Raw genomic sequence first — 72,089 nt, 5'->3', positions numbered from 1 at the left:
ACACATAACAGAAAAAGCGATGGCGCTGTTAAGATTGCGCTTAAAGGACATTTTTAGTAGCAATTAACCACAATTAATGAAATTGTTTCTTAATTTTTTACGGTGGAAATAAAGGACATTTTTAGTAGAAATTAACAACTATTTATGAAATTTTCTTCTTAGTTTTTTATGGTGGAAATAAAGTACCCCCCACCCTTCGGTAGTATGTGTTATGCAAAATACGTAGTTATCTCTAGGGTCAATGCACGTATTAAAAGACAGTGTCAAATAGTGAATAGCAGGTAACAGAATGTGGACAAATATTCCATTTTACACCTGAACATCAGAATTCTACCAGACAGAAGTTACTGTTTAGAATAACATACAAAATGAAAAATTATTATGAATGGCCTTTCCACAGAGTGAAAAAATATAGTAAAGTTGTAACATATACAGAGAAGTTAATTATCATAAATTATCAGAGAACAATTCTCGACATCTTAGTCCATTTGTAGTGCTTACAAAGGCGGGATTACACGTTTAAATAGACACAATTTCCTGTGCATGTGGTTATTATGGATCCATGTACTCCAAAATTTACCAGAGAGAACTTCCGGCTAAGTAGAGCCAGACATAAGCTGCCTCTGTTTTCAGAAGTGTATTCGACTGTCCTTACAAGGTTATGAACTTGTTTTATGCCTAGATATATACCCACGGACAGTGTCCCACAAACAGCGTGATATCGTAAAAGCAATAAGACATATCAAAGCTCAGGTAAAGCAAAACGAGAATATGGGAGAGGACAGGGGGGGGGGGGGGGGGGGGGAGAAGGTTACTCTGAAGTAACTCATTTGAACACTGAACCCTTATATGAACTTTAAACCGCAAACTACAGAGCCTCAAACTATAATAAATCGTAACTCAAGGCATCAATTTGTGCAAGGACAAATATTTTTGCCGTCGGTTAGTTACACTGCATAATAACCTCAAAAGATAGAACTTGTGTGGTGAATGGGATAGTTTACAATTACCTTGTCTCCGACGGCGAACATCTCTGAGAACTGCGTCGGCAGCGACTTACCTGGACTGCAGAAATTTGTTAAAAAAATTAAGTGCAACATGCAGGTACAATGTTGCCCCTGAGCAAATTAGAGTGTAATTTCATAAAACACTGCTCATCCGCAAACAACGTCACAGATTCAAAGATGAAGACAAAGTGAACATGGTGGTATTCATAAAAGAAAGGAAAAGGTGTAAGATAATGAATTCGCAAGTCAAAATGTATGGGAAACTGGATATAATAAGCATGCAGATTAGTGTTAGAGGTTAACCATTATGGCCATGAACAAAACTCGAATCATAATTTCAAATATCACTTGCCATCATCACATGACAAAATTATTAACATAATACAATGTTAGAAATCGTTTAGAAACATATTCGCGAGCGACAGAAACTGTTAGCAGATCAGTTCAGTTATTATATGCTTAACATAAATATGGATTGCGGTAACTACTGTTTCTGAAGCAATTGAAAATAAGAACAATGACGCAGAATTTTCCGCGGCAAGTTAGAGTGCAAAAGACAAAGTGAAGAACATACGTTTTATCTGTCTTGAATATTATCAAGGACGTCAATCATATGAATGTAACTGAAAAGATCGCTGCTTGCCACAGCAAGTAGCAAAGATTGCTGGTCGAATGCGTCCATGTCAGAAACTCTATGAGTGTCTGAAAACTGCTGTTACAGCGTGTTTATTCTGTATTGCTTTTGTATTGTAAACAACAGCATGGAGCTGAGTAAAGGACGCGCTGTTATTGCTTGGCAACGGTCTTAGCTTTGGCCTCACGGTGAGGGATAGCTGCACTTACCTGTTTTAGGAAAGATGAGCTGCTGTCGCCAAAGGAGACGAACATGACTCGCGACTTACTCTGAGCGAAACACAAAGTGTCTTAACGCAGTGCGCGGTTCTGAGGTTCATGACAGGCGCTAGTTAGAAAACGGCAGCAATTACTGACAAAAATGGAATTGTTCTTTCTGTACTTTTTTTGCAGTTCTAGATTCCTTATAACTAATTTTCTGCAAAAGGTCTAACTTATGCAGTTCTGTATAACGATTTGTAGACATACGTCACAGTGTTGATCCTCGAAGCAGCAGAAACTTTTGCGTCGTACAATTACGTTGTTTGAGACTTGAAACTGCTACTAAGTAAAATTTTTAACTTCACATGATACTACCTCTTCTTGGAGTAACTGGACCAAAGTAGAAAAATAAAGTTGAAGACATGCGCGGAAAAACGGGTAAGCCTCAAATGTAAAAACTTGGAGATAAGTCTTTCCATCTGTTGCTGGTTACAGAAACTATCAAAATTGACATTGTTTTCACCCCTGAATATCACTTCGGGTTGAGAACAATGTCAATTTTCATAGTTCCCGTACGCAGCAAGAGATGCAGCAATTATCTCTAAATTTTTACGTATGAGGGTTAGCCCGTTTCTCTGCGTATGTGTTCAATTTTTAAATGATTTCTTTGTGAATTTCAGAGGAGTTACAAGTCACAAAACGAGCATGATAACACAGTAGTTTTGGCTACATGTCTCTTTCAGGAGAAGCGGGGCTCAAATTTAGTTTTAGACATTTTAATTTAGATTCTCGTGGTTACCAAAATATTTAATGTGAATGCCGGTATTGGTAAATCTAGTGTCTTTCGACATCTTTGTCTTATCCAAGATATCGCTGCCCCCTATTAACCTCACCATCGTACTAAATTAGCAACAGATAAAACTAAGACAGGCCACCCAAAGTACACTGAGGTGACAAAAATCATAGGATACCAGCCAGTATCGCTACATTATGTCCCATTTCGGGCGATTTGTGTGGCCAAATAATTCGATCGAACTGCCCAGAATGTTCTCCAAACCAATTGTCAATGGTGCAGAGGACCTAGTACATTTCATGTAAACACAGTCCACGCCAGCATGGGGGCCACCACCAGCTTGCACACTGCCTTGTTGACAATTTAGGTCCATGGCTTCCTGTGTTCTGCGCCACGCTCGAACCTTACCTTCAGCTCTTACCAACTGAAATCGGGACTTATTTGACCAGACGACCGTTTCCCCGTCGTCTAGAGTCCAAGTGATATGGTCACAAGCCCAAGAGAGCCGCTGTTAGCGATGTCGTGCTGTTATCAAAGGTACTCGCGTGGGTCGTCTGCTGCCATAGCATATTAAAGACAATTTTCTACTCACTGTCCTGAAGGATAGGTTTGTCGTATGTCCACTATTGTTTCCTGCGGCTGTTTCACGCAGTGTTGCTTGTCTGTTACCACTGTTAGCTCTATGGAAACGCTGCTGCTCTTGGTCGTCAAGGGAAGATTGTCGGCCACTGTGTTGCCAGTGGTGAAAGTTAATGCCTCCGATTTGATATTCTCACCACACTCTTGAGGCTGTGGATCCTTGAATACCGAATTCCCTAAAGGTTTCCGGAATGGAATTTTTCATAGGTATAGCTCCAGCTCTATTCCGTGATCAAAGTCTGTTAACTACCGTCGTGCGATCATAATCGCATTGGAAACCTTTCCATATGAATCACCCTGCTGAGTAAAAATGACAGTTCTGCCAATGCACTAGCCTTTTATACCTCGTGTACGTGATACGTCTCCATCTGTATAAGTGCTTATCGTTGTTCCATGGCTTCACTCACCTGAGTGTAAATTCACAACTAGAAGCTAAATCTAGATGCGATTGCGGTAAGCTATAGGTGACTATAGCTTACTATGAAACTACACACTATTCGAATGAGACTTCGAAGGTGATTTCTTCTTCCGGCACCGTGACTATGGTTCGCGTTGCTGTTATCCTGATATTTTTTGTTCACACTCCAAGCACGTTATTTCACTGAAGTACCTTTGGATGGATCTTTCCAATGCCAGAAAAAAACATATGAATGCACCTGAACAAACAGAGTTGGTGTTATAATTCGGCAACTATGACTACTCAAAATTACCTGTGTACGTTAGAAAATCCACCAAAGTGCCTCCTGCAGAATAGTGAAAACCCATCTTTTACATTTCTACACGTTTTGAGAATATTTTGGGTGCAATGTCTTAGTTGCCTAACCTGTACTGAACAGTCGACATGAAATGCTACGTATCAGGAAAAATGTTTGTAACTGGCAGAATTATACTGTCAACTGACTAAGACGTCGCAGTCACGATGTTTGAGATTTGTTTCCGGTCATCCACATCCAGGCATTCCGCAATTACCATAAATTGTTCCTAATCAATACCAGGGTAACGACTTTGAAAAATATGTCATGTATAATTTCTGTCAACTTTCTGGCACATTTTGAGCTGGTATTCCATCCTTAATAATCGAGCTATCGACGGGACTTCAAATGAAATCTTCTTGTTTTCCATATTTTTATTCACGAAGTTACTTCACTACTAAAGAGTTAGTATTCTGATTACATACATTCAGCAACACTTGATTCTAATCTTGGTACTCTAACCTGGACTTACTCTGCACTCTGTAATTCTTACATGTATTTAATTTCCATGTTTAGTAGCTTACTAGCATTTTACACTTATTCATGAATCATCTATTATTCGATACATACAAGGCCGTCCATAATTCATTCAATCAGTTCCTAATTCATATCGTCCCCAAAATCAACATCCATGCTCATTCGTTCATTAACTTTTACAGTAAAGATCTCTGGTGAACAGGCATGTAGGTACCTCCGATGAATTTCTCCTACTCAATATCTTTAAGACACGGAACTACCGCATCCGTGACACTACCGTGAAAAATATATGCAACGTATTTAAATGCGTAAGACTATAAAATTGTCGCTGCCATTATTTCCCACATAAGTGTGTGACATGACTGAAGGCGATCGAGGGGTGACCATTGATTAATAGATAGAATTCTGTAACATGACAGATGTATTCTTAAAAACAATGGAACATGTGTCAACATAAACAGTTATTATATTCTCGTCATTTTATCTTGTTCCTCTGCACCTTAGTTGCTTCAATATTCGTGGAGATGTGTTCCGTCTGTGCAACTAAATGAAAGGCAATTGGTTTTTGCTGTTGTTTCGCTTCTTTTATTTGTGCAGCATCTTAAAATGTATTTTGTAGTAGTCACAATATGTTGCCACATCACATGCTGTCATGGTTTTCTTTTATTTTTCAGATTAGAAACAACTTTTGTAGCACAAATTTCGTAATGTTTAGCTTATGATTCCGAGAGTTAGTAGTTCATATGTGTGGTCCTGGAGATGTGTTCATTCAGTCCCCATGCTCCAGCTTATCGATTTCTGGCGTTTTCTCCCCACATTTATTGTAACACATCACTTACACTTTTCATTTTGTGATCAACATATGTATGTATGTTGCCAGGTGTCCCTGTGTGTTCTCTATGTCCAAAGAGATAAGTGATGCTGTTTCTGGAAAGTGTAAGTCTTATTTGTGTAATGAGTTCATTTGTGTTTTTTACTGCTGTTCTTCATTTCATAAAGTTGTACTATGTTTTTTTTCGTATGTTTTGCTACATGGTACATCGGTGTGTTCATGAACTTAACAAAAGATCTCAACAGAATAAGGAGTTTGTGAACCTTGCGTTGGCTTCTGGGTATTGGTGCTTTAGGGTCTGTGGGAAGTGTTTTTTTTTTTTTTTTTTTTTTGTCTATGAATATGTGTTTGATGTCTTTGAGGTTAACTTTCATGTATGTTTGGAAACGTGCTGTTGTTTCAGATTTCAAATTTTTGATATTGTGAAAGAAGATAAAATATTTTGCTTTTTGTACATATTTTTCTTTGTTGATCAGCACTGTGCTCTTTCCTTTATCAGCTGTTGTATCCATAATTGTTAGATTATAGTTTTTCTTTTAATTTCTTAGTGATGTTGTTTGCTGTTTGAAGTTTCCTATTTTGCTCTTTCTTTGATATTTCGATTGTGTTGTTTATTTCTTTCTTCACTAGTTATCGGTTAACCAAATATTTACAGTTTTATTTTCTTATTTCTCTTCTTTCGTCAGGATGGTTCCTGTTTCTATATAAGATTTTCCACATAGTGGATATCTATTTTTGTACTGATGTGTTTGAACCCTTTCTCTGAGGGCTGTGTTTCTTCTCTGTTAATTGTGCATCTGTGACTTAATTTTTGGTGAAATTCGTGGTGATGGATGTACAGCATTACGTGTGTTTTTATTTGGGGCTCTTTTTGTTAATAAGTGTTCTGATTTTTCGTTTGTGTTTGTTCTGTGTGTTCTTGCTGTGATGTGTTGAATTTATTAAATTGATCACCGCGGTTGGGTTGTTTATAAATAGAAATAACTCGAGATGTAATCATATAACATCCTGTTAAGCTTGAATTTCTTGTTATAAAGCGATTTCATTTCATTTTTTAACTAAGTCCAATCTTCAATGCATTTCGTTCTTCATGCAACCAAAGAGTTATGCCGGAGCTGATATGTTGGATGGTTCTGTGGAGTCTGAGATGGATGTTCTAGAAACTGTTGTATAACTTGACGGGTAATACATGAGATGGCTTTATTATCGTCTTTGTTTCTTGTTCCGCCGCTACTTCCTTGCTTCAGAATTCATGGAGGCGTGTTCCGTCTGTGAAACTTAATTAGACACAGCTTATTTTTTTGCTATACGTGTATCGCTACTTTTATTTATGAAACATACTCAGTGGCCAGAAATACATGTTTCGTTTTATACATGCAACAAATGTATACTGAAGAGCCAAAGAGACTGGTACACGTGCCTAACATCGTGTAGGGCACCCGCGAGCACGCACAATTGCCACAACAAGACGTGTCGTGGACTCGACTAGTGTCTGAAGTAGTGCTGGAGGAAAATAACACCATGAATCCTGTATGGCTGTCCCTAAATCCATAGAAGTACGACGGGGTGGATATCTCTTCTGAAAAACACTTTGCAAGGCGTCCAAGATATGTCTGGCGAGTTTGGTGGTCAGCAGAAGCGTTTAAGCTCAGAAGGGACTCCTGGAGCCACTCTGTAGCAGTTCTGGACGTGTAGGATATCGCATTGTCCTGCTGGAATTGCCAAAGTCCGTCGGAATGCACAATGGACATGAATGGATGCAAGTGACCAGACAGGACGCTTACGTACGTATCCCCTGTCAGAGTCGTATCTGGAGGTACAAGGGGTCCAATACCACTCCCACTTCACACGCCCCTCACCATTACAGAGCCTCCACTAGCTTGAACAGTCCCCTGCTGACAGGTACGGTTCATGAATTCATGAAGTTCTGTCATATCCGTTAACGCCCATCCCCTGAATACAATTTGAAACGAGACTCGTCCGACCAGGCAAAATGTTTCCCGTCATCAACAGTCCAGTGTCGGCGTTAACGGGCCCAGGCGAGGCGTAATGCTTTGTGTCGTCATGCAATCATCAAGGGTACAATGAGTGGGCCCTCGGCTCCGAAAGCCGATGTCGTTGATGTTTCGTTGAGTGGTTCGCACGCTGATACTTGTTGATGGCCCAGAACTGAAATCTGCAGCAATTTGGGGAAGGGTTACACTTCTCTCACACTGAACCATTCTCTACCGTCGTCGCTGGTCCCTTTCTTACATGATGTTTTCCCGTCCACAGAGATATCGGAGATCTGATGTCTTACCTGCTTGCTGATATTCACCGTACACCCCTGAAATGGTCGTACGAGAAAGTCCCAACTTCATCGCTACCTCGGAAATACTGTGTCCCATCGCTCGTGTACCGACTATAACACCACGTTAAAACTCAATGAAATCTTGATAACCTGTCATTGTAGCAGCAGTCACCGATCTTACAACTGCGCCAGACACTTGTCTAATATACATGACCGATCCAGCGGTTTCTCAGTTCCCTGTTTAAGAATTCACGAATATCAACACCAACATCGTGTTGGTAGGTGAAAACCACACTGTCCGCTCTCAGTCGTGGCAGAGCCAACGTTCCACAATGTGCATGTTGTATCGGCCTTCATCCGGCCGACCACACATTCAAATAGGCGCGCCGTCAGTTACGCTCCTGTGTTTTCTACAGCCGCCACCGCAGCGCGAGAGTGCTGCGCCGAACGATTACGCCGCTACCAATGAGATGCAAGCACCCCTCTTCCGCCGCGCTGGGTAGCAGCGTGGTCCGAGGTGCCTTGCCACAGTTCGCGTGGCTCTCCCCGTGGGAGGTTTAGAGTCCTCCGTCGAACATGGGTGTCTGTGTTGTCCTTAGCGTAAGTTATTTCAAGTAGTAGCGTTAAGTAGTAGCGTTAAGTAGTTGCGTAGTTAGATTGCGTAGTTAGATTAAGTAGTTAGATTAAGTTGTTAGATTAAGTAGTGTGTAAGCCTAGGGACCGATGACCTCAGCAGTTTGTACCCATAGGAACTTACCACCACCATCCCGTTTCTGGAGCTCCAGCAGTGGATGTACTTAAGCTGCAACACTGAATAACATTTACAGACTTTCATAGTTGTCAGGGCTCGACATCTTTCAAATATACTGAAGAGTGACAGATTTATAAATCTTGTGTATACATTGCAACATTCAGAGCTACTGTTAGCAACTAACGTTACAAGTACAGCATCAAAGTTATGTATTATTTTTACTGTTTGGTGTTAGATGTAGAATAAACTAGTATCTGAATTTGCTGCTCATGTAAAGCGTCTGTTCCTCTCTCCTATATCCACTGCAGCCTACAAAGGCAGACAATAGTCCAGACACACGTGTAATGGACTTTTCGCAGAAGAAAGAGGGCCCTCAAGTTTTAAACAATGGCAGTGCAAAAAACACATTATGTTTTAGTCAATCTCGGATGTGCTGCACGATAGTGTGGGAATTCTCTGTCGCACGTTGCACTTCTTCACAAAAATGTTGCTCAATCATTGAAGTATCTCACGAAACGCATCCTCTTCCATAAGCTGCTGCAAATGTTCTGCTAAATTCAAAGTGGTTGGCCTTATCATTGGAAGTGAGGGCTTAAGGCAACTATAACTGCAGACGGCAAGTATTCACCTTCACTCCTTTACGTAAGATCTTCCCAGCGTCGGTTCGTGTTTTACGTTCAGCTCTCTGCTTGCGCTGTTCGTCGACCGCAGCGGACTTCCGTGCATAATTATACCGCACGCAGTTAACCGTTTCTTTACTCACTGCTGGCCGATCTTTTGACTTCTCCTTGTGGAGGCATCCTGAATCTTTCAGCTGCGTATTCCATCGCCAAATTGACTTCAATATTTGAGGATCTTTGTTTAGCTTCGTTCTGAAGTGTCGCTGCAGTATTGAATACATTTCAAGCCGACATGCTCTTTCCTCGGCGCCTGCCGCCATCTTGACTAACTGCTCAGTACTGTGCTCTCGTGGCAGAAATCTGAAGCGCTTCTGCAACAATAAAAAAATGTTGAGTCGTTTTGTATGTGTATTCGTGACAATATGCCAGTTAATGTTAATTTATGAAATCCATTGCATCATTTATAACAACATTGCACTTTAGGGCAGTGTTTTTCAATCAGGAGGTCGCAATGCCGTTCTTAGTTGGTCGCGGTCGCAGAAGAAAGCAGTTGCAGCATGGCTGGTAATGTATGTTTTACGACGACCATCTGCTATGGTGTAAATGTCACACTGAAGGGACAAGATTTCGTGAAAGCACTTCGCAAATTCGCTCACGTTCAGATCTGATACTTATTTATAATAATGAATACGAATTTAATTTAAACCTGTTGAAGGGTTCAAATACGCAAACACTTGCAGGACTGAGAAGCAACACGATGTCTATCGTTCTCTTCCCACTATTGCGGAATGGAACTAGGGCGGTGAGAGTGACTAAGTCTTGCACAGATGGTATTTACCTCTGAGAAATTTGCAGGGAGAGGGTAACGACGAAGTCAACTTCCGGGCTCGATCGGCGGTGCAGCGGCAGCGTCTTGTGTAATACTGACTACTTAGTTTACGAGCTAATCATCTGCTGTGATAAAAATATCACACGGAACGAAAGCAATTTATGAAAGCGCATTTAAAAGATGCTCAAGTTTAAATGTGATACAAAGTGGCTGCAACAACACGCACACAGGTCATATGCAAGATTTGGCACCAAAGTTGCTTGAATGCATTTCAGTAACAGGCTTCGAACCAAACAACAGACCGCTAGGATTGGCAGCAGTGAGGCAAGGCACGAAGTACAATAATTTCTACCGACCGGATCTAGGATGCCTGAGATCAACTCAGACCATAATTCACACACTGCATGTTGACGTGCCGGCAGAGATGGCCGAGCGGTTCTAGGCGCTACAGTCTGGAACAGTGGGAGCGCTACGGTCGTAGGTTTGAGTCCTGCCTCGGGCGTGGATGTGTGTGCTGTCCTTAGGTTAGTTCAAATGGCTCTGAGCACTATGGGACTTAACATCTGTGGTCATCAGTCCCCTAGAACTTAGAACTACTTAAACCAACTAACCTAAGGACTTCACACACATGCATGCCCGAGGCAGGATTCGAACCTGCGACTGTAGCGGTCACGCGGTTCCAGACTGAAGCGCCTAGAACCGCGCGGCCACACCGGCCGGCTTAGGTTAGTTAGGTTTAAGTAGGTCTAAATTGTAGGGGACTGATGACCTCAGACGTTAAGTTCGATAGTGCTCAGAGCGTTTTGAACCACCATGTTGACGTTGTTTTAATGTTCCTAGTTCTGTGGCTTCAACGGGTTTTCCCACAAGATCGTTGTTGCTGGTCACTGGTTAATTTCTCATTTCTTTTGTGTAGTTAATTGTGGTGATTGCCGTGACGTGAATAGTTTTTTATACTGCTTTATAAAGAGTTGAAACATATCTTACAAAAAGCTAGTACCTTCATTTGTAAAAATATATACTACATATTCTCGAATTAAGTGAAAAGAAGTGTTGTCTTCTTTTGAAACTGAATGAAAATAAATGAAATATCCTTCCTGCTACATGACTCAAAACTAGGGGTTCAGTAATACAAAAATATAGGTCTATGGAAAATGGTGTTTATTTTTCATTAAATTGCGTAATTTTTAGTTTAAAATTAATTCTGAATTGAACATAACGCAGGTTCTTCCATAATGAATACACAGTGTCAACGATAAATACACTGTCTTTTAAATCGCTGATAGACTTATTATGGTTCTGGAGATCGCCAGAAAATTTTTGCTCGGAAGAGGGGTCGCGTATTCAAAAAGTTTGAAAATCACTGGTTTAGGGACTATAACAATTTGTTCATCGCCAGCATCAACGACATCAGGAAAGAAGACCGAAAACGTCACATTTTTCCTCATTCTGAGAGTTCTGTTTTACACGGCAGGAGTGACCGAATATTTAAAATAAAATAACTGACAACTATTAAATGCATGGACAACAATTATCAGCACCTCAGGAAGTTTCTGCATCCTAATAAAACCGTGATTTTGATGTACCGTTTTCAGATTTAAACAAATTAATTCAAATGTATGTGAAATTGTGTAAATCTGTAACGTAAATATTTGGAGAAACAATAAGTCACCTACCAAGACAATGTGTTTCTTTCTCATTTGAACTGTGAAAACTTACAAGCCAGCCATCGTAATCTGTTCTCATATCAACCAGACTGCGTGGATTATAGTGAACGGAGATATATGAGGAATTTAAATAGTGATATAAATATCTGTGATCTGATAGTTCCGTCTTATACTTCTGAATGAGCCAAATACTTTATTTTGTTTGGGGTGCTCAAAATGTCTGTCACTACACGTTTGATAAAACGTTCCTACTTGTACTTATACTGATGGCGCAGAACGTTATAGTTACTGCCGACCGCGTAACCGAATGCTGCCTGAAGAACATGATGCTGTAAGGAAAGCATGTACGAGGATAAGCAGGGACGAACGGGGAGGCAAATTGGGGAACATTGTGCTGTTGATACTACACCGTGAATGGCAAATCCATACGTGTTATAGAAATGTACGTACGCATAAACAAGGTGCAAACGTTATAAGCTGTCAAAGTTATGCACACGGTAAATCTTGGTGTACTTCACAAAAAGGTCTAATGAAGTTGTAATGCGTTCTTTATTTTTGTGTTCCTAATAGACAGATATCTGTAGGTCTTATAGTAGACGGATTTCTGTTTACATTTTCAACTGACGGCTCGCTGCCTTGCTTGTGTGTTACCGACATCGACGCGGCGGTCATAGAAAGGTAACGGGCGAACCAGAGCAATACACACACTGGTCGCGGAGTGGCGGTCAGGTGCTACCTAAACAAGCACTGTAAACAGTCATTTGGTTGTCAAGAACGTGTGATTCGATTAACGTAAACAATGTATTACGTACAACCAGCCGTTTTCAATCTTACAACATAACGAAGGTTGTTGTAGGAAATAAAATGTCTTTCCCTTAGTACTAAATCAACTAATTTCCTGTAATTTGGTGTGCATTAAATACAATCAACTGTTTCCTTTTTTGACAACAATACCATAACGAAAATTAAATTCAGATTTTTTTTCCTTTTCTACAACAGTATGGTAACGAAAATGAAACCAATGTTACTTTGTTTCCTATAACACCAGTACCACAGTAAGTGCTCAAAACGCAAACCATTCGATTCGAGACAGACTTCATTACGGCGAAACCAGTTCCATCGCGCTCATTTACATACATGCACGTCACGTTTGCCTTTATGGTACTGGCGGCATTGGTAATCCTCTGCCTAAGTTGTTTCACATTATTTACTTGCTGAGCATAAATAAGTTCCTTCATACGGCGCCAGAAGTAAAAATCCATTGGATTTAAATTAGGATGTGGACCAAGACGTCCTATCCATCTTCCTGGAATTCGTCTCTTTAAAAATCTCCTTACTCCGCGAGCAGTGTGGGATGGAACACCATCATGGAGGAACCACATGTTTTGACGTACGGCTAACGGCATATTTTCTAATAAAGTTAGTAGTAATGTTTTCTCTCGCTAACTGTTACTACTCAATCGTGCAGGTATAACGTAAGACTCAGTAATGTAATAATCGATTGTACCAGCCCATACATTTACGGAAAAGTGAAGCTGAAAATGTGTTGCTACTGCTTCTCAAGTGTATGTTATGGAAATTGGTTATTCCGTGAAACACGCTTCGTCTGCGACGATTATTTTGTTTACAAAATGATTCTGCACACTTTATGACAAAAACCACTCTGATTGTCTCATTTGCCGAGACAATAGTTAGCATAGCCTTCAGCTACGTCATTTGCTACGACCTAGCAGTTACTATTGATATTGAGTCATGTACAGTCAAGAGCGACGCTTATCATTAATGGATTAAAGTTAAGTATTCCACCAGCTACGTCCGTTTTTCTAAATTCTAATTTCCTTGTCCTGTTCCAGACCTCACGCCAGTCTGGGTGAGCTAAAACGCGTGGCTTTCGGCTTCCTCTAATAACCCGGTGTTGGGTCTCCTGCCATTGTTGTACAATATCTTCGCCACCAAATTCACCTGTTAGAAACGTGCACGATGCCGCACAAGCTGGTCGTTGGAGTCAGCATTAGAGCACGAGCGACTTTCACCTCAGCTTGCAGCGCACCCATGGCAAGAATGGGAGCCGCCATGGAAGCTATGGGCTTCGTGACTATTTTGTTGCTTCCATAGGATTTACATCAGGCAAATCTGGTCGCAGAGACGTCAACGTAAGTTCACTATAATGCTCCTCAGATTACTGTAGAACGGTTCTGGCTCCGAGACAAGGGCAATTATACTGCTGAAAGATGTCTTCAAGTATGATGTCTTTCCTGATGGCGATGGTATCCTTCAGCACGGTTGCCGTCTGTGGCCACAATCACGCTACGCTGCTGTTGTTTTGGCCAACAAAATGGCTCTGAGCACTATGGGACTTAACATCTATGGTCATCAGTCCCTTAGAACTTAGAACTACTTAAACCTAACTAACCTAAAGACATCACACAACACCCAGTCATCACGAGGCAGAGAAAATCCCTGACCCCGCCGGGAATCGAACCCGGGAACCCGGGCGTGGGAAGCGAGAACGCTACCGCACGACCACGAGCTGCGGACTGTTTCGGCCAACAAATTCATCTAATGTGATGTGGATGGAACCTCATCTGAAACGGTATCTGGCACCAACTCCACGTCTATAGACGACTAGCCAGTAATTTGTGAAAATTGCTTGTATGTTGACAGTTTGTGCCATATACCACTGGTAATCTACGAAGGACGTTCGGTATGGACCTACACGCCATGCAGTGTCGCTGCTATATCGCGTTCGAAAATTCGACCAACACACTATTAAGCACCTGGTTATAACATTTTCGTTCATCAGTTTGTTCTCTCTGACACCATCAATACTAGTTGTTTACCTCCGTGCAAGTTTGTCCTCCATCTTCATCCTGTCTTGGAACTGAGCTGCAACTGATTTCGAACACCACAATAGCAAGAAAAATATTATTTGACTACTTATCTGTTCTGAGTAAACACAAAGTACGGTAAAATCGACACATAGTTGAGTGTTACGAATATTCAGTCTTTACTTTCAGTAGATGCGCGAGTCAGAATGCAAATGTCGCTCTTCAGTTCACCGTAAAACGTTAAGCAGGTGACTTAGGTGACTTCATTTCTTTCCGATACGGACGAAATAGCTAAGTTCATAGGGTAATTTTGTGACGAACAAAATGAGCCACATCTGTTCTGATTCAATGGGGCGTAAAAACTGGAAACATATTTGCTGAGAATAGAGTAAGACGTATTGCTGCTGAACGTTCTCTTGTTCGGAAGAACCATCACGTTCGGGACACCTATGACTTCGATGACATTCAGATCCGCCTTAAAGATAACACAGGCATTGTGTAGCAACTCGGCAGAGCCGCCATTTCGGTGTTAACGGCAGCGGCGCACTCGCCCCTACTTTACGACTGCCATTGGTACGCAGCGATCGAGTTGCCCCGGCCGCTCTTCTCACCGCAGCGAACCCTGGCGATGGCCGCGCTCTGGACTCACCTGCTGCTGCTGTGCGCCGCCGCGTCCGCTGCTCAGGTCAGTGCTCCGCAAGTCCACCTTGGTGCCGGTCATAGTTCATTTTGGTGCTACGATTAGGAAATTTTCGTAAATACTGATAAGTCAAAACCTTATTATCACCTTCCTAATAGTTTGCTTGTCCGTCTTTGGAACGAAATACATCACCAGTTCTATGTATCGCGCGTCCGACAGTTTCTTTATGGGATTTTGGAGGTATGTGGCATTATATGTCTACGCACAGGTCATGTAATTCACGTAAATAAAGAGCCGCTGATTTGCGTACGTAATGATGGCGCCCGATAGCAGCCCAGGTGGTTTCCTTAGGATTTACATCAGGCAAGTCTGGTCGCAGAGACGTCAACGTATGTTTACTATAATGCTCCTCAGACCACTACAGAACGCTTCTGGCTCCGATACAAGGACTGTTATACTGCTGTAAGATGACATCGCTGTCGGGGAAGACATGATTCGCTGATGTCAGCGTGTATTCGATTACTACCACAGGTCCCATGCGAACTCAGGAGAATGTCTCCCACAGCACAGTAGTGCTTCCAGCAGCTTGCGTCCCTGGTGCGCTGCACGTTTCCAGCGGCCGTTCCCCTCTATGATGGCGCTTGTGGAGACGACCAGCGACCTAGGGTAGCATAAACGTGATTCACCCGAAGAGCCGACACGATTATAATGAATACCGATGGTCCCGTGCCCACTGCAATGTCATCGTGTGAGCAAGTAGACTTTGTCTGGTGCAGAACTGCATGTTTCAACAATGTACGGTCAATGGTGCGCTCCGAATGACTTATGTGTGAACCAGCATTGTGCTCTTTCGGAGGAGGTATTACAGATCAACATCTATCCTACCTCACAGAGCAGGCAAGCGTTCCAGTCCCACTTTCTGTGAAGAGTTGTGGACCTCCAACCATATAGCGCGTAATGTTTGTTTCACTGTCCTTCTACCTCTTTCCATAGATGCTCACGACAGTAGCACGTGAACGTTCGACCAGCTTCGCCGTTTCAGAGGTACTCATTCACAGGCTCTGTCAAATAATAATCTGCCCTTTGCCAATGTCGCTTGTCTCAACGTATTTCCCAATTTTCAGCTATTGTCTTCGCTAGGGTGTTCCTCGTCGGTGCCTGCTCCTCTTTTATCATCTTTTATGACGTCACGTGCCCGCCGCTCGACCATGCAGCGTCCAACGTCGCGGTGGGCAGTATCACTATATTTTCATCGGGATTGTACACGTTATCAGGGTCAGTTCGAGAACAGCTTTCTACACGGGAGACATACACTACTGGCCATTAAAACTGCTACAACAAGAAGAAATTCAGATGATAAACATTCATTGGAAAATATGTTATCCTAGAACAGACATGTGATTACATTTTCACGCAATTTGGGTGCACAGATCCTGAGAAATCAGCATCCAGAAAAACCACCTCTGGCCGTAATAACGGCCTTGATACGCCTGGGCATTGAGACAAACAGAGATTGGTTGGCGTGTACGGGTACAGCTGCCCATGCAGCTTCAAAACGATACCACAGTTCATCAAGAGTAGTGACCGGCGTATTGTGACGAGCCAGTTGCTCGGCCACCATTGACCTGACGTTTTCAATTGGTGAGAGATCTGGAGAATGTGCTGGCCAGGGCAGCAATCGAACATTTTCTGTAACCAGAAGGGCCCGTACAGGACTTGCAACATGCGGTCGTGCATTATCCTGCTGAAATGTAGGGTTTCGCAGGGATCGAATGAAGGGCAAAGCCACGGGTCGTAACACATCTGCAAGGAAACGTCCACTGTTCAAAGTGCCGACAATGCGGACAAGAGGTGTAACCAATGGCACCCCATACCATCACGCCGGGTGATACGCCAGTATTACGATGACGTATACACGCTTCCAATGTGTATTCAGCGCGATGTCGCCAAATACGGATGCGACCATCATGATTCTGTAAACAGAAACTGGATTCGTCCGAAAAAAATGACGTTTTACCATTCGTGCACACCGGTTCGTCGTTGAGTACACCATCGCAGGTGCTCCTGTCTGTGATGCAGCGTCAAGGGTAACCACAGTCATGGTCTCCGAGCTCATAGTCCATGCTGCTACAAACGTCGTCGAACTGATCGCGTAGATGGTTTCTGTCTTGCAAACGGTCTCACCTGTCGACTCAGGGATCGAGACGTGGCTGCACAATCCGTTACAGCCATGCGGATAAGATGCCTGTCATCTCGACTGCTAGTGATACGAGGCCGTTGGGATCCAGCACGGCGTTCCGTATTATCCATATGAACCCACCGATTCCAGCCGGCCGAAGTGGCCGTGCGGTTAAAGGCGCTGCAGTCTGGAACCGCAAGACCGCTACGGTCGCAGGTTCGAATCCTGCCTCGGGCATGGATGTTTGTGATGTCCTTATGTTAGTTAGGTTTAACTAGTTCTAAGTTCTAGGGGACTAATGACCTCAGCAGTTGAGTCCCATAGTGCTCAGAGCCATTTGAACCACCGATTCCATATTCTGCTAACAGTCATTGGATCTCGTCCATCGCGAGCAGCAATGTCGCGATACGATAAACCGCAATCGCGATAGGTTACAATCTGACCTTTATCAAAGTCAGAAACGTGATGGTACGCATTTCCCCTCCTTACACGAGGCATCACAACAACGTTTCACCAGGCAACGCCGGTCAACTGCTGTTTGTGTATGAGAAATCGGTTGGAAACTTTCCTCATGTCAGCACGTTGTACGTGTCGCCATTGGCGCCAACCTGGTGTGAATGCTCTGAAAAGCTAATCATTTGCAAATCAGAGTATCTTCTTCCTGTCGGTTAAATGGTTGGTTCAAATGGCTCTGAGCACTATGCGACTTAACCTCTGAGGTCATCAGTCGCCTAGAACTTAGAACTAATTAAACCTAACTAACCTAAGGACATCACACACACCCATGCCCGAGGCAGGATTCGAACCTGAAACCGTAGCGGTCGCTCGGTTCCAGACTGCAGCGCCTAGAACCGCACGGCCACTCCGGCCGGCTGTCGGTTAAATTTCGCATCTGTAGCACGTCATCTTCGTGGTGTAGGAATTTTAATGGCCAGTAGTGTATTAATACGTGCTCCTCCCTGCGAAAGTTAGTTGCCTTTCCTTAAGCTCTAGACCAGCCCTTTAATTTTTTTTTCTTTTAAAGTAAGTACCGCATAGTCAATAATTTCTAATAGAAACTGTTTCTATTGAACCTTTTAGTGCTGCGTGGTTGCTATCGACACCAAATGAGCGCTCGTATTAGTAGTGTAGTGACTGTCTAAATCTCCAGTTACCTTTCCATGCAACAGTTCTGTAAATAAAGTAGAATATACTAAATTTCAGTTATGTTTGTTGTTCAATTGCCAAAAACATACACTGGGCTGCCCAAGATATACCGAATCATTCCTAATGTAACCGAAATTTTCATGCCTTTCACTATTATTGGTTTTCATGTTGTATTAAGTGAATTCTTTGTTATTCTAATTGCTTTCCAATTGAAATAGGTTTCCAGGAGTCACTTTGCTTTCTGTCACTGTATAGTAATATCTCAATCTTCAGTTTGTGTAGTGTGTGAAGAAAACGAAATGCCAATATGCATAATACTTAAATAAGTCGAAGCAGAGATAACGTATGATAAATGAAATTCAGAATAATGTAATAAATGCAAGTAACGGTAACATCACACTGGTACAGAGACGGATCATGAGGATGGAGGAAGATGAATCAACATAATGTACGAAGAAGTTTCCATCAATAAGTCTGAGGACACGGCTTCAAAACACCATTACTCATCCTCCAGACGTGAGACGTGTAGCCAGCATTACGAAACCGCTCTTTATGTGGTTCAGTTTGCGTATCCATGCAGTTATGTTCGGATAAATATTTGGACCCACTAACAGTGCATAAGAAGGATTTCGGGGAATTTTGCCCGCAAATAAATCGCCAAAGAGACAGATGTGGTCTACATTAAGGTTTCCTCTGGGTTACTATTTTTTGATCAGTTTTTACCGCTCCAGGTGTATGAGCGTGAAGGGCCTCTGGGACACAGATAGCTCTAGAATTGAGGTACTTCACACTGCGATGAGTTTTAGCGGTTCGTGTTCAAGTTCAGATGTATAAATTTTAATTATATTCGTAAAATGTAAGAGATAAAGGGAACAGATGAACTTGCACATATTAGGGATATATCTTAACTGTTCCAGCCGAACTGTAAGAAAAAATACACACACTCTGGACATACTACAGTTGACGAATCGCTAGTCACTTTCAGAGGAAAGTATCGTTTCCGCCAGTACATACAAGGAAGCCATTGAAGTATGATCAGAAAACTACAAACCTCTGTTACGCCAGGACTTGCCCTGTCCTTGGCCAGGACTTACAATGCCCTTTCCATGGACACATACGTCGTAAACTGCCAGATGGGGCATACAAAGTTTCAAACTCGGCCCAAGCTGTTGTAATTCGTCTGAGCAAGACAACTGAGCGGAATGACCGTAATATAACGCCAGATAGTTCCTTTATGAGTTGTAGCTTCTCTGCAGAGCTTCTGATATGACATTTAGTTTCGTTATAACTGTTCCTTCCAGTGGGAAATTTAAGAGGATGCTTTCTTCCTCAAATATGACGCTACTCCAGATGGCACCTACTCATTACACAGCTACCACTCACACTTTCTTAGATATATTTGCAAAGAAATCTCCAAACAGAATAATCCACACCTCTCAAATATCTGCGCTTGGGATGTCTGCCCATGACATTTTCACACTAGAATGTCCTAGAAAGAAACAAAAACTGTCTACATACCGAGACTTCAAACACACAAATTTGCCTGAACCCGGAACTGAGGCACAAGAAATAGTTTGGTGGATGACCTCTACTCTCCTCTTGGAGATAAACGAAAAACTTCATGGTTTCACTAGCAAAATTACTTAACTATACGACAAATATGCTCCAATAAAGACCAGAAAAGTAAAAAGGAAACCTGCACCATGGCTGCCTGATGAACTAAAATAGCTCATGAATCTCAGAGACGCTGCACATCGAGCATACACCCTACACCTGAAAATCATACTGTATACAAGCAGAAACGAAACATAGTCAAGTGGTGAGAACCGCTAAACTCAGGCACGCCCGTACATTAACTGTCAATAGTTGTAGACCAGCTATCCTGTGTAAAAATCTCCGTAGGCAAAATAAAAGTTGCAGAAAATCCCATGGTCCCAGCTGAAGAACTAAACGGATTCTTCACATTACCTACAACCACAATCGAACCGCGAAAGCAACAGAATCATTGACTACTTCAAGGGGATGAACGACTGTAGAAAAGAAAAAGAATTTCAACACGTCACTTGCAATTCTATCAAGAAAGCCATCGTGTGGATTAGATCAGCTTCTACTGGACATGATGGCATCACAATCCAGATGGTAAAACTTATTATTGATTCACTGCTGCCCTATATAACAGACATTTTAAACGATTCCTTAATCACAAGTGTTTTCCCTGACTCCTGGAAATTGACGTAAATTAAGCCACTGCCTAAAAAGGACATTGTCACAGCACCCTCTGACTACCGCCCCATCTGCATTCTTCCTGCACTATCAAAGCCTTGGAATACATAGTCCCTGACCAGCTCACCACCTACCTGATTAGCAACAACCTACTAGACGAATACCAATCTCTTTTGCATAAATATCGAAGCACAACATCCTCGTTGATAAAGGTGACAGATGACCTGAAACTTGCCATGGATAGACTAGAAGTGACTATCATTTGCTTCTTAGATTTCAGCAAAGCATTTGATACTGTCGACTTCGACATCTTACTTGCTAATCTTAGCGGTCTAAATTTCTCTCAAAGTGCAGTGCAGTGGTTTCAAGACTCTTCAGCAACGCGCCCTGTCTGGGAATATAAAATCACAATTGCGGCAAGTAGTGTCAGGCGTTCCCCAAGGCCCAGTATTAGGTCCTATACTCTTCTCCCTGTATGTCAATGATATGTCATCGGTTCTGACCTACTGCAAATATCACATGTATGCTGATGACCTACAGTTGAATCTAAGTGCATAACCAATCGATCGTAAGAAGGCTATTGAAAATTTCAATACTGATGCACTAGCAAAATGGGTATAGAACATAGGATTAAAACTCAGACCATCCAAAGCCAAAGTGGTACTTGTTGGTCACTAAGCTCATTCGCCCAAAACGTCGGGAATCCGTACCATGTCTAATCCTGAATGGAACAAATACCAACTTCTCTCACTCAGCAGAGAGCTTGGTAGTGATAATAGATGAAAATCTAAATTGGACAGAGCACGTAACTGCAGTGTTCAAAAAAACGTCAGCATCTCTTCATGCCCTACAAAAATATAAAGAAACTCTTCCCTTTCGATCTGAAAAAGAAATAAGTACAAACCCTTATACTCCCAGTCAAAGACTACAGCAGTATTATCCTAAAAGGTCTCACTCAAGAAAACTCGCGACGTCTCGAACTGGTCATGAATGCCTACATCCGATATATCTGTGACATTCGACTTTTTGATCACATTTCGCCAGCATATCAACAACTATCATGGCTGTGTGCAGACAAACGCAGAGATTTCCATACACTATCTACTGTCTTATAAACGTACACTGTCCCTCATATCTCTCCTCTTCCTTAACTCTCATGTCGGAACAAAATGACAGAAACACACGTTCCCATCATAATAAAATCCTGTCTGTTCCAGTACATCTCTCGGTCACCTTGTCAAAGTCCTTTACAGTAGCAAGATCCCGACTCTGGAATAACCTCCCTCGTTGTATTAGAGAACTCAAAAACATGTCTGGCTTCAAAAAAAGTTAATGACGTATCTACTTAAGCAACAGTAATGCCTTCCTTTGTACATGAATGCACTTCACCCCATTCCTTTCTTATTTCCTTCTAGATCTTACCCAGTTCCCAGTTTTTTCTTAACTGATGCGGCCTCCTTAAATCTCCCTTCCTCAAAACTCGCTGTACCAGAAAACATCGACTTTTACACCGTCATATTAATGTACATCTGCACAAATCTTCATTGATATTGCTTTTATCATAATTTTATGTGTAAAAGCTGTTGTAAAAATACTGTCAATATTTACTTTATTAGGTCATAGTCATTTATTCATATTGTAACTACATTAATCTATTTTTCTTATTTCAAACTACTGTTATTGTGTAACTATGATGTGTGAAACACAGATCCAGTGTAAGAGAGGGCCTCATGGCTCCAATCTGATCAAGTTAAATAAATAAATAAAATAACAAAAAAAACTTCACAAAATACATATATATCAAATGAACATGGAAAGAAAAATTAGTACTACTTTCAGTATTATTCGTATTGTTAATGTGTAAAAAGTGTATAAACACATGGAGGAGCTTAATACTTTAGTATAATGATGTTACAAAAAAGATTTTTCGCACTATCAACATTGCTTAGGTTCTTATACCTTGGGATGCTTCCCATACCCCAAGTCAGTACTAATGTTAGAATACAGTGCACCTATCCATATGGTTTAAGGTACTGAGATCATTGAAAGGTTTTAATAATAACAAAAAGAACTAGCTTTAGTAAGAGCATGCTATGTACTACACTGAGGGAAAGAATAAAAATATAAAATTTCAGTTATTTTTTCACTTAATAATACCATTTAATAATTATATAATTTACAATTTATTCTAAGAAATACAAAACATTATCACATAATTTTATTTCGGCGTGTTGAATGAAGAAAACATGTGTAAAGTAGGTAAACTTCGCTAAATTTGCCATGAAAGAAATCGAAAATTGATAAAAATCTATTGAATCGAAAAGAAAACAAGACATTGTCTGTAATACAAAGTCAAATGAGATGGAAACTTGATCGAAAAGTTTGCGTTCCAAATACAATTTACATAATACTTAATACTGAAGTTAGCGCTCTTTGTAGGTACTCACCAGCAAGTTTATTGTATCTCCTTTGGAAATATGGTAAATTTGTCAGTGTGGCTAAAGATGCCAGAGATAGCGGTCATGTATACTTGAGATGTGTCTGCTTGTGCGAATGTGTGTCAGTTTCCCTTCCATTTCTGAAGAATTCGACTGAAAGCTTAGTGTGCAATATTGTTTTCGTTGTGCCTATCTGCAACTCGGTGTGTCATCTTTATGACGGGTAGCAGTCTATCCTTTTCGAAACTGCTGATATTCCATCCTGGATTATCCATTGTTTAATATAATGAAATAATTTTGGTTTTCTTTAATTAAAAATGCCTTGTGAAGTACAATTAACAGGAGTGTCTATGCTTTATGTAATGTTTTTGCAGGGGATATCTGAAGGTTCTGCCAACCTGAAATGTTTTTTTCGACTCTCAGAATGTTTCTATAATAACTGAATGGAAAGACGAGATAGTCATTAATCGGAGAAAATCGTACAGAGCGAGTTTACTTTCCTGTTGGCCAAAGGTCGGCAACTACTGTGTTGTAAGTAAAATAGGACATCGATGCAGGTTCCTACTCTCTCGACTACGTCGCAACAAATTGTCCTCACCAGGAGTTATCTGTACTGTAGAACACCACGAAATTGTCAATGAAAATCAACATTCAGTTCACACTTTACATAGTTATTGTTATCTTGGAAGCTTCTATCTATATAAAAATCAATAGTTGTTGATAATTATATCAACTTTTAGAATTTATTTATGGAATCTTAAAAACTCACAAATTACTTTCGCGAATAACTAATTCAAGAAAACGATGACAGCTCTACTTTTCTTGTATCAGTCATCCCCAGAATAGTTCCATTTTTATACCCACCTGCGCCCAGAGTAAGAAATGGGAACAGAGGAATGCTGTGCACATTGCACTCTCCAGAATAATTCATTGTAAATATTATCTTTGGCGGATCGTGTGGACATAATTTCTTTATCATCATAGCACAAGCCCCCAGTGTAAGAAGAAACGTTAAAATCATGAACAGTCCTGCTTACGTTCCTGCTCAACTATTTTTAGATTTCCCAAACCGACAAATGTAGAAAACTTCTCGAACTCATGGTTTAATATTTTCATTAAAAGGTTAATATTTTCATTAAAAGGGGCTAGAATACGCTAATTGTTTGGTTTATAAGTTGTTTGCTGTAGTAAAGTATTCTTAATTCTTTGCGTTTTGATTAAAAATCTACATATAACATTGTATGTATGAAACTAATTATAATATTCCATATCTAGGAAAATGGTTTTAATGTCGACCCATAGAATCAGTCAAATGTTTGGGACCATTCTGTAATAACTGTGTCTGAACATTGTAATTGCTTGTTAATATTACATGTATGGCTACTGGTAGATGAACTTTACTTACTGTCTGGATTGTAGCAAGTTTGAAAAGAAACTCCAGCCAGTATTTTACTTTAGCTGCTAGTCTAACTGTGATTCTTATTGGTTCTAAATTCCTCCATTCCGGCTAGGTTCACAGGAAAGCCAGAGAAAAAACAGAGATAAACTAGTCAATAGATGTCTCACAGACACGGCTCGCCCGCTTTCCGCTTTGCATTGTAACACTAACCATTTAACCACGATGCCATTTCCCTTCCCATCTGCCCTACATTGCACTACTTCTTGTTGGTCGATTCACTGTTTACATTTTGGTTTTTTGTTCAAAGTCAAGTACGCCATCTTCCTGTTTTCATGCTTCAGCTGTGTTCGGTATTTGACAGGCTGTCTACTGGGCCCTCTTAGCACTAAATCTGAGAGGGGTGCGATGTATGGTTTCGGAGTTTCCCTTATCAGATGCACGACCAGTTCTGATAAAGAACGATTGGAAAACTATTTTGAAAATTATTTTACGCCTTCATGATGTCCAGTAGGATAACGGATGCGTAAATAATGAAGGCCTGTAATGGGGGACATAGAATCCCTTCTTGCTGTCGGCTCAGGCTATGTTACACAGGATGCAAGGAGGGAGGGGATGTTAATGCACCAAACTAGCATCCACGAATTGCAAACAAATTTTACGTTATATCGACAGAATTTCGTGTAGGAATCTGAAGAACTTTCCCATTTTATACGTAAGTGCTATGTTTACGTATATAGTACTTCATTAAAATTGCGAAGTTTTTCAGACAGATTAATTTGTTCCAGTGTTAATCCCCGTTACAAGAAAGGTGCCAGGAGGAACTCTGTATGTCATTTTTGTTCAATTTCCTTACTGTTACCGTATTATAAAGTATTGTCCCGACGAACTCATCCCCATACACGTGGAATGCACCCGTTTTTCAGTCCCAGGAATCGTACGCAATTGAGAAGAGCATTTATACATTTACTGCTCCAATGATACAAATCATAAATAACAAAATATTTACAAATCGACTTTCCTCGTGTAACTGATTTCCTGGAGGAATCATGGCTCTATTTTAGGAAGGTTTAAAATTAACGGAATAAATGGTATTACAAAGTGCTTGTTGGAATCTTAATGAAAAATTAGGGGTGAATATTTTAAGAGACAAGGTGATCAGTTATATTTCCGCTCTTACCCTTGATATAAATGAGTGACCTTCCATGAATATTTAATTTTCGTAACTAACACAATAGCAACAGCAAATTAATATTCCCGCCGTTTGGGAGAGACGCAACGTACTTAGTTCTCTACAGCAGCAAAGAATGAAACATCTAATTAATGCAGCACAAAGACGGGAGTTAGTGCAGTGTACACAATGTCACAGATTGTTGAAGGGAGCAGTGAGAATAGAATGTGGATTTCACCACCTAATATGGCCTCATTAACTTGTTACTAAGGGTTAGTGGCTCAGAAGGAAGCTTACTTTCTGAACGTAAGAGTGTTTCGACAGATGTTCATTAACAATATATGGCTTTCAGAAAGTAAACGGTATCTACAATCTAATCTGAAACCATTTCTGCAGGGCAACTCCTATTCTTTTGACGAGTATATAATTCTACAACGGTGGCACGTTATGATACATGTGCCGACCACAGAATCGTATGATCGTACCTCTAATAGTTTGTGTAAGACGGTGATCCACCAAGTGACCTTCGCGAGGGAGGCGGTTCTATTCAACCGCAGTGAAACCTTGTTCTACTGTTCAGAGCCTAAAGGTTCTCACACATTTCAACTCACCTGCAGATGCTATCGTTACTGTAGTTTTCCTAAGGTTCAAGATGCTTCCTGCGATATTGAAGAAATGATAGCGATCGAGTGTCTTTGCAGTGAGATGGAAAACATACAGTTACTGGAATTTTATACCACCTGTTATCAGAAGAGAAAGCGCAGGAAAGAAACTGTGGTGTCACCGCCAGACACCACACTTGCTAGGTGGTAGCTTTAAATCGGCCGCGGTCCATTAGTACATGTCGGACCCGCGTGTCGCCACTGTCAGTGATCGCAGACCGAGCGCCACCACACGGCAGGTCTCGAGAGACTTACTATCACTCGCCCCAGTTGTATGGACGACTTAGCTAGCGATGCAACACTGACGAAGCCTCGTTTATTTGCAGAGAAGATAGTTAGAATAGCCTTCAGCTAAGTCAATGGCTACGACCTAGCAAGGCGCCATAGCAATTGATAGTTATCGTATGAAGCATGTCTCATCAAGAACGATGTATACAAATGATGGATTAAAGTTAAGTTTTCCAGCAGCTACGTACTTTTCTTTATAGCATTCATTCCGTATTCTGTTTCAGACCTCACGCCATACTGCGTGAGCTTATAGCGTGCATTTCGGCCTTCTCTAGCAATATAACAGAAACCACAGTAGCTGATAGTCACTAATAACCTGATTTTCATTCACGGAGGCAATTTCCAATCTGTTGATGTTAGAACACGTTAGGAACTGAACTAAAAGAAAGCGTTACCTAGAATCAACTGGATGAAAATATTCCGAGCATACACTGGCAACAAGTCATGTCCTGCCCAGTGTCAACTGCAGGACTACACATAGACCATCATCGCTGGCAAGGGCCAACAATCTTGCTAAATAGTGCAAAGGATAATGACGGACAACTACCTCGAAAAAGTAGTCATCAGCCCTTAACCGAATCAATTATGTTACACCTTCTCACTGGAAACAGACTCGATCAGTCCAGGGAGTCATCAGCGAGAGAGGAATTAGCGACCGTGCAGGGACAATGATCACAAAAGGCAAGTACGTAGTGAATGAATAATGTTAGAATTGTGTGGTCGATCTGTCAGACAGTCACTAACAATCTAGTTTAACTAAGGTAAAACTCAGGAACATTTGCGGTTTAACGACAAATATATCATTAACGGAGTTGTGGGTAAATACGCAGACCACCACGCAAAGTAACGAACTACGAAATGGTTTATATTGACTTGGTGCTGCCTTTCGGAGAATCTTTCGAAGGGAGGGGCAAGTACACTCTCGCTACAGAACAGACTTCCTGAAAACTGACTCGTAAAATTACATGCCGAGTTGTGGATGCGAAAAAGGGCTATAAGTCATACTACAATCATTTCCACAATCTGACCCTGATGAAAGAACCATCAGAAAAATTATGCGAAGTTCTGATCAAATGAAAGATCAATGGACAGACAGATACGTTCAAGTCAGTCTCTCGTGGATCAGTTTGATATGGGAAGTGAATACAGCAGACAGGTATCAGAAATATAAATTCCGCGTTTAAAAGTTTAATGGCTGTCCCGACTAACAAATTACAGACATTGACTTCAACATACCTGGTATTAGAACTCAATAAAGACTACGTAAAGTGAGCATGGTCTAGACCCTTATGGAACTACTGTTAAAGTTTACGTTCAGCACGGGGCTTGTAATTATTGCCAATCTCTAGCGCAGCGATTAGTTCCAAGTGACGAGAGAAGAGAACATGGTATCCTGTATACAAAAGGTTAAAGAAACACTGCAATTACAGACAGAAATCTCTAACGTCCGTCTGTTGAAAGATTCAGGAGCAAATTCTGAGGTCTGGCGTTGTTACTTTGCTCAAGGAAAAGAGTCGTTTTTCAAAGGATCACCTCAATTTCACGCAAAATATACTGCAAGACACAACTGGCTTTATTCATAGTTGGCATCTTGGAAAGAGTGGCTGCAGGTTAACAACTACAGTGCGCCTTCCCGGATTATCAAAATTGCTATGAGTACTATGGGACTTAACATCTGTGGTCATCAATACTCTAGAACTTAGAACCACTTAAACCTAACTAACGTAAGGACATCACACACATCCATGCCCGAGGCAGGATTCGAACCTGCGACCGTAGCGGTCACGCGGTTCTAGACTGATGCGCCCAGAACAGCACGGCCACACCGGCCGGCCCCGGTTTATCCAAATGCGCTCGGCACTGTGCCCCATAGTCAATTAACAAAACAAATACGATCGCATGGATTCTTTTCTAAGGTATACCATTGACGTCGAGAAGTTTGGTCCCATACAATCTAGCATATTGGACGGAAAACGTTGGCAGAAACAAAAGTAACATCGAGCGAGCAGGAGAGACGCTTCAGAAGACCTGTGATGTTCTCACAAGGGAAACCCTGTCACAACCAAAACAGATTTAGTGGTAAGGTCCAATGGATAGCCTGTCAAAATCTGAATACAGATTAAGAGTGAAAACTGGAAGAAGATGTAGTGAACTGTGAAAGGAAATCGGAATGAAAAGAGTGAACGGTCAAAGAACAATATATGCAATAAAGAGCTGCCTGAAAGAGCAATGACATCGTGGATAAGTGGTTGAAGTGCTGGAGTGCCATGCGGGCGAATCGTCTTCGAAACTCTGTCGTACTTTTTTTTTTCTCAACATTGTGAGTTGTACGTCCAGTCATTGAAATGTTTGTTTCCTTTCTGTAGCGTTAGCAGTTGTCATACATTCAAAGTACAAGGTGAACATAATTCTATGTGGGGACATTAACATCAACACTAATATCATACATGAATCCAACAGCACCCTCATAAATATCCTTCGAAGTTTTGGCACGTTCCTATTGATCAATAGTGCAACAAGGGTTACTACAATGACGACATCAGTAACTGACCATGTGGCCACAGATATGGACAGGGAAAAATGTCATGTAGATTAAAAAAAAATTCAAATGTATGTGAAATCTTATGGGACTTAACTGCTAAGGTCGTCAGTCCCTAAGCTTACACACTACTTAACCTAAATTATCCTAAGGACAAACGCACGCACCCATGCCCGAGGGAGGACTCGAACCTCCGCCGGGACCAGCTGCACAGTCCATGACTGCAGCGCCGCAGACCGCTCGGCTAATCCCGCGCGGCGTAGCTGTAAAAGATCTCGGACTAACAGTCCACCTCTGTCAAATAACAACAATAGCAACAGTAAAATCAGAGATCGACTCATTCCCTAAACTACAAGCCTACAAACATCTATCAGAAATTCTAAATAAAAGATTTTTCAAAGGAACTATGAAAACAAAGCTGGGATGAAGTGTATAAGGAAACCAATGTAAATATGAAATTCTCTAAATTGTCCATATCATTTAAATCTAACTTTTAAACGGCATTTCCAAGAGTATGCACGTCTGTATCAACATCTCACAAAAACAGGTGGATAGCAACAGCTGCTAAGAAGTCCTCCCAAACAGTTAAATACCTTAGTCCCATGAAAAAGAGTCGTAGTGATCCAGAATTCTTAAATTTCTATCATAGATACAGTAAGATCCATTGGAAGGTGTTGATTGCTGCAAAAAAGTCATTTAATGGCAAAATAATATATAATTCAGAGATTAAAAGCAAAGCAGTCTGAGATGTTATAAAAAAGAAAATGGGGAGAAGCAAAGAAACGCAGAATAACATACTGCTAAGCGAGGGTATAGGGTAATAAATGATCGACAAAATTTAGGAAACTATGTAAATGAGCATTTTTTAAGTATTGCAGGAAGTCACAGCAAAAACTCCCCGAAACAAATATAACACCTGTAAATAATGTTGTACTAAATGCAATGATGTTACTTCCAACCATAGAGAATGAAGTCAGTAAAACTGTTCAAAAACTAAAAACTAAAAGTCAGTAGGCTTAGATGAAGTACCAGTGTGTGTACTGAAACTATGCATAGATATTGTACAAGGCCCCTTAACAAATATAATAAATGAATCCTTCACGTCAGGGACATTTCCAGAGCAGTTAACACAGGCAAGAGTTGTACCTTTGCTTTGGAAAGGTAACGCAGAAGACATAGAAAATTACCGGCCCATTTCACTGTTGTCATTATTCTCGAAGTAACAGAACCAATTATGAAAGACAAATTCATCAATTACCTGAATAAATACAATTTTGTAAGTGAATCACAGTTTGGTTTCCAAAGTGAAAAAAATTCGGAGTCAGCCGTAGTAGAATTCATAAAGGCTGTACTTGATGCTCTTGACAAAGATGAGTATCTCACAGGCATATTTTTGGATCTTTCCAAGATCTTTGATAAAGTTGACCACAAGGTTCTATTAAATAAATTAGAAGCATTAGGAATAATAGTGGTAGCTATTGACTGGTTTCGATCATACCTAGCAGGTGGGGTGCAAAGAGTAGAGATAACACATACTTCAAATAGATCTAAACATTTCGTAAAACACTTATCAGAACCAAAATACATTAATATAGGGGTTCTGTTCCTGGTATACATCAATGGCTTTCCCAGTAGTGTTACTCATGGTGAAAAAATTCTCTTTGCAATATAACAGTCATTGAGAAAACAAGAGAACTCCTTGCAGAGAAGGCAAATGAAGCTCTCAAGGAAGTTTAGATTTGGTCAATAAGCAATGAAGTGACATTGAACATAACGAAAACTAATGCCAATGCAAAATTTCTAGGAATGAATATTGATTCTCACTTGAAGTTGTGTGAACACACAAGGCACTTGCAAGCAGAATGTCATCAGCGTGTCATGCAACGCCGGACGGAACACGAGAGGTGCTTACGCCTACGCTATCCAGAAAAATCAGCCGCGGCAGAACACGCCTTAGAAAATGGACACAGAATTCTATTCGACGAAACATCTGCCTTTATGAGGACGAAAGCATTTTGAGATAGCGTCATAAAGGAAGCTATTGAAATAAAAACCTCTGAAAACACCATCAACAAGGACGGCAGTTTGCAGCTCAGCACAGCCTGGGACCTGGCCATCGCGAGGTTAATACGGGAGCGACGGACGCGGGATGAAAACATTACCAGAGATCTAGTGACGTAACAGCCAGCAGTGCGTCTATATAACGACACTTCCACGGCGACCCTGCAGTCATTTTTACCACTTGACAATGACTGAGGAGAGCTGGGTCGAAAGCTCGTGGGATTTTAACCACCTGACGCGGCTGGAAGCTCGAGAAAATTTTATTAACGGTTCAGTGTGTCCCAAAATATGTTCGACTTTAGGATGTGACTTTTTCACGAATTTGTGGGAGGATGTTTGATGTGGAGTCGTAGGATTCAGAGAAGGAGTCATAAACCCTGGTGGAATTCCACAAGCCATATCTCTGAGGAGTGAACTAGTTTCGATGCCAACCACAATTCTTCTTACATCGGGATTTCTCCATATCATTGGATCGTATACCAATTCGTGCCAACTTACTGCAAATCTAGTGAACCATACGTTGCACCGCAAATCCTGGAACACTATGGCTACATCTCCGTCTCCACTGATGTACTCGTCACCACGTGCAGGCCATTTATTTGATTATCAGTTGTGTGCAGCTAATGGCCGCGATAGCATCGCAGTACGCATAGTGTTGTTCCCATTTCGCCCTGGCTTTTTCCGGGGCAATAATTTCCGTAAACTGATTCAGTCTGGTGTCTTATTGTCCATTCATAAAAGATGTGATACCGTCCCGAAGCAAACTCTGCTGTCTTCTACAACTCCATTTTGATAATACGGAACTCTTACTTGTCGTAGGCAGACCCCAAACTTATGCGTTACTACATTGCTCGTTTTTTCAACACCGTAACAATCACTAAACCATCTTGTATGTTTAATTCTGAAACTACTACAAGTACTTCCCTTGAAATTTTGAGTTCCACAGAGTGTAAGTGTTTACAACACTTTCTTCTTTGAGAAGGAAACTCCATTACCTGTCTTCAGTAATCCGTTATGGACAGTGGACGGCAGGCGGACCTGAAGCACCTGAATAAGCAAAACTGAAACCAGTAGCTGTATTAGATATACTGTAATTCAGATGTCGTTTATTCAAAACATACTACCAGTTTCGAAGTGAAAAAGCGTCGTCTTCAAGCTCCTTTATATGAGAACATACATAGCATGATAGTAAACTACAATGAGAGTACTGACCACAAAAATCACAGCTAGTGTCTAACATGCGGATACATCACAACATGTAACTAAATAATAAAAATATACTGTCGGGACCAATACAAAACAAAATCCCAGCATCTAATTTACAACGCTTAAAGTTTTAAATATATATACAATAACTACATAATCAAGTGACATAATGCACACAAGGGCAATCCACGCGTACAACGAATTACACTAGCAAAGAAACGGAAGTCCTGTATACCCCTACCCGGAATACCTACGAAACAGAATGTACTAATAATAAAATGGAAGTACCTAATGACATAAAACTAACAAAACCCTAATGAACAAACAAAATCCAGAAGAACAGACACTTAATGTGAAAAACCATAAGGAACAAAGGCTTGTTGGATAATGAAAACCCATTGATATAGTATCACATGCATTGTAGTGACCTCCAATACATAAACAATATAAATCAGGTGACGTCGTAGGCTTTCCTGGCGTAATAAGTCTTGAAAGTCTTTTCGGGTTTGCTGCCGGATCCTAAAATCAACTCGATGAGATATTTCAGCGATCCAACTGGTCGCCATCTTCAGGAGAATGCTGTTTCTGCTGATGAGTCCCCCTGAGAACTGTTCTCAGTGGGACTCATCAGCAGAAACAGCATTCTCCTGAAGATGGCGACCAGTTGGATCGCCAAAATATCGAATCGAGTTGATTTTAGGATCCGGTAGCAAACCCGAAGAGACTTTCGGCCTAGAACCTAGTGTACAAATAGTGTTGAAGACACCAAAAAACTGTAAACACATGCCCATTGGCATTATGATATAGCAACCCAGACCTATCCCTAAGGACATGGACACACTAACATAGCAATAGCAGGGATGCCGCTATCCCGACGAGCTCTGCGCATTTCAGTACATATGAAACGGTTGTTTTTCGTAGCCTTGTGAATGTGAATACATTAAACCAACTACATTGATGCAGCAGATGATCCGAAAGAAAAGAATATTTTGAAGGATATAGCTTCTGTCAATGGCTTCCGCCCTGGGTTTACAGATAGAGCGCACAGAGTTGTTGTTAGGAGATATTCTAATCTGAATGTGATATCAACCTTTCTCAGAGAGAAAGTAGTACGGAAATACACTGGAGCAGCAGGTCGCATCTCTGATAAAATGACACAGGCCTTCCATAAAACCAAAGTTAACGTTAATATTACGAGTAGGTACACACTTCCAAATGTACTGTTCTATACTATTGTAAGGTTTGACTTAATGTCGAGAACGAAAGTATATAAGATAAAATGCAGCGTATATGTTGGTCAGAAAGGGAGGACTTTCAGAGAACAGTTCCGCGAACACACAGTGTTACATACCATTAAACACTCCTCGTTTAAGAAACACATAAGGAAAGCTAAATATGGTGTGGTTCGTGTAGATGACAATTTCGAAATACTACACTTCACAGGCAAAGGAATAACTATCGATTTTACGAGCAATGTAGTAATGCAGAAGTATGGGATCTGCTTACGACAAGTATATTCATGCAGTTAGGCATTGCTCGAAGCTCATTAATGAATCAACTATATCGAAGAACAGTCCCTTTTTTTGAAATTTTTCGTGAAGTTATAATTAGGTTCTGTAACCTTTTGAAGATTCGTCTTGTTAGACAGGAATGTCACCTTACTTTACATTACGTGAATTCCCGTCCGGCTTTATCAGTCTTAACTTGGTTTGTGGCCTCTAGATGAGATTTAGGAGTAGTTCTGTTTGAATTGCTTGTCTTTGCTTCTATACTAGGGAATAAAATCGTCATAGTTAGAGATGCTGTTGACCTATCGATATACGTTGTTGGCGTATGTCTTGAGCTAGAGAAATCCTTGTCTTTCCTCCATGTCTTGGGGAGCTTCAGTTGTTATCTGACCATCGGTGGGCTTGTTACTGGTACGTAAGTAACGCTCTACCAATGTGATTTCTTTGTAACAATTTCATGGTTCCATGATTATGTGGTTTTTCACCAGAAGTTACGGAATTCAGATGATTTCGGTCTCCCTGCACATGCTGGCTTAACATACTGAATATGCTGTACTGTTTTCACCTGAAGACTCCGTTGATCTTTGTCACTGTTGTACGTACGTTGGTTGCAGATTCCGCTTGGTGAGTACACATCTTTTATTTGTGACTGGTTTTTTCCTGTAGGGCTCCAGTATTTCTTTTAGGGTTATGTGTTCTCATTGCACGAGGGTTTTGCATGACAATAAGGCACCAGGACCGCAGCATAGTGAGTTGCGTGTTTTATCCATCATGATGAATGTTTCACGCCCACTACTTGTTATCTGCTATTTATACAGGAGTGTCTGAGTTCCAATATATTTACTCTAGTGTAAAGCTGACCTAGGTTCCTTGTAGATGTCACTGCCTATTCTTGTTTCCTTGGGGGTACCGCGGCCGTAGAGATCGCCACCGCGTAGTGTTGATCGTCAGTGATGTTGTATGTACTTATTGATGATATGAACACAGTGGTTCCCATGGATTTCATTGTCTCACTCCAGAGGTGGTCGTACATGTTGTTCCTGCAGCAGTGGTGCACTGGTAATGATCACGTAGAATTATTTGTTTTAATAAATTTTAAAAGTTTTGCTCATGTGACTGGGGTTGCTTTGTGCTTTACGGTTACAGAAATTGCTTCATTGCACTATTTAGCATTACGTCTACAGCTGTGACTCCTACTGTTTTTTATAGTTCACACAATGGCGGTGTTTACTTTATTTTTGCTGGTGGCAGCTGGACATTCTCGAGTCGTAGATACCGTGTGCGTGGCACATACGGCATCAAAGATTTGTTGCACTGAACTCAGTCGTGAGCCACAGTGCAGGCCTTTTACTTTCCGACGTTACTGTTGTGGTGGTAGTACTGTAGGTCTGACACCAAGTTTCGTGCTCTCGGTAGTTCCTCGTACCACTTTACCTTCGGCATGTACTGTACTGTGTACAGTCAATTATGTATATTCAAATGTTTCGTCGTTCTGTGTTTATAAATACAGACATATGTTTTCCTATGAATTACCGCTCTCGGTGTGGATATGTATTTAGTTTTTAAGGTTTTCTAAAGTTTTCACATTTTTAGGGTTTTCTGTGTTCCTGATCTACAAATTTTCATTTTGGTAGTTAACATACATTCGTTGGCTGTCGCCATTTCCAAGAGGCTACTGAGGTCAAGTGTAGTTTATGAGTACTGGCTGTTTTTCTAAGAAGTTCCGCACTATGTCGTACTGGAATGGTCGTTTGGACCATTTTATATGGATATTTAGCGACCACTTCCTGTTTTAAGGTACGTGATCGTATCGCATGTTTCCTATATTATTTCACCCTATTAGTACTCTGTGCATGCTTCTACAGAGCTCAGCTGTGACTTCGTTGCGACTGACTTTACGCTATGTAATGAATAACTTCAACTGCCACATTTGTTTGTGTTTTAAATGTATGGTTTTGTATTTCGTTCACTATAACTGGGAGAGTGTACAGTGCTGAGATTATCTGCAGGAAGTGCATTTTGCCTTCACAATTTGGTTTTACACTGGTACTCCAGTATCACAATGTAGTTTAGGTGTGCATAATTTTAATATATGAATAATGTATTTCGTCTAATATTACTGTTTGTAAATTGTGACTCGGTGTGTGACGGATGCCACTACCTCTTCCTTGGTTAGTGAAGTCATCAAGAACTGCGCTTGATGTTTGTGACGTGCAAATTATTGTGTGGGTTCATCTTCTTATGCACTCTTCAGAGTTCATTGTCTTGAAATGTATGTTAATAAGTATGTGTCTCTTGGCTTCATTCCGTTCGATTTCCATGTCAACGTTTCTATGTTCACGGTCCACTATGTGTTTGTTATACATAAGTGGCTATTGGCTTTACTGGTTGCTTTATAGGCTCTTGTAACATATGTATACAGGAACTGTTGCACGAGACGTTCTTTGGTAATTGTTTAGGGATATGTATAATGTACATTACTTTGAACCCTGTGGGAGCACATTATTGGTGGTTGTTACTAACATTGGAACGGTCTTCTACGTCCAGTAGATTTTCTGGAATTAAGAGAAACACGGGTGATGCCTAGTGTCCAGTACATTGATTGGAATTGGGAGGAACAACTGTGACTTGTTTTGTGGTTACTTTGGAGATATTGCGTACATATGGCCTTTCACTTACGCAAAACATAAATTTGCTACGATATTTTGTTCGTGGCCATTATGGGTATGACTGTGTTGCTATAATACCAGGGGAGCATGTATTCTTAGCTTTTTGTGACTTCAACGCTATTTGTACACCAGCTTTTAGACAGTGATTTACTTTGTTTAAATATCTGATTTTATTTCAGTTTGTTTTCAAAATACAGTGAACGTTTGTTTATTAGGATTTTGTTGCATTTGTTTACTCTAGCTGTTTCGTTTTATGTTATTAGGTTGTTTCGTTATCTGATTGGTATATCCCGTAATACATGACATCACTTGGTCTGATGGTGTAATTCGTTGTACTCATAGGTTCCCATCAGAGTCTTACGTCACTGGTGTGTGAGTGTGTGTATAGGTGCCGGTAGTAAAGTTTCATTATTTAATGTATTTCCGTTTTTGTCAAAAATTGTGATTTCTGTTGTCAATAGTCTCAATGCATTTTGCTGTCATTCTACACTCCTGGAAATGGAAAAAAGAACACATTGACACCGGTGTGACAGAACCACCATACTTGCTCCGGACACTGCGAGAGGGCTGTACAAGCAATGATCACACGTACGGCACAGCGGACACACCAGGAACCGCGGTGTTGGCCGTCGAATGGCGCTAGCTGCGCAGCATTTGTGCACCGCCGCCGTCAGTGTCAGCCAGTTTGCCGTGGCATACGGAGCTCCATCGCAGTCTTTAACACTGGTAGCATGCCGCGACAGCGTGGACGTGAACCGTATGTGCAGTTGACGGACTTTGAGCGAGGGCGTATAGTGGGCATGCGGGAGGCCGGGTGGACGTACAGCCGAATTGCTCAACACGTGGGGCGTGAGGTCTCCACAGTACATCGATGTTGTCGCCAGTGGTCGGCGGAAGGTGCACGTGCCCGTCGACTTGGGACCGGACCGCAGCGACGCACGGATGCATGCCAAGACCGTAGGATCCTACGCAGTGCCGTAGGGGACCGCACCGCCACTTCCCAGCAAATTAGGGACACTGTTGCTCCTGGGGTATCGGCGAGGACCATTCGCAACCGTCTCCATGAAGCTGGGCTACGGTCCCGCACACCGTTAGGCCGTCTTCCGCTCACGCCCCAACATCGTGCAGCCCGCCTCCAGAGGTGTCGCGGCAGGCGTGAATGGAGGGATGAATGGAGACGTGTCGTCTTCAGCGATGAGAGTCGCTTCTGCCTTGGTGCCAATGATGGTCGTATGCTTGTTTGGCGCCGTGCAGGTGAGCGCCACAATCAGGACTGCATACGACCGAGGCACACAGGGCCAACACCCGGCATCATGGTGTGGGGAGCGATCTCCTACACTGGCCGTACACCACTGGTGATCGTCGAGGGGACACTGAATAGTGCACGGTACATCCAAACCGTCATCGAACCCATCGTTCTACCATTCCTAGACCGGCAAGGGAACTTGCAGTTCCAACAGGACAATGCACGTCCGCATGTATCCCGTGCCACCCAACGTGCTCTAGAAGGTGTAAGTCAACTACCCTGGCCAGCAAGATCTCCGGATCTGTCCCCCATTGAGCATGTTTGGGACTGGATGAAGCGTCGTCTCACGCGGTCTGCACGTCCAGCACGAACGCTGGTCCAACTGAGGCGCCAGGTGGAAATGGCATGGCAAGCCGTTCCACAGGACTACATCCAGCATCTCTACGATCGTCTCCATGGGAGAATAGCAGCCTGCATTGCTGCGAAAGGTGGATATACGCTGTACTAGTGCCGACATTGTGCATGCTCTGTTGCCTGTGTCTATGTGCCTGTGGTTCTGTCAGTGTGATTATGTGATGTATCTGACCCCAGGAATGTGTCAATAAAGTTTCCCCTTCCTGGGACAATGAATGCACGGTGTTCTTATTTCAATTTCCAGGAGTGTATGTTGGTTTCCATATACAGGGTCCAGAATATGATTCTTTTATGCGTCGAAACTGGCAGCATGTTTGAATAAACGACGATTACCAAACTGGAAGCTCGTCTCAGCAGGTTGAGGGGATGAGCCGTCACAAGTCAAATGGCGTTTGAAACCCAACTGTTTCTTCGAGCGGACCTGAAGTACGGGTCAGCAATGCGTATTAATGGATTTGTAAATGCAAAGATGCTTTAATTTTCACAACAGTTGTCCTTCTGAAAGGGACTTAACTCGGAAAGTCATTTGAGTTTGTGTGCCATTTCCTTGGGAGCCTACTATAGAGATCTATTTCAACAGCGCTTCCTCCACGCTGCATGACGTTTTGCGCTAATCTAGCGTTTAATGTTTTTTTTGTTTTTTTTTTTTTTTTCAGGCGGCGGTGGCAGTGATGGCGGCGCCAGTGAAGCAAGTCAAGGTCGCTGCTGGTGTGGCAACTGGTGAGTTTTCGAGTGGCAGTTCTCGTGGCAAACCCAGTTTACCATTTTTATTTTTCTGAATTGAGTACACGTGTCTCCCTCATCGGCAGATATGTAAGTCACTCGTAATGATATGAGGACCAGTTCTGTCCAAGGACCCTTTTTCTTACGGGATGTATTAGAGGATGAGGCGGCTTCCTCACAGTTACTGTTCGCAACCGTCGAACAGCCAATTGCATTACGTAACGTTTGACGCAGTCCCGGTGACGTTGCCACTCGACAATGGTTGAGGAGCAATCGGCTGGAAGGTCATGGAAGTATGATCGCTGGACGTGGCTGCAATCCTGAGGAGACTTTGGTCGGAAAACTCGTGGATTGCATGTTCAAATTATAGTAACATTTATCCCGTTCAATAAATTTCGCATGTTCTCATTCACCGCTACTTGCGGATACAATGAAATTTGTACCTGAAAAGTGTTATAGTTTCGACGATCAGGCCTTGACAGCTACACAAAGGTATTTAGGATATCTTCCAGAATCGTACTTGACGGATGTAATTAATCGCTGTTTAAACTGTGGGGGAACTCTCTTGAGTTGGGGAGTATTATGTTAAAAAATAATTGCCTGCCCTAAAAAGAAATTTCACAGGCCTCAGAACTTTATTCTCGAAACAAAACTCACTATTGTATTTTTTTAATTAGTTTCATGAATGTGTCAGCTCTGTTGAAGTATGCAGAAGCTTGGAAATCCAAAGGTGCTTTGTTGTATTTATAAACAAAATGCCTTTCACTGGTGATGTTTTTGAGTGTGTTACCGCAGAAGCGTTCAACTTTAATCTGAAAGGCCTATTATTTGATTTTAATCATCCTGATTATAGATTTCAAACACTCGGCATTTAAATTCCGTGTGTAATGAGTAGGTACCTGTGGTTGACAACATGACTCAAGGTCATAATCACACTTGAGTTTCACTTTCCAGCTTCCTAGCCGCACTCATCTCTAAGTCATTCAGTTTCAAATTTCATAAAAACTGTATTCTGCATGTTTACTGCTGATAACCTTTTCATCTGTTCGTAAATTTGTTACGAGAATTGTTTTACGTTACATCTCTGATCTGAATGGTTTCCTGAAGAAATATCTTTTATTTGTGTGTGCAACTGTAAACATTCCTTGTGGTAGGTTATGGTCTCTTATCGCGCCATACCCAGTCCCCCTCCCTTTATTCCTTCCTCTTCATTCACCTTTGACTAATGCCTGTCTCCTCATCACCCTCACCCTCTTCCTTATCCCCTCTCTTTTCCTCCCCTGTCCCTTTCTGTCATACACATCGCCTGTTCTCGCCTTTGTGTGTGTGTGTGTGTGTGTGTGTGTGTGTGTGTGTGTGTGTGTGTGTGTGTTGGTGTTACACTTTTTCCACAATTTCTGTATCAGCAATTTACGTTGCTAATATGTACGTTGTCTTACAGAATGATTAGATCTAGTTGTGGGACGTAGTAGAGAATAAGGGACAGTTCCGGGGCGAAATTCAAGATCACAATTTGATATCGCTCCCACGTTTCGTGGACATTTCCGTCAGATATATTCACGTGCCCCTCTCCCCTTCCGTTGGCTACGGCTGTATTGCACCTATGTGTGGTACATTCAAGGTCAGGATGTAGTCTGATACCCCACCTTAGGCTTAACATGAAAATGGCTGGAATATGGTCACGTTCCTTCTCCCTCCTCCCCCTCCCTCCTTACTAGTCTCTAGACAAACAGGAATCATGTTTCCCCTACACTCCTCCTTTTTTTCCTATTCCAAAAGTGTGAGTTTGCTGTTTAAAAACTGAGACAAATATAACGGTAATTTATGTGTTAGGACACTTTGATATTACAATGTGTGATTAGGATGGGGTTCAGTTACTATAATTTAATGAATAATGACATATTCTGCAAAAGATGAGAACTATAACGTGTCACGTAAGACAAAGCGAGTTACTTTTCTGTTGCTGAAATGGCTAACAGTAAATTAACGACAGCATGACATTCCTACAAGCATTCCATAATCCGACGATTACCCATTGATAGTAACAGTTTCTGGCCCATTTTAACCCACAACATAAATACAGAGCTGAACAACTAGTACAGTGTCATATTTACGTCAGTTATGTCGACTTCCACATTAAATAAAATCAGGAAAGTAATATTTGGGCAAGATATTACTGCTAAACACATAATCCAAGCAGACAAGCCTATGTACACATCCCTCCATTGCTATCCACAAATCGTTACAAGTTTGTTGATTTTATCTCAGTATTACAAAGTCACACGCATGAATGAGAGACTGAACATTAGCACACAACACAATTAAAAACATTTAAATAATATGCTACAATCCCCCACGATAAGCAATGAGCACAGTGTGATATTTTAACAAGTGCACACATATCTCGCTTTTAACAGACAACGCACTGCAACAAATACATACCAAGCTTACAAGGAAATTCCACTTCTATTGTTACTGTGTTAAAGGACTGTGTCACTATATGGTTGCCTTAGAGGATGACAGGTTTTCTATCGTTATACAGTATACTAATCTACTGTAGTTAGTATACTGTATAACGATAGAAAAAAATCAACTATGATCACACATGTTACTTTTAAACATGTACTATAATTCACTACAGGCACAGGATAGGAACGGTAGGAAAAGCACTGTATTTAAAGTAAACTAAAAAAAATACAGGGAGTAGTACTGTGCGAGGTTCCAGATAGCTGTCTCCGTGCCCACTGCCGCCCTGTTGCCTTGCGTGTGTATATTGTTAACAGCGTCCAGCCTCAGGGAACCACCACCACACACCACACACCAATGCTTGCAGCCAGTATACTATTATTTCCTCACATTACACAACTTCGACACCAGCAAAAGGCAGTAGCATGTGACACAACTGGAGGGAGAGAAATTACTCTACCTTTGTCACACATCTGCATGCTTATCCGATATGGGCAATGTTCATAAAATCTGACGCACACACTGGAGAGAAAGTGAGTGAAAAGGAGAATGTTGCACAAGGCACAAACCCTCAATAATTCGTCCACAGACAGTGGACAGCGGCCTGCAGTAGCTCACAGAATCACACCAGTCAAGAGACAGCCAGTATTGGAGAATATTATCCAGACTTCATAAGCTGCAGCTCACCAGAATATACACTCCTGGAAATGGAAAAAAGAACGCATTGACACCGGTGTGTCAGACCCACCATACTTGCTCCGGACACTGCGAGAGGGCTGTACAAGCAATGATCACACGCACGGCACAGCGGACACACCAGGAACCGCGGCGTTGGCCGTCGAATGGCGCTAGCTGCGCAGCATTTGTGCACCGCCGCCGTCAGTGTCAGCCAGTTTGCCGTGGCATACGGAGCTCCATCGCAGTCTTTAACACTGGTAGCATGCCGCGACAGCGTGGACGTGAATCGTATGTGCAGTTGACGGACTTTGAGCGAGGGCGTATACTGGGCATGCGGGAGGCCGGGTGGACGTACCGCCGAATTGCTCAACACGTGGGGCGTGAGGTCTCCACAGTACATCGATGTTGTCGCCAGTGGTCGGCGGAAGGTGCACGTGCCCGTTGACTTGGGACCGGACGGCAGCGACTCACGGATGCACGCCAAGACCGTAGGATCCTACGCAGTGCCATAGGGGACCGCACCGCCACTTCCCAGCAAATTAGGGACACTGTTGCTCCTGGGGTATCGGCGAGGACCATTCGCAACCGTCTCCATGAAGCTGGGCTACGGTCCCGCACACCGTTAGGCCGTCTTCCGCTCACGCCCCAACATCGTGCAGCCCGCCTCCAGTGGTGTCGCGACAGGCGTGAATGGAGGGACGAATGGAGACGTGTCGTCTTCAGCGATGAGAGTCGCTTCTGCCTTGGTGCCAATGATGGTCGTATGCGTGTTTGGCGCCGTGCAGGTGAGCGCCACAATCAGGACTGCATACGACCGAGGCACACAGGGCCAACACCCGGCATCATGGTGTGGGGAGCGATCTCCTACACTGGCCGTACACCACTGGTTATCGTCGAGGGGACACTGAATAGTGCACGGTACATCCAAACCGTCATCGGACCCATCGTTCTACCATTCCTAGACCGGCAAGGGAACTTGCAGTTCCAACAGGACAATGCACGTCCGCATGTATCCCGTGCCACCCAACGTGCTCTAGAAGGTGTAAGTCAACTACCCTGGCCAGCAAGATCTCCGGATCTGTCCCCCATTGAGCATGTTTGGGACTGGATGAAGCGTCGTCTCACGCGGTCTGCACGTCCAGCACGAACGCTGGTCCAACTGAGGAGCCAGGTGGAAATGGCTTGGCAAGCCGTTCCATAGGACTACATCCAGCATCTCTACGATCGTCTCCAAGGGAGAATAGCAGCCTGCATTGCTGCGAAAGGTGGATATACACTGTACTAGTGCCGACATTGTGCATGCTCTGTTGCCTGTGTCTATGTGCCCGTGGTTCTGTCAGTGTGATCATGTGATGTATCTGACCCCAGGAATGTGTCAATAAAGTTTCCCCTTCCTGGGACAATGAATTCACGGTGTTCTTATTTCAATTTCCAGGAGTGTATTTAATGTCAACTGATGTGTCGACAGAAGTGCCGACACAGTGTGATTTGAGGGGACCACAATGCACGCTATAAACACACGAAGGATGGCGTGAGGTCTGAAACAGGATACGTAATGAATGCTATAAATAAAAGTACGTAGTTTTTGGAATACGTAACTTTAATCCATCCTTGTTGTATACATCGTTCTTGATGAGACATGCTTTATACGATAAGTATCAATTGCTATGTAAGGCTAATGGCGCCTTGCTAGGTCGTAGCCATGGACTTAGCTGAAGGCTATTCTAACTTTCTGCTCGGCAAAGGAGCGAGGCTTCGTCAGTGTAGTCGCTAGCAAAGTCGTCCGTACAACTGGGTCGAGTGCTAGTCCGTCTCTCGAGACCTGCCTTGTGGTGGCGCTCGGTCTGCGATCACACAGTGGCGACACGCGGGTCCGACATGTACTGATGGACCGCGGCCGATTTAAAACTACCACCTAGCAAGTGTGGTGTCTGGCGGTGACACCACATCAACCACTACAATATTTTATTACTGCATCTATATCTGAACCTCTTCATTGTTTTCAGTAATAGATCACTATTAAAATCACAACATCACAAGGGCGAAATCGTCAGACAGATTGCACAACTACGAAGTTGGTGGGTTCTTATTATTAGGGTTGCCCAGAAGGTAACGCACCAAATATTTTCTTCAACAGTTATTTATTCAACATAACGACAATTACACACATGAAAGAATGGTGTTTTTTCTACACACTCTGTTTCTCTGCGTAAGCTCCATCCTGTTCTATGGCCTTCCTCCAGTGCAAAACAAGGGCGTGTATACCCTGTCGGTACCAATCCTTGTTCCGGTGGCAGAGCCAGTGATTCACTGTGTGAATCGTCTCCTTATCGTCCTCAAAATATCTTTCATGAATGGCATCCTTTAATATCCTGGCGAATGACAACATCAGCTCGCGGCAACATGTCAGGTGTGACAGTCGTTGATTGTCTCCCCGACAGCTGCAAATCGTGGCGCTCTGCCGAACCGTATTCTGAAGACCTCACCCTCCGTTCCCAGCTACTAACTGTATTCCTATCGACAGCAGATGCTCCATAGACTTTGCGCGAGCGTTTGTGAATATTCCCCACAGTTTCTTTCTTTGCAGTGAGAAATTCAATGACGTCACGATCCTTGTAAGGTAAAGCGCCTATAGATGCCATATTGGAAATGTCCTGCAGCTGCGCTATCAGTTGGCGGTGACGAAAACTTGGCGCACTCACTCAGGAGACTTCAAGTAATACATACTTAACGTTTCGCATTCGTAACATCGTTTTCGGCTGAGAAAAAAATTCGGTGCATTACTTTCTGCGCAACTTTCGTAATTCCGCATGAATTTGACAAAGGATGTAACACATTATGCATACTTTTGGGGAGAAGATTTCCAGTACTGTTCACGTACGGTATCGCTGGAAAATGTGGAAACAGGTATCAGTCTGTGAGAAACGTAAATCATCCATGAAAGAAGTCAATTACAAAACTCCTACAGGACTTGACGTCATTTTACTAATATTTTCTTGTTAGCCTGAGACCCTTAACAGACTGGATTCGTAAAATAGCTCAGGTTTTTGTCTTCAGATCACGAGAATATTATGGAGGCAGTCACCAGCAACAATTACCTTCTATGGCAGATGCTGCGGGAGAGTAGTATGTACTGTTGGGTGCTAGATCCGCCAGAGATGGGTGCTGAGGAATAGGTGAAGCTTAGACAGAAAGCAGAAATGATTAGAAGCACAGACAATCTGTGTGATACTGGTGTTTACTTAACTTGATACAGAAAGTCCAAGAGAATCCAGTAAACAGAGCCTGATCGTCATAAATGATGACGATACAGAGACGCTACTATAAACTCCTGAGGCTTCGGCCGACTGCGCTCATAGACTGCAGGTATACACGGCTCGCTTCGCTGCCGGCGCTTCTTACTCTGGCACCAGTGGTGGAACCGTCGCATGGTTTATTGGCAACGTCGGGACGTGTTTTGCCTGGTGTGATAGCGATACTGTATGACACCACACTGTAAAAACAAAATCCAGGAGAGTTTGTTGCAGATGATGGGTTACTTTCTCGCACACCCTCTACAGAAGTGACAGTAATGCGGAAATACAGATCTTTACCAATAGCTGTTCTTTCCGTGCTAATGGAGTAGGATGGTTGTTACAGTATTCTCTATCACACACTGTTACGAATCTGATTTTCTCGGCATGGTCCCCATATGGACCCTAGGATCATCTTGGAAAGATGTATTTCGAATGCTACTTAAGATTCTAATACGTATACGCAGCTCTCACAGTGCACGGTCAGGTATATAAAGAAGGTGATGATGATGATGTTTGGTTCGTGGTGCGCTCAACTGCACGGTCATCAGCGCCTGCACAAAGTCCCTGTTTTCACACAGTCCAATTTTTTCACAGCCCAATGTAGCCACTGTCACGAATGATGATGATAATGAAATGATTAGGACAACACAAACAACCAGTCCCCCATGTAGCAGGTGAGTTCACGTAACGCTCATGTGGGTGGACAGAGGTGGAAAGTGGGTGGGCTGTAGTCGAAATCTGATATGTAGTTACTGTACTAGACACAGTAAAATTTAGATATAACAGAACCACCAGATTTTTCGAACCTCTGCCATTGAGACTCTAGTGTCCCATCTATAGTCGATGTGTTTACAGCTTGTTCTTAGCATTTTATAGTTAAGGAGATGAGTTTTCTGTATCAGATAGTCACTCTAATGGTCGGTTATTTGGTTTTCATTCTAAACATTAAGTACAGTCATGCTAGACACTTATGTTTGCCAGCAAGAGGGAGATATGGGAATCCATTCAACATATGTTGAGAATATTTATCGACAGGATCCCGAATTTATACCCATACTTGTTGGATTCTGAGGCAATGAAATGAGTAGTCCGATATCTAATCTTATATTCTAACCTTGCTCCTTGATATCTATCTGTGGATCAGGAATGCTTTCACAGTTTGTAATGACTTTCTCCCGCACGTCTGAAACGAGAGCAAACTTGTCATTTTTCGTCACTCTGACCATATCGACCTCAATTTAAGAAGCAACATGATTTCCCTGAAGCGTTTACTTGAAATGAGAGACTTGTAAAAATGTAGAGCCTGACATACGGAATACTAGTTAATACATAAGGCTCTTCTAATGGTAGTGTCCAATCCTCACCTTCCAACGCTCCACGCGCCTCAGTTTCAATGCATTTTTGCAAATGTTTGAGAACAGATTCGTCAGTAAACAAGCGTCAAACATACGACGGAAAATGACACATGCCACATCTTAATATTTATGAAAAAGGATCAGAATTCGACTGATGAAAAAGCTGTTTTGCACGCCTTCTAGGACGCCCAATATTATTAGGTACTACTTCCTCCTTTGGTCCATCAGGAGCTTCAATCTACGTACCGTAGTACATTTAATATGGAAGCATTGTATTCCAAAATTACGACGCCTTTTATAATGTGCATCGACAAGTTGCATAGTTTCCAATTGCTTGTGCTGAAGCTCCGCACTATCACAATCTGCCCTGTGAAACTCACATACATCACGTGCCTTCCCCATTCTGTATATATCACTGCCCTCTGATTTATTAGAGCTCCGTGTTGAGCCTTGTTTCGAATCATAATCAAAATCATTTTAAATACTGTGTACATGCGCTTCTTCAGTATAAGTTACCCGTGCTGACATCTGCTCAAACGTGAGACCTGGACGACCAGCCATGTTGCCCTACTTCACACTGACTCTTTTCTTATTTATAAAGGGATGTTTTATTCCGTCAAAGATGCTGCACATACCGTTTAGATATCTGACAGGTAGCAAGTGTCCGTCAGTTCCCGGTCGTTTAACAATTACGGCAGCACTTTACTTAAACAAATAAATTCGGCCTTGCTACAAAGTGAAACTAACTGACTTCGAAAGAAAGGTATTGTAATTGATCGACTCAATATTACCTAATTAAGACTGACTGCTTCGGAGCATAAAACATGTTATATGTAGCAGCACACTCACCCTGCAATTTGTCTACTACGATAATAAGAACACACGATAATTTTCTTGTGCAGAAGTACAAGTTGCTGACACTCAGGGCCAAAAAATGCTATAAATTATGATCCCCCCATCTTTAGTTTTAGTTATTTGCTTGTAAACTGTGTGAAAACCTGTTTTACGCATCCGGTTCCATTGCACTGCTGGAATACGGCTATTCTTCTTACGAAATCTGCATTTCAGTACCAGGATGGGGCGAATATGCTGTAGAAGAGTACAGAAGAGTACTTTCTAATGTAAGGTATGTTGATTGTGCATACCAATACCAAAGACCAGTAGTCTGCTAAGAAAGAGTACTCACAGATATATAAAACATGTAGTCACTCCACTGAAAAATTAGGACTGACAAGTGTAATGTAGACTACAAGTCATACAGCATAGGTGTAATACACTCCTGGAAATTGAAATAAGAACACCGTGAATTCATTGTCCCAGGAAGGGGAATCTTTATTGACACATTCCTGGGGTCAGATACATCACATGATCACACTGACAGAACCACAGGCACATAGACACAGGCAACAGAGCATGCACAATGTCGGCACTAGTACAGTGTATATCCACCTTTCGCAGCAATGCAGGCTGCTATTCTCCCATGGAGACGATCGTAGAGATGCTGGATGTAGTCCTGTGGAACGGCTTGCCATGCCATTTCCACCTGGCGCCTCAGTTGGACCAGCGTTCGTGCTGGACGTGCAGACCACGTGAGACGACGCTTCATCCAGTCCCAAACATGCTCATTGGGGGACAGATCCGGAGATCTTGCTGGCCAGGGTAGTTGACTTACACCTTCTAGAGCACGTTGGGTGGCACGGGATACATGCGGACGTGCATTGTCCTGTTGGAACAGCAAGTTCCCTTGCCGGTCTAGGAATGGTAGAACGATGGGTTCGATGACGGTTTGGATGTACCGTGCACTATTCAGTGTCCCCTCGACGATCACCAGTGGTGTACGGCCAGTGTAGGGGATCGCTCCCCACACCATGATGCCGGATGTTGGCCCTGTGTGCCTCGGTCGTATGCAGTCCTGATTGTGGCGCTCACCTGCACGGCGCCAAACACGCATACGACCGTCATTGGCACCAAGGCAGAAGCGACTCTCATCGCTGAAGACGACACGTCTCCATTCCTCCCTCCATTCACGCCTGTCGCGACACCACTGGAGGCGGGCTGCACGATGTTGGGGCGTGAGCGGAAGACGGCCTAACGGTGTGCGGGACCGTAGCCCAGCTTCATGGAGAAGGTTGCGAATGGTCCTCGCCGATACCCCAGGAGCAACAGTGTCCCTAATTTGCTGGGAAGTGGCGGTGCGGTCCCCTACGGCACTGCGTAGGATCCTACGGTCTTGGCATGCATCCGTGCGTCGCTGCGGTCCGGTCGCAGGTCGACGGGCACGTGTACCTTCCGCCGACCACTGGCGACAACATCGATGTACTGTGGAGACCTCACGCCCCACGTGTTGAGCAATTCGGCGGTACGTCCACCCGGCCTCCCGCATGCCCACTATACGCCCTCGCTCAAAGTCCGTCAACTGCACATACGGTTCACGTCCACGCTGTCGCGGCATGCTACCAGTGTTAAAGACTGCGATGGAGCTCCGTATGCCACGGCAAACTGGCTGACACTGACGGCGGCGGTGCACAAATGCTGCGCAGCTAGCGCCATTCGACGGCCAACACCGCGGTTCCTGGTGTGTCCGCTGTGCCGTGCGTGTGATCATTGCTTGTACAGCCCTCTCGCAGTGTCCGGAGCAAGTATGGTGGGTCTGACACACCGGTGTCAATGTGTTCTTTTTTCCATTTCCAGGAGTGTATATAAGTGTTACATTTAGGATTTGGAAACGCATTTTTCTCAGGCCAGGACCTTGTTAAAGGTGAGGGATAATAACTAAGGGACACAATGTTTTGAGCAGATTAAACCATTTCCTTGAATAGGGAATTTTTCTCTGCAGTTAAGTTACTGTTATCGTAACAATGACCCAAGGAAATTTACCTATAAAAGTATCCCTACAAGACACTCAAATCCAAAAAAGGCTATTAACTATGTTTTGTCTGCCTATGTTTTTAATTTTGCAGTTATAAACTTGGACTAAATAATTAAGAAAGACAACATATGTACCAAATTGTACGTAAGTGGCATATTTTGGATAGGTAAATTTCGTTTCAATCAAGGACTTTGTTAATTAATCGTAACATGACAGATTCAAAATGAGGCAGCACCTTTCCGCATCCCACTGAAAAAACTTGATTGGAGGCCTGAAAACAAAAGAAATGATTGCGTGATATACTATTACATGTCCAACATATGTTTAGGCAAAGGCAGCACAAAGGCTTGACAAAACTCGTATCACAGTTGGAATTGATTTGCAAGGTTACAGCGCCTTAACTATCAGTTTCTCTGCCCACCACATAGTAATCATTAGAGTAAAATGTCCACCTCACACAGATATTATTGGTGAAGGTTACAGGAAATTAAAGTATTGTAACATGGTCCCAATAGCATGGGTAAAGTTAGAGTTCAGTGTATGTCATCGCTCAACCAGAATCATTCCTTTCGCGATGTAACTGATTGGAGGGGAAACCTTGTACAGGAGAAAGGACATGGAATATTAGTACCTTCCAACTCGCTAACTGTAGGCAAAAGTATATGAGGAAACCTGTTTCTCAGATCGCTAGACAATAATTCAAGCAAATCGTATTAATCAGTTTTTATTACAGAAAATAAATGACAATATGTTGTGGACTGGCAAGACAGCCAATCCACTATGACAGGAAGCCGACAGGCACGCGTTTAAGCTCATGCAGGCTGGCGTGAGGTCTGGAACAAGACAAGGAATTGAGACTAGCAAAAAAGGTACGTAGCTTCTGGAATACTTAACTTTAATCCATAATTGGTGAACATCGGTCTGACGGTACATGCATCATAAGATAAATAGCAAATGATAATGGCGCCTTGCTAGGTCGTAGAAAATGACGTAGCTGAAGGCTATGCTAACAATCGTCTCGGCAAATGAGAGCGTAATTTGTCAGTGAACCATCGCTAGCAAAGTCTGCTGTACAACTGGGGCGAGTGCTAGGACGTCTCTCTAGACCTGCCGTGTGGCGGCGCTCGGTCTGCAATCACTGATAGTGGAGACACGCGGGTCCGACGTATACTACCGGACCGCAGCCGATTTAAAGGCTACCACCTAGCAAGTGTGGTGTCTGGCGGTGACACCACATTCCTCCCCCGCAAATTGGCGTACGGTTGTGTTATAAGGCTTCCGCCCGCCGTGGGGAGGACCCCATGATGACGCATGCGACGAGGTGGGGATCCTAACAACAGGCGAGGCTGTGCCACCCGCACCCTGCCATTCGGTCCGAGGGGAGCTAGGAAACGCCTGAAAACCTACTCCAGGGTGCACGCCAACATGCAGTGTATGCGCCCGTAGAGAGACAGGAGGGTCCGAAGGGTTGTGATCCCATCCTCGTCGCCAACTGTTGTGGACTGGCAAGACAGCCAATCCACTATGACAGGAAGCCGACAGGCACGCGTTTAAGCTCATGCAGGCTGGCGTGAGGTCTGGAACAGGACGAGGAATTGAGACTAGCAAAAAAGGTATGTAGCTTCTGGAATACTTAACTTTAATCCATAATTGGTGAACATCGGTCTGACGGTACATGCATCACAAGATAAATAGCAAATGATAATGGCGCCTTGCTAGGTCGTAGCAAATGACGTAGCTGAAGGCTATGCTAACTATTGTCTCGGCAAATGAGAGCGTAATTTGTCAGTGAACCATCGCTAGCAAAGTCGGCTCTGCAACTGGGGCGAGTGCTAGGATGTCTCTCTAGACCTGCCGTGTGGCGGCGCTCGGTCTGCAATCACTGATAGTGGCGACACGCAGGTTCGACGTATACTACCGGACCACGCCCGATTTAAAGGCTACCATGTAGCAAGTGTAGTGTCTGGCGGTGACACCACACAATATGTAACTTTGAGAAATACAGTTGTGTCATGAGCAAAGGGCGACAGACAAACAAGAAATATTTTCAGCATACACAATTCGTAATACAAGAGAAGTAATACAGTGAATGCTTCTATCCAGATCGCTGGTCTTGATGCTTCTCGTGGAACCCGCAGAACTGGGCCGCGGCCTGGCGGTGCGGCGCTTATGTCCCCTTCGTGCAGAGGGCACTGTCGTTGCGTTGTCGTCCTGGAGAGGGGTCGGTCGGCGTGCAATTGTCTGACGTCTTCTTCACAGCCCTCTCTGGTGTTAAGTTCAAGGCTCGTGCGCTGGCGTTTGACTTTACGCCGAACATTGTATGTTGTTTAAGAGATAACCTTCGCTGAAATCAGCCTTCAAAAGACCTGTAGAATAACAGTACAGTTTCACACTGTATTTTTTTCTTAAGATCTACAGAGTAGCAAGATGCATGCTTCGATCGCTACAACCTAGTAGTGCTGCAACCCTACTACAGAGTGACCTAAAAAAAAGGTAAACATATATTCCGTAAGCAACTGTGTTTTGTAGCAGTCTTTATAAGGATTTACATTTGACTCTATTGAACGCAAAGATCTATTAAAAATATAATCTCCGTACACGTCTGTAATTACCATAAGCGTCTTTGTATGATGACTACGAGAAATTTAATGTTTTCAAAGGTGAGAATACAGGTGCGGGTAGGTTCTTGTAGAACTCCAGGGCAACGATGAAAGTATGATTGGTTCAAATGGCTCTGAGCACTATGGGACTCAACATCTTAGGTCATAAGTCCCCTAGAACTTAGAACTACTTAAACCTAACTAACCTAAGGACATCACACACACCCATTCCCGAGGCAGGATTCGAACCTGCGACCGTAGCAGTCCCGCGGTTCCGGACTGCAGCGCCAGAACCGCACGGCCACCGCGGCCGGCCGAAAGTATGATTGCCACTACACTGTTGATTGTACTCTGCTTAGTATGGTAACGACTTCACTTCATATTTCGACTACATTAGAGTATATCTAATCCCTCACCCCTCTACCAATATACTGTGTGAACTCATCCCCTTTGTTTACCTGATTCTGCACTGTATCATCTGTATATGTTTTTCTACGAATTTAAACAGCATTCGTGATTTCCCTAAATTGTTTCAGGCAAATGCCAGGATTGTTCCTTTGAAAGGGCATGGCCGATTTCCTTCCCCATCCTTCCCTAACCCGAGCTTGCGCTCCGTCTCTAATGACCTCGTTGTCGACGGGACGTTAAACAACACTAACCTAACAACTAACCTAAACAGCATTCAGAATTTAACCGCTTTCGGAGAGAGCTTTCCCAGTGTCCATACACAGAGTGAGTCCAGAAAATCATATTCGTAACATGCCACTCATAGAATGAGGTAGAGAGTACGATACAGTACATCCTTGTCTATTAGCATGGAAAGTATAGCAGTTGGTTAACATCCGTATTTTTCTGTTGTGTTCGTTTCCCTAGCGCGTATGCGAGAAATTAAAACATCGCCCGCACTAAACACCGTTGGATTTTTTTCTCAGCTATTAATGTCTCTCCATAACGCATAACACATCTCTCATAGCAACTACAAGAAAAAAATGGTTCAAATGGCTCTGAGCACTATGGGACTTAACAGCTATGGTCATCAGTCCCCTAGAACTTAGAACTACTTAAACCTAACTAACCTAAGGACATCACACAACACCCAGTCATGCAACTACAAGAGCTTACCGCTGTGATTGTTGACTGTTCCTATAAAAGTTTTGTGATCCGACTACTATAAGCTCCTATCTTTTACTAGTCCAACCTGGTGAGGTCCTCAAGCTGATGAGTAAATACTCGTAAAGTAAAATGGGTCTAATAGGTGTTTTGTAGCTGACTTCTTTCGTGGGTGATTACATTTCTCACGGACTGACATCTATTTCCTATTTTTAGATCGGTTGCTCCTAGCTATTTTATAGTAACTATTGTTTTGCAGCGATCATGTAGAAAAACACTACTGTGTTTCTTGTTATCTTATGTGTGCATGGTACATTGCATACCAGCTCAGTGCAAAAATCATAGTAACCCATCAATTTCGTGGCTGTGGAAGCAGTTTCTAGAAAAATAATGAACACCATACCAATATACGATTGCACCCTTATGATGTCATGTTTTCAGTGACGACTTGTTACTGACAATTTCCTTGGGACTTCTGAAAAAAAAGGAGTAATAAAATAGAATGGTCAGTAGTACACTGTGCATTTTGGGTAGCTGCAGCTTGCTGACGCTGGGTTTCGTGTGGGCTGTGTCTCGTTATGAGTGTGGCTCTCCAGGCTGCCTCTTATTATCTGCCATGTACCGCATGTGAGCGAATGATTGACGGTTGGTGGCTTGTGTGACAGAGACAGAGGACAGAGGACTCGCGCTCTCTCCAGTGTGTGCATTTGATACCGTGGGTGTTACTCATATAGGTGAGGCACCAGGAGTGTGTCAAAGATAGTCAATTCTTCCTCTCTTTCTGTCCAGATATTTAGGATGCTACCTTCCGTTGCTTGTGGCCAAAGTGTGTGATAGCTGCAAGTTATAGCGTGCTGGCTTTGGTTGTGGGCAGGCGGTGTGTGACAGCGTGCCACCAAGAGGGTAGACATACAACATGTTCAATAAAATTCTGTCTGGGTTTGAGGCCGCATTGTCATCTGTAAAATTCCGACGTTTGGGCGACTGTTGCAAGGCGCCTTCCTCAGGGTGTTAGCAATACACCCTGAGGAAGGCGCCTTGCAGCAGTCACCGAAACGTCGGAATTTTATGTATGACAATGCGACCTCAAACCCAAAAGAATTTATTGATCATGACAACGACTGCGGAAGCCTACGTTTACATACAACACGTCACCCGAGCCGTCAGTATAACGGGTTTGACGGGTTTGTAGGGCAACTTTTTCAGTGTGTTTGTGGCAACAAGCTAAAGGAGAAGTGAGACGAAGTTTCATTACCCTTATATGAAAACAGTACCAAAAAGTGGTTGAGATTACGCCCTCCTGCTCGAATGCATACCGTACAACGACGCTGTAGTGACTGTCGCACTCTTTCAAACACTCCTGGAAAAATGGAAATTGCATCGGAGGCTACCGTAAGGCGTGCTGTATGCTCATCATCAATTTCAATGAGTGTTTCTTAGGCAGTAGTTTTCAGGTGACCTCAGAAGAAAAAATCAATGGGCGTCGAGTTGGGGGACTGTGCATTCCATGCCACCGGCCTACTGCACCCTAGCCAGTTTTTGCCAAAGGTTTCATCAGCATGTATTCGCGCAGGATGTGTGTTCAGTCAGCGAGGTAACGCGTATGGACCGGCCAGAGTATCGCCAAGCCGGCCCAAATGTTGACAACGAAGCGATCTTTGTGACCACGAACAAAGACGGTGTGCGGATTTTCCCGCACCCACAAGTACTGAATGTGGCTGTCGAACATACCCTCTCGTGCAAAGGACGCCTCATCCGTAGAAACTGCACTGTTCGGAAAGTGCGGTTGACTAGCACAGCTTTGCAAAAATCATTGGCAGAATACAATTCGACGTGGAAAATCGTCTGGGTTAAGTGCGTGAATCTTCCGCAGGCGGTCTGGGTGCAAATGGTGCCACACACGTCTAACTACGCGATGGCTTACACTCATCTGGCGTGCAACATGCCACTGATTGTCGACTGTGCGTTTTCCAGAAGTGCTAACTCCTCCTTTTCAAGCCTGCTGTACGCAATATGCGTTGACGACCGCGTCCGTCAGGAATTGGCACCCCCAACACAAAATGAATACACTGGGTTTCGAAGTAGACCTTAAATACACGTGTGCCGTTACGAGAACGTACTAGTGGAAAACATACCTCAAGTGAACCTGTCTCTCGTGGTGATCTGTGAATGGCAGTAAATGTGCGTGGATCTGGCACTCGACGTTTCGGAAATCGTCGAACCTTGGGCAGCGTGTGGATTTCCATCCGCCGCCCCGTAAGCACAGTGCATGTCTGCCCTTTCATCCAAAAAATGGGGCTCAATTTCCTATCCGCTCCACGCAGTAACTAACAGAAAAGCTTCCCCGTTGAGATGACAAGCTGACGCAGGCCGAACTAGACCTGGCAGTGCGCGCAAGTGCTGACGTCTACGCAGCACCTATTAAACAGGCATTTGCGCAGATAAGAGCAACTCATTCACGTCCAGGTAAGAGGCGGAAAACCCCGTAGTGTTGTCCCGCCTGGAATATCCGCAACTATGTCGACTACAGCGTCAACAATCAAAGGTCGTAAAACTTCAGCATGACACCTCTTCTACGTTGATGTCACAAATACATTGAAATCGATGCCCTGCAGACCTGCTACCATGATGGATCGGATGACATGTTGTGTGCCTATCCTCTTTGCTGTGCGCGACGCTGTTCAACGACGCCTAGTGCGGTACGCTAGGGGATACGGATATACGAGGTGCATTCAAGTTCTAAGGCCTCCGATTTTCTTTTCCAATTAACTACTCACCCGAAATCGATGAAACTGGCGTTACTTCTCGACGTAATCGCCCTGCAGACGTAACCATTTTTCACAACGCTGACGCCATGATTCCAATGGCAGCGGCGAAGGCTTCTTCAGGAGTCTGTTTTGACCACTGGAAAATCGCTGAGGCAATAGCAGCAGGGCTCGTGAATGTGTGGCCACGGATAGTGTCTTTCATTGTTGGAAAAAGCCAAAAGTCACTAGGAGCCAGGTCGGGTGAGTAGGGAGCATGAGGAATCACTTCAAAGTTGTTATCACGAAGAAACTGTTGCGTAACGTTAGCTCGATGTGCGGGTGCGTTGTCTTGGTGAAACAACACACGCACAGCCCTTCCCGGACGTTTTTGTTGCAGTGCAGGAAGGAATTTGTTCTTCAAAACATTTTCGTAGGATGCACCTGTTACCGTAGTGCCCTTTGGAACGCAATGGGTAAGGATTACACCCTCGCTGTCCCACAACATGGACAGCATCATTTTTTCAGCACTGGCGGTTACCCGAAATTATTTTGGTGGCGGCGAATCTGTGTGTTTCCATTGAGCTGACTGGCGCTTTGTTTCTGGATTGAAAAATGGCATCCACGTCTCATCCATTGTCACAACCGACGAAAAGAAAGTCCCATTCATGCTGTCGTTGCGCGGCAACATTGCTTGGCAACATGCCACACGGGCAGCCATGTGGTCGTCCGACAGCATTCGTGGCACCCACCTGCATGACACTTTTCGCATTTTCAGGTCGTCATGCAGGACTGTGTGCACAGAACCCACAGAAATGCCAACTCTTGAGGCGATCTGTTCAACAGTCATTCGACGATCCCCCAAAACAATTCCCTCCACTTTCTCGATCATGTCGTCAGACCGGATTGTGCAAGTCCGAGGTTGTTTCGGTTTGTTGTCACACGATTTTCTGCCTTCATTAAACTGTCGCACCCACGAACGCACTTTCGACACATCCATAACTCCACCACCACATGTCTCCTTCAACTGTCCATGAATTTCAATTGGTTTCACACCACGCAAATTCAGGAAACGAATGATTGCACGCTGTTCAAGTAAGGAAAACGTCGCCATTTAAGTATTTAAAACAGTTCTCATTCTCGCCGCTGGTGGTAAAATTCCATCTGCCGTACGGTGCTGCCATCTTTGGGACGTATTGACAATGAACGTGGCCTCATTTTAAAACAATGCGCATGTTTCTATCTGTTTCCAGTCCGGAGAAAAGAAATCGGAGGCCTTAGAACTTGAATGCACCTCGTAGGCAGCTCGTTGTGACCCACTCTACCAGCCCTCCCATTTTCTAATTTAATTTCAGATGCACCCTGTATATTTGGACAATATACATGCGCGTTAGCATGAGTGTCAATGGATGCTATCTGGTTACCCTCACAGTACTACTCTTCGGATTTTGTTACATACCTATCTTATGTCTTTAGTGGGTTGGGGTAATTGTTTAAAGTGAAAATTTAGTGACGCATTGACATAATATTTTACCACCATTATTTACAGGCTTACTGTTGATCTGTACTGTCGCATTCCTTTAAGGCAACCTTGCAATTGCGTGATTATTTTAATACAGTTATAAAACACGTACCACTTCCCCACGGACTTCTCTGTATCTATTTGTTTAACGTCGAATATGCGTGAACTCGCTAAAATGTCGTGCTGTGATAATTATTTATTGTGGAATATGATGCACTTGTTTAGATATTTCACGGTACTAACTGTTCAGTTGCGTATTCTTGCGTGTTTTCTTTTCTATACTATACTGACAGAGAACTGACAAAATTGTAACTCAATTGATTTCATATTGTAGTTTAAACGTACATCCTGCAGAAGTAGAGGCTTTCCTGATTCCTCTGACAGTGGAGCTCCTCTATTGAAAGCTCTTTGCTTTCCATATTCTTGGAGCAGCATAATATAGAAAGCAAAGAACTTGGACTAGAAGATACCCACTGCCAAAGGCATATATATATATATATATATATATATATATATATATATATATATATATATATATATATAAATTACACATAATTTTAAACATTTAGGAAACTTTTTCTCTCTGACATCCCCCGCAAAGTAATGAAAGGAACAAGAAATTATCACTACTACATTTTTTTTCTGCCCATTCAGTAAAACTGCTGCATGCTGCCTTCCGCCTTAATTTATTACTTCTTACTAATAACATCCACATAGCATCCACGTATCCTGCTGAATGTACCATCAAAATTATACCATCCTTCAATACATATTTCTGGCCAAAGGACGTTATAAAAACAATGAGATGCTGAAAAACTGCCGCATCATGCAGGACGTTTAAATTTTTTACTTTTCTGTTAATAACTCTATTCGATACAAATGTTTCAAACACTACCACATTTGCCAGTGAATGTATCTAGAAAAGTATATCATTCTGTGACACGTAGTGCAGGAATTTTGTTGTGGTTTTCAGTCCGACGAGTCGTTTGAAGCAGCTCTCCATTCTGCTCCATCCTGTGCGATCCTCTTCATTTCCGAATAACTGCTGTCACCTACATCTTTCTCAGCCTGCTTACTGTATTCGTCTCTTGGTCTCCCTCTATGATGTCTCAGAAACTGTCCTATTAATCGATCCCTTCTTATGGTTAGGGTGTGCCAAAAATTTTTTGTCTCCCCAATTATATTCAGTATTTCGTCATTAGTTGCGTGATCGTCCCATCTAAACTTCAACATTCTTCTCTGGCACCACATATCGAAAGCTTCTGCTCTCATTTTGTCTAAAATCTTTGTTGTCAGTGCTTCGCTTCCATGTACGGTTACACTCCAGACAAATATCTTCAGAAACGTTTTCCTAATACTTAAATCTATATTCATTGTTAACAAATTTCTCTTCTACAGAAATGCGTCTCTTTCCATTGTCTGTCTACATTTCACACTTAAGTGCCAAAGAAATTGGTATAGACATACATATTACAAATACAGAGATATCTAAACAATCAGAATTCGGCGCTGCCATCGGCAACGACTATATAAGGCAACAAGTGCCTGGCGCAGTTGTTAGATCGGTTACCGCTGTTTCAATGGTAGGTCATCAAAATTTAAGTGAGCCTGAACAAGGTGTTACTGTCGGCGCACAAGCGATGGGACACATCTCCGAGGTAGCGATGAAGTGGGGATTTTCCCATACGACCACTTCACGGGTGGACCGCGAATATCAATAATATGATAATAATAATAATGTCGTGTGACGAGGGCCTCCCGTCGGGTAGACGGTTCGCCTGGTGCAAGTCCTTCGATTTGACGCCATTTCGGCGACTTGCGCGTCGATGGGGATGCAATGATGATGATTAGGACAACACAACACCCAGATCCTGAGGGGAGAAAATCTCCAACCCAGCCGGGAATCGAAACCGGGCCCTTGGGATTGACAGTCTCTCGCGCTGACCACTCAGCTACCGGGGGCGGACAATAATATGGTAAAACATCAAATCTCCGACATCGCTGCGTCCGGAAAAACGTCCTACAAGACGGCGACCAACGACGACTAAAGAGGATCGTCCAACGTGACAGAAGTGCATCTCTTCGGCAAATTGCTGCAGCTTCTAGTGCTGGTCCGTCAACAAGTGTCAGCATGAGAACTATTCAACCGAACATTATCGATATGGGCTTTTGGAGCCGAAGGCCCATTCGTGTACCCTTGATAACTGCACCACACAAAGATTTACGCGTCGCCTGGGCCAGTCAAAACCGACATTGGACTGTTGATCATTGAAAACATGTTGCCTGGACGGTCGAGTCTCGTTACAAATTGTATCGAGATGATAGAAGTGTGTGGCCGAGCGGTTCTAGGCGCTACAGTCTGGAACCGCGTGACCGCTACGGTCGCAGGTTCGAATCCTGCCTCGGGCATGGATGTGTGTGATGTCCATAGCTTAGTTAGGTTTAAGTAGTTCTAAGTTCTAGGGGACTGATGACCTCAGAAGTTATGTCCCATAGTGCTCAGATCCATTTTTTATGGAAGTGTACGGCTGTGGAGACAACCTCATGAATCCATGGACTCTTCATGTCAGCAGGGGACTGTTGAAGCTGGTGGAGGCTGTGTAATAGCGTGGGGCGTGTGCAGTTAGAATTAAAAGGTTCTGAGTACTATGTGACTTAATTTCTGAGGTCATCAGTCCCCTAGAACTTAGAACTACTTAAACCTAAGGACATCAAACACATCCATGCCGGAGGCAGGATTCGAACCTGCTACCGTAGCGGTCACGCGGTTCCAGTCTGTAGCGCCTAGAACCGCTCGGCCACTAAGGCCGGCGGAATTAAATGGGACCCATGATACGTCTAGATACGACTGATAGCTGACACGTACGTAAGCATCCTGTCTGATTACCTGCATTCGTTCATGTCCATTGTGCATTCCGACGGTTTTGGGAAATTCTTGCAGGACAATTCGACACCTAGGATTGCTAAAGAGTGGCTCCAGGAACACTATTCCGCTCGCTACCAAACTCCCCAAGACATGAACGTTATTGAGCGTATCTGGAACGCCTTGCAACGTCTTGTTAAGAAGAGATCTCCACCCCCCTCGTACTCTTACGGATTAATCGATAGCCCTGCAGGATTCATGGTGTCAGTTCCCTCCTCCACTGCTTCGCACATTTGTTGAGTCCATGGCATGTCATGCTGCAGCACTTCTACGTGCATGCAGGGACCCTACATGTACTAGGCAGGTGTACTCATTTCTTTGGCTCTTCAGTGTGTATCCTTCCTACTTCGCCATGGTCAGGTATGTTGCTGCCCAAATAACGAAATTCACCTACTTCTTTTAGTGTCTCGTTTCCTAATCTGATTGGCTTAGCATCACCTGTTGTAATCGGACTACATTCCATTATCCTTGTTTTGCTTTGGTGATAAGGTTGCTAGAGAAGAGGGGAGGAGGAGACGGGCTGAAAGAGTAGGAAATGTACACAGATAGGGAGAGGAGGGCATGGACAGAGAGATGAGGATGTCGAGATGGACCAAGAGAGGAAAGAGGAAGAGATGAACAAACAGAATAGCGAGCCAGTGATGGGCATAGAGGGGGGAGGAGGTGATGGGCAGATGGGGGAGGAAGAGACATACAATAACAGAGTGGAGAGCTGGAGGATGGAGACAAGGTCAGCACTGGATAAGCAGAGGGAAGGAGAGAAGGAGGTGGACAGTGAGTGAGGTTGAAGGACATTCACAGGTAGAGGTGGTGGGGAGTTGAATTGAAGAGGTGAGGAGCATTTGGACTGAAAGCGGGGTGAAGGAAATGGACAGAGAAGGGAAGACGAGGATATGGATGTAGAGAGGGGAAAGGAGGAGCTGAAGAGAAAAAGGAAAGATAAGATAGACAGAGGGAGGAGATGATAAACAATGAGAGTGGGGAGGAGATGAAAAGTGTGAGAGGGGAGGAGGGGATGGACAGGAAGAGGGTAGTGGAGGAGAAGGAAAACGTGGAGGTGAGGAGTATATGGGCAGAGTGTGGGTTAAGAGGAGATGGATAGAGAGAGTGTGGGAGAAATGAGGGGGAAAGAGCAAATGGACAGATTGGGTTGGAGCAGATGGGCACAAAGAGGGGAAGGAGAAGATGGACAGAGAGAGGGGCGGGAAGAGATAGGCAGAAAGAAGGGCAGGTGGAGATGGACAGGGAATCCGGGCTTATGGTGGTGGATAGAGAGAGGGGATGGAGGAGTTGGACAAAGAGAGGGGAAAGCAGGAGATCGGCTACTGGCTGATTCGAATAAATATACACTCTGTCAATGCCGGACTTCTTAGGTTTGAAATTCTGCTTATTATCCAATGTAATGTAGCGAAGACGGGAATACCATGTAACTACATTTGCACATACATGTGGTATCACCTGAAAGATGGAATGGTCATTCCGTCTGGAGCTTTTATCTACTCGTGTATTACATCATATACGTTTGGGTTGTATATTTCATTATTCCATTGCTTTCACATTGTAGTTTTAACGCGTTTCCTGCAGGGGTAGAAGCTTCCCTAAATGCATTTCTGTCATACATATTGTTTGTAGGTTTTAGTTATCACAGAAATGTACGAGCAGCGGCACTGTTATGTGACAGTTCTCTTGGAACTTAGCTTTAGCGCCTGATTCTGATTTTGTTACACGACCATATCAAGATAATTACTAGCCTTTACAGCCATGTTGTTACTTGTCTTTCAATACTGCTGAGTTTTCCTTGTGTGATTTAATAGAATTACTGATATTTTCATTCTGACCATTTTTTCTGAGTATTCTGGGACCTAGGTTTCTGTCTGTGAAAAGAAAAGAATAACGTTGCGCGTCATGATTTTTTTTTCTTTTGTTAATCTCTGTCTAATGTCCCAATGTTTACAATGTTACCTTCACTTTTGCATTCTCTGAATTTCTGATTTTATTTCCTTTTTTTCACAGTTTATTTCTGTGGCTAAACGTGTTCTCAGCCTGAAGGTTGGTTTTAGTGTCACTCTTGTCTACTTGGTACGGTTTAGCAGGACATGCCATTGCCTGCATCCAACTTTTGAGCTGACCTACCCATCCCTTTCTAGACGACCACAGATTCAATGTGGATTACAGAGCACAGTCAAACTTCATAATGACACAAAAACGTACCGCACAGTTTGTGTTTCATTACATTAGAACCTTTCACTGTGCTGACCAACGTCTTGACTTTTATATTAAGTCATTGACAGAGATAACAGAAGTATAACTGACAGAGCTGTCGAAATGTCACATTGGAATTATGCGCTCTACTAATCTGTGTCGAGAGGATGATTTTACCATCAGTCATCATTCACATGATATTTTGGCGTTCACTTGACGAAATAGAAATTTTTGTACAGTCTGAACCAGAATCCTGAGTTTACCCTAAATGAACAATCTGTGTACTGAAATCTCCAATTCGACACTGTATTCCTTAGAAATTTCTAACTTAATGCATTTGTGCTCCACTGGTTGTTGAATGTTAATTCCCGAAAATAATGTATCAACAATTTTATGATATTTATTTTCTATTCGTTTATCACTAAAATTTGTCATTATTTTTTGTCTAAGATTTGTTATTATGCTACTTTTATTTGAAATTTTACTGATTTCACAGATTTCTGCCCATAAGACCACAAAATTTAAACGCAAAATTATATTTCTGAAGGATTTGTAAGTTCTCGGTACTTTCTCATAACTAACGAATGTTGAATCATGTCTTTCGCACAGTTACTCAGTAATACTGTTTTGCTCACACAAAATTAACTTTTAACAGCTTCCTGTGGGCTAGAGAGCTGGTAAGAGAATAGTTGTCTGCAGAGACCAAAGGATTTTCTGAGCGCGTTTCCTATTACGTGGGTTAATTTTTTGTTCAAGCATGACGTAAACACTCTTTCCATTTTCACTGGGTTACTAAGTACACTCCTTTGTAGGTTACTGGCAGAAAATGTCAGAAATTATGATAAATAAGCGGTTACTTTGCGTTTTTCCAAACTTCAACAAATTTTAATGCAATAACATGGGAGTTTTCAGCTACTCCCATCCACCCTAGGGATATTTTATCCGATTTTGGAACTGAAAATTGTCACCTGGAAACGTCCTAGGAAGCTGAGAACCCAACGGTAAGTAACAAACTTTTGATGTAACATTTAGGAAAGCTTTTTATGTTCTGTTGGGACTTTCCTGCAGCAAGCTTATTTTCAAGTTCTTTCCGTCTTTCAGTTGATGCTCTACATTCTCGGAATAGGTTTGATATATATACAGGGTGTTTTACAATTATGTTACAATCTTCTGCAGATTCTAGAGGGCACGTAGTGGATCAAGTTGTATATGGTAACCCGCCCGAAAACGTCATCCAACGATACATCAGATCGTCAATGGTATAGGCGCCGGGTGATTTCGTGATGATGTTACAGACATTCTAGGGTGGTGGAAAACAATAAATGTGTCAATTTGAGGCAAATTTACCTCTACCTGAAACGAACGAGCCTGAAGTTATCAGCGAAAGCCATTGTGATATCTCCGACAATGGAATACATGTGTGGGTACTGTTGTTGCTAAGACTGTAGTGTAGGCAACTTTCAGAGGTAGTAGTAGGGACGAAGACAAAGAAAAAATATATAGTAAACCGGGGAGTCTTCGATACTGTAAAACACATCTCTATTGAACAAGTGCTCATAGCTCCTCATATATTTATTTTGGAGCCCATGTTTACTGACATTTTTTCTTTGTTTTCGTCCACACTACTACCTCTGAAAGCTGCCTGCCCTGCAACCTTAGTAATAACGGTACCAGTACATCTATTCCACTGTCGGAGCTATCGGAACGGTTTTCGCTTATAAAGTCCGACTAGTTCGTTTCCGGTACCGGGTCTCGTACATCAAATTGATGAATTTATCTTTCTCCATCACCCTAGTAAGTCTGAAACATCACGGAATCGCCATGTATATAGGGTGATTTTTTCCCACCGTGTACAAACTCTAGGGGTTGATCGATGACAGGATACGGAACAAAAAAGGTCTAATGAACTTATGTCTGGAAACGCAAGGTTTCCATACAACAGACCATTGCTCAGTCATACTTTGTTACGGATACTGAGGTGTAATACGCGCTGCACCATGCAGCAACCGTTACTGTACGCAGAGGGCGGCACGATCGTCATACGTCACGACATAGCGTCCACTGTTGCCAAGTAATTGGTAATATTGATTCTGATTCACGTCTCTTGCTGACTCACCTTGTAGTGGATTTGATACAGCGTTGTACACAATGGTTCAGTATTCGAATCGAGAACTTGCCACATGGTGTTTACTTACGGAAAAGCTCATGGCAACGTGCGGCGGGCAGCAAGGTTGTATCAGGAGATCTGTCCTCGCCGAAAACAACCGCAGCATTCAATGTTTGCAACAGTGTTTTGTTGTTTGCCTGAGACAGGGTCGTTTCAGGAAGCAGGAAATCACGAAGAACGTAACCGAGATGTTCGGACACCAGACTTGGGGGAAAATCTGGTTAACACTGTGAAAGGAAACCTCCGTGTCAGTACCATGCAGTTGGCCCACCAGTACAGGATAAGCCAGATGACTGTGTGGAACACTCTCCATGACAATTGTTACTAACCTTATCACTTACAGCGAGTGTAGGCCTACTAGCGATAGACTTTCCACATCTGGAGCAGTCTTGTCCCTGGTTTCTTCACCAGGCATCACGATCCTGGGATTTGTGTCATCCATCCTATTCACAGATGAGGCGGCCTTTGTGCAGAGAAGTATCATCAACTTTCGTTACAAATGGTTCAAATGGCTCTGAGCACTATGGGACTTAACATCAGAGGTCATCAGTCCCCTAGAACTTAGAACTACTTAAACCTAAGTAACCTAAGGACATCACACATATCAATGCCCGAGGCAGGATCCGAACCTGCGACAGTAGCAGCAGCGCGGTTCCGAACTTTCGTAGTCACCTGTGGGACAGTGTGCAGAACCTCCAATGTATACTCACAGTGAATCATCAGCAGCGGTGGAAGCCGGAATGTGTGGGCCGAGATAACTGGTGCCCAAACTTAGGGACCAGTCTTCCATCCACGTCGCCTAACAGGCCGGAACTATGAGAGCTCCTTGCGGGTGACATTTCCTCCACTGCTGGAAGAAGTGCCATTGATGATTTGAAGGGTACTGTGGCTGGTAAATGATGGTGCTCCAGCCCGCTTCGCCGTTTACGTCCGGACTCATCTCAATTGTGTCTTCCGTGGTCGGTGGACTGGATGCGAGGGTCCAGTTGCATGGCCTGTCGTTCAACGGATCTCAAGCCGTGTGATTTCGGGTTATGGGGCCATCTCAGAAGTATCATGTATGCAGACCCCGTTGCAGGTGTGGAAACAGTGGAGCAGCGTGGTCCTGTTGCCTTTGATACTGTTCGGGTGCAGCCTAACATGTAAGCGTGTGTGACAGAACATGCTACAGCACTTACACGCATGCGTTGGCACATGGAAACCATTTTCAACACATACTGTGAATGGGGCTGCATGGTGTAGCACGTAATAGACCGCTGTCTCTGTAACAATGTATGATTGAATGAAAACTCACTAGTATTAAAGCCATGGATTTCGAGACATAAGTTCTTTGGACCTTTTCTGCTCTATATCCCCTCATCGATCAGTCTCTAGAGTTCACCCTGGACATACACATTTACAGGTGCAGGCGCCTATAATGTTTATGGTTTGCTGCGTCGTTGGATGGCGTTTCCGGACATTGGTTCGTATGTAAAAATTGATCTACTAGAACCCCTCCACAGCAAGTTTTAACACGAATTGTGAAACACCCTGCAGATCTACGACATGATTCAACTCTCGCATCTTTTGCAACAACTTCAGCTCGATTTAGCAATACTCACTTGGTGAAACGGTTCGAAACCTTAAAGCTCTATTTGCTTCCACAGCTCTGCGGACACCAGTGCACGTGCACGCGCCAGCGAAAGTACACATGCACCGGGCAATGGAAATGCACGTGCACAAGCCAGTGGGAACAGTGGTGCGCGTGCCCAAACCAGTGCACGTGCACAAGCCAGTGGGAACAGTGGTGGGTGTGCCCAAAGCAGTGCATGTGCACAAGCCAGTGGGAACAGTGGTGGGCGTGCCCAAAGCAGTGCATGTGCACAAGCCAGTGGGAACAGTGGTGGGCGTGCCCAAGGCAGTGCATGTGCACAAGCCAGTGGGAACAGTGGTGGGCATGCCCCAAGCAGTGCACGTGCACAAGCCAGTGGGAACAGTGGTGCGCGTGCCCCAAGCAGTGCACGTGCACAAGCCAGTGGGAACAGTGGTGCACGTGCCCCAAGCAGTGCACGTGCACAAGCCAATGGCAGCAGTGGTGGGCGTAACCCAACCAGTGTACGTGCACAGGCCAGTGGGATCAGTGGTGCGCGTGCCCCAGCCAGTGCACGTACACAGTGCCACCAGGATGGTGCCCCACCAGCACTTGGTGCGAGTACGCCCGGCTGGGCACAGCCGCGGCCGCGTGGTGCCCGTGGTGGGGTAGGGTGCGTCGTCTGCACCTGTGCTGCCTCGTAACTCTCCGGCGGAGGAAGCCCGGCATAATGCCAGCAGCGGGACTGCACGCCGTCTCAGCTGATTTATTGTGGTTCAAAATTTCACGTGAAACTGTTGTCCAAATGTACAGATTACATTCCACAGTTACGACGAAATAAATAGTCGGCATAAAAATAATTAATGCAAAAACATATAACTGTGTTCAGTTCTTTATAACCCCACATCCTCCACATCCAACCCTGTTTCGCCAATGCTTATCTTCGAGTTGCTACAGCAATGGGCTACTAAGGTAACTGCACAAACTATTAACTACCCCGTTAAAAGGTAACACCGCTTAATTTGTAGCACTGTGGACGTTGTATAACTGCTACCAGACATTGTGTGACCCTACTGCACTAATGGAATTGTTTGTAGTATGGCTAGCGCGTTCGATATGGAATCAGTGCAATAACATAGGTTGACCCGGAGACCTGCCAGAATGTCGGAAAGACGCTACAGTGTTTGACTGTAGAGAGCTACTGACTCTGTCTACTTACATACGGGATGGTCTCATGAAACTTTCGCTAGTAGTTTTTGCTCGATATGCGCAGTACACGCCTTAATATGACGGGTGATACAGAAATTATTGCTATTGTCAAAAGTGATTTCGTATATTCCAGGATTTGTGTATTCTGAGATTTCGGCCCTTCCTAAATGTTGTTTTCTTACGAGGTTGTTATTAGTACAGAAGACCAGTTGAATATGCTTTTTCTCGAACAGAATGAATGTCCTTGTTCTTGTTTGAAATTTGTTCCAGGTTAATTGTAAGTACATGACAATCGCAATAATTTCTATAACTGCGAAACACGACTTTATTTTACTATCAGATTAAAAAAATCGCACCAGAAACAGCGACATTAACAAGTCTAGCTTCTCCTTACATCTAAAAAATCAACAGATCACAGCTGAAAAAATGGAAATTACGTTATAGATACCACACAGAATCCGAAAGGACTCACAATGAACATACTAGCAGAATTGGAGATAGATAAACATACAGAGGTCTACCCAGACAAAATATCCAGACGCAATATTAAACTAACACACACAATTTAAACATAAATATTATCGGTGAAACTTTATTGACATACTGGAACACGAAAAGGGATAGTACATATGGACAAGAAAAGTTACTCAGACTGAAAATGTAATGCACAGAAAAATTTAATGAGTGAAGTATAACATTATCTTGGCCTAGCAAATTATACTTTGTAAACTTGTAGCGTCATAGTGACGGAACTATCAAATAAATGTCAAATCGTACTTAATGCCAGGGAAACGAACACATTAATGAAAAAACGCATTCAATACATTTACAATTACTGCAAGTCACGTAAAAACTGTGAACTAGATTACGACAGTGTACTATGAATGCTATATGGACGCAAAATCAAACTACACGTAAGTACCAATATACTACTGTGGTGTACAATTATGCACATGGATAACCACCATGTCTGTAGATAATTTCATCAGTGTTGTATTCGAAGGTTAAGGCCACTTGAGGATGGTAATGAAGCCTAACACCAGTCGTAATAAAGAATATTAAACTTATTGCAGCTAGTCTGGACCCTTCCTAAAAAAGAAAAAAAAGAAAAAGAAATGGTGAAAGAAATAAACTACCTGAGAGAGGGCACCTTGGAGTATGAGTGGTTGCCCGATAGTGAATCTCTGTAGAACAGGTGTAAGTACACTCCTGGAAATTGAAATAAGAACACCGTGAATTCATTGTCCCAGGAAGGGGAAACTTTATTGACACATTCCTGGGGTCAGATACATCACATGATCACACTGACAGAACCACAGGCACATAGACACAGGCAACAGAGCATGCACAATGTCGGCACTAGTACAGTGTATATCCACCTTTCGCAGCAATGCAGGCTGCTATTCTCCCATGGAGACGATCGTAGAGATGCTGGATGTAGTCCTGTGGAACGGCTTGCCATGCCATTTCCACCTGGCGCCTCAGTTGGACCAGCGTTCGTGCTGGACGTGCAGACCACGTGAGACGACGCTTCATCCAGTCCCAAACATGCTCAATGGGGGACAGATCCGGAGATCTTGCTGGCCAGGGTAGTTGACTTACACCTTCTAGAGCACGTTGGGTGGCACGGGATACATGCGGACGTGCATTGTCCTGTTGGAACAGCAAGTTCCCTTGCCGGTCTAGGAATGGTAGAACGATGGGTTCGATGACGGTTTGGATGTACCGTGCACTATTCAGTGTCCCCTCGACGATCACCAGTGGTGTACGGCCAGTGTAGGAGATCGCTTCCCACACCATGATGCCGGGTGTTGGCCCTGTGTGCCTCGGTCGTATGCAGTCCTGATTGTGGCGCTCACCTGCACGGCGCCAAACACGCATACGACCATCATTGGCACCAAGGCAGAATCGACTCTCATCGCTGAAGACGACACGTCTCCATTCGTCCCTCCATTCACGCCTGTCGCGACACCACTGGAGGCGGGCTGCACGATGTTGGGGCGTGAGCGGAAGACGGCTTAACGGTGTGCGGGACCGTAGCCCAGCTTCATGGAGACGGTTGCGAATGGCCCTCGCCGATACCCCAGGAGCAACAGTGTCCCTAATTTGCTGGGAAGTGGCGGTGCGGTCCCCTACGGCACTGCGTAGGATCCTACGGTCTTGGCGTGCATCCGTGCGTCGCTGCGGTCCGGTCCCAGGTCGACGGGCACGTGCACCTTTCGCCGACCACTGGCGACAACATCGATGTACTGTGGAGACCTCACGCCCCACGTGTTGAGCAATTCGGCGGTACGTCCACCCGGCCTCCCGCATGCCCACTATACGCCCTCGCTCAAAGTCCGTCAACTGCACATACGGTTCACGTCCACGCTGTCGCGGCATGCTACCAGTGTTAAAGACTGCGATGGAGCTCCGTATGCCACGGCAAACTGGCTGACACTGACGGCGGCGGTGCACAAATGCTGCGCAGCTAGCGCCATTCGACGGCCAACACCGCGGTTCCTGGTGTGTCCGCTGTGCCGTGCGTGTGATCATTGCTTGTACAGCCCTCTCACAGTGTCCGGAGCAAGTATGGTGGGTCTGACACACCGGTGTCAATGTGTTCTTTTTTCCATTTCCAGGAGTGTATATGGAGAAGGGAAAGAACAAGTTAACCTTTGGAGGTGTGATATGACCACTATTATTCTCTATACACACAATTTATTTGGCGGGCAGTGTGCGCATCAACCTGCGTTGTTTCCTGATATGCTTTGGTGTACGGTGACGTGTCGAAAGTGAGTGACCGTAGGGGATACAGGATAACTTACACAAAATTTATAGTTGGTGTGATGAATGGGAGCTAGCTGTAAATATATAAAAACTTAAGTTGAAGTGGATGAGTGGGAAAAACAAACCTGTAACTGCTTGACACAGTCACATCGTTTAAATATACGGGCTGTAGCGTTGCTCTTTGGGGACGAAAAGAAAAAGAATTGTTATTTTATTTTTTTTTTTAAAGTGTCGGAACAGTGAATATTTTGGGGGGCCACTTGGCAACAGAATTAGGGATTGATTACACAATTATAATAACATACGTTGAGCATTGAATACCTGACTAAGAGAAACATTATCATTTCTGTGCATTTTTATATTCGCGATGTAGTCATACCCGGAACAACACTAAGGGACCAGAAGATTAATAGACTTTAAAAGAAATGCAACACTACACAATAAAAAAAAGTTGGTTCACAAATAACAGGAAAACGATAATGTTCTTTCTGCCTCATGCTGCGTTCGGCCCATCAGCGTGATCGTAATTTCTGGTGATGAACTAACACAAAATAATTATCAATTGAGTAAATGAGTATGGTTCAAATGGCTCTGAGCACTATGGGACTTAACATCTGTGGTCATCAGTCCCCTAGAACTTAGAACTAGTTAAACCTAACTAACCTAAAGACGTCACACACATCCATGCCCGAGGCAGGATTCGAAGCTGCGACCGTAGCAGTCGCGCGGTTCCGGACTCAGCACCTAGAACCGCTAGACCACCGCGGCCGGCAGTAAATGAGGAGATGGAAATCATCAAGGTTAATTTACTAAAATAAGCACACTTATCTTTAACACACGTTTTTTAATGCTACGTACCTTTTCATATTAAATTACAATAAATGACCATTGTGGTTAAATACTTTATACATAACAGTCAAAATGTCCTCTTGATGCTGTCTGTTCGTAATCAGTTACAAGAAATTACATGTTTTCTGACCTGAAAAAGTAACAATTATCATATTCACTCAATATTTTCACATAAAATATAAAATACAGTTGCGGAACGCAGCAAGTCCGCGTCCGCCTTTCATAGAATACAAACAGTAAAAGGTGAGGCGCCGAAAGCCTGATTTGTCTTGAAGCAACAGAATTCTTTTTTATACCATTAATCGATACATGTACATAGAGATTTACAGGCACCGCGCAAGAACGGCAAAGATAAAGAATAATAGACTCTGTCGCTGGTATGCGATGGTTCATTTCCTTTACTTTGCAATTGTTCGATAACTTTAGGCCATCAGGCGTTTACTATTGAGGGTATATTAATGTTTGTGAAGCGAAAATTACTAATATTACTCTGCCTCCCTTGAGGAGGGCAGGAATACCGAGGGTATTACTTTCATCCTCATTCCCATTGGAATATTTGTAATTTTCGGGTGTAACATAACGGTTATTAAAAGTTTCATTTCACATTCATTCCGTTATGAAAGAATTAACGTTTCAATTTGTAATTACTGACGGTGGATCATTGCGAATTTGTTCTGTGTTTCTATCAGTGTTTGCATGGATTCAGTCTTTCTTGATGATTCTTAAAATTAAGGCTATAAGTACACATATTAACAAAATTTATAAGGAAATAGAGCCACACTTCATTTTTCATCGTTCCAAAAGTAATTTGACTATCACAACTGGTACACAACTTTCTGTTTTGACTGTATTCATTATATTGTCATCGTCTTCTCAATTGATTGCCTTGTCCGTTATCGCACTTAATTATACAGTTATTTTCGTCGCACATA

General features: G+C 43.2%; 1 protein-coding gene across 1 annotated transcript; it reads left to right on the top strand.

Annotated features, from left to right (window-relative positions):
* The first annotated feature begins 66,462 nt into the window (after positions 1–66,462).
* Positions 66,463–67,002, top strand: LOC126484705 (valine-rich protein-like). The gene has a single exon (XM_050108301.1). The coding sequence runs from the start codon at positions 66,463–66,465 to the stop codon at positions 67,000–67,002; it is 540 nt and encodes a 179-aa protein (XP_049964258.1).
* Positions 67,003–72,089: the final 5,087 nt, after the last annotated feature.

The sequence above is a fragment of the Schistocerca serialis genome, chromosome 6 (genome assembly GCF_023864345.2).
Source record: "Schistocerca serialis cubense isolate TAMUIC-IGC-003099 chromosome 6, iqSchSeri2.2, whole genome shotgun sequence".
Taxonomy (NCBI): Eukaryota; Metazoa; Arthropoda; class Insecta; order Orthoptera; family Acrididae; genus Schistocerca; species Schistocerca serialis.
Note: the sequence above shows the minus strand (reverse complement) of the source record. Positions and strands in the feature narration are given on the sequence as shown.

Bases quoted from the DNA above. Each gene is read 5' to 3' on its own strand.
- LOC126484705 (XM_050108301.1), top strand. From the start codon at position 66,463: ATGGAAATGCACGTGCACAAGCCAGTGGGAACAGTGGTGCGCGTGCCC.